The 72,089-nt window shown below is 38.2% G+C and overlaps 1 protein-coding gene and 1 long non-coding RNA gene across 2 annotated transcripts; one reads left to right on the plus strand and one right to left on the minus strand.

The window, feature by feature from the left end:
* Window positions 1–13,780: 13,780 nt before the first annotated feature.
* ABP1 (endoplasmic reticulum auxin binding protein 1) lies at window positions 13,781–22,571 on the minus strand. Its single transcript, XM_078592075.1, has 5 exons — window positions 22,328–22,571; window positions 21,452–21,558; window positions 14,461–14,661; window positions 14,316–14,383; window positions 13,781–14,110 (listed from the first exon to the last, which is right to left on the minus strand). Exons 1-5 carry the CDS (start codon window positions 22,410–22,412, stop codon window positions 14,008–14,010), a joined length of 564 nt encoding a protein of 187 aa, XP_078448201.1. The 5' UTR covers window positions 22,413–22,571; the 3' UTR covers window positions 13,781–14,007.
* LOC144716815 (uncharacterized) lies at window positions 16,612–17,636 on the plus strand. The gene is made up of 2 exons (XR_013585002.1): window positions 16,612–17,022; window positions 17,361–17,636. It is a non-coding gene; the product is annotated as an uncharacterized LOC144716815 (long non-coding RNA).
* Window positions 22,572–72,089: the final 49,518 nt, after the last annotated feature.

Consider the following 72,089-nt stretch of genomic DNA (forward strand, 5'->3'; position numbering starts at 1 on the left):
GCCTTTGAAAAAAATCATGTTGAAAGTTTAAAAATCAATGTCAACATTTAGGTGGAAATACTAATATTTGAATTTATGTACTTACATATCGACATAGTCATAGATTTACATATTTATATATTTAAATATTTAGGTATTTACACAATTACATATCTAGGTGTTAACATTTTTTGTATTTATGTATTTGCATATTTACATATTAATGTCATTTGTGAATTTTTGTATTTATATTATTTGTGTATTTGTATATTTCTGTTATTTTCATATTTACGTTGTCTTGGTATTTATATTATTTGTGTATTTATTATTTTCATATTTATATATTTGTTATATATATATATTATTTGTGTCTTTATCTGATTTGCGTATTTGTATTTCTTTCATATATGTTATTGATGAATATTATGTGGCCGTCAAGCCAAATCACACCACCTTGTGTATTGAAGTTCAATGAATAAAATATTATATTCATTATTATTCCAGTATGATGCTTATAATAAAGTCTATGAATACGTACAATGACATAGTGAATTATGATGAGATCATAATACATAGATCACTAGTCTTTAAACATGTATTCTAAATATTCCTATTCGATGGATAGTCGAGATGGATATCAAATTATCCGGATAGAATAGTACTAGCTTATCCTACTTATACAATAAGTATATCTGATCTTGTGGCTATTAGTGTGGCGATACTAAGGACAGATATTGGGTGCTCTTTAGATAAAGAATACATTGAAATGATCCTTATGAATCCCTAAATATTATTATACCTAAACATCAATTGGATTGATTCATGTCACAGTTGTATAAGTGATCCACTGACCTGAGACACCAAGGACATCTCATGAATAGACGACTACGTTTTGACAATGACTTACGAGCCTTCTACTCATGGGATTCAAACAACTCATAGCTCAGATGTAGTAAGAAGCTCACGGAGATGTTTGAGTGGTCAAGACGAGATCATCTGTTCTCGGTATAATAGGAGATTGACTCAATGAAGACAATGCAAAAAATCACTGGCAGGGTAGTGAGGAGATTGTTGGAGGAGTTCTCGAATGATCCCAGTTACGAATCAGTACTAAGAGTTGATGGCTGGGTTGCGGTAGGTGGCATAGTCAGTAGTGGGGTGCTGGAGCAACGACGACCACAGATGGCAGCGATAGTGGCAGCGACAACAACGGCTACAAATGGTGGCAGCGGCAATAATCCGATAGGGTTTCCAAGAATTTCAAATCTAAATATGTCAAAAGATAAAAAATGGTAATAAATTAACAGAAAATCAGTCTTTTCTTTATTTTTTCTACCAAGTCAGGGGTTACAACCCCTCCCCCCCCCTTACATTGCGGTACTAGTGGGCCTCTAGAAGGCCCACCTTGGGGTTGACCTACCCAAGTCCAAACACAAGGTTTGGGCCGGAACACGTAGGCCCACAAAATGAGAAGACGTGCTAAAAATATAAATGAGGATAACGTCAAATTCTGGGGGCCCATTGGCTAGGCCGAATACTTGAAGGCCGGTTCTTTCACCTTCCTACTGGCTCCTTGTGCTGGTTGAGACCGGGTCTTCGGTGCTAGACAGTCCCCATCACCTTGACTAATTTGTGACGAGCAAGGGTCCTCTCCAAAGGGAAAAAACATTAGGGTTTAAATACTCTTTAAAGGATTATATAAGTAGGATGAGAAAATATACATAAATAATAAGAGATTGCTGTGTGATGAATACAAGGTGGTGAGAGGGTAATAATAATTCTTTAATATGGATGATATGAATTATAATTTGAGGAATAGGTAGGAGGACATGCATAGATCAAATGGAAATGAGAGAGTAAGATTGACGAAGATGTGAAGTAATGATGGATGAATAAGATGATAGGATGATGAGGTGGCTGAAAAGATGTTGACAAATGATGATCAAATGGAATGGGGAAAGAAGAAATGCTAATATGATGTAACTGATGAGATGCGAGGGAGGAAAAAATAGGTGCTTTTGAGATGGAGAAGATTGTGATGGACTCGATGATTTTGGGTTTTTATATGAAATGAAGGTAACAAGATTGTGATCAAGATTGAAGATGGCTGTGATAAGGTGAGATGATGGAAGAGGGTCATGAGAATGAGATGATGAAAATAGGACTATAGATCTAACTAAATGGATGTGATAGAGAGAAACCAATGTAAAGAAAGAGACTTATCTTAGATCCTTATGTTCTTCTAGGATAAAGACACTTTCTTGTTGCAGATCAGCCTCCCCGCTTATCTGTTGGCCTTCTCCAAGCACTCAAGACACCAAGAATACTCTTGATGGACCTTCCAAACTTCACTTTCTTTTAATCTATCTATCTAGGAGGAAGTGAGCTTAAAAATATTTTTTTACAAAAATTGAGTCTCTATTTATATATACAACCATATGGATGGAAAGAGGTGGGTGTAGGAATTCTTGGAGAGGGACGAGAACCAAGAAGGAGAAGGAAGAAGAAGAGAGACACCAAGATAGGTGATTAGAAGATAGATGTATTTCCACAAAAATACTGTTAACATTGGTTGGTATTTTATAGCATCATATAGTAGTATAACTATAGAAATTTATCATTTTAATCATATCTTTTATAATTTTTATAACGGATATATGTGCAACGATCCTAGCCGTTAGCCTACATTTTAATCTTGTCTATTATAACTAGTTATAAGGGACATGTGTATTTGAATCCAGACCGTTGATGTGTTTCCTATCTAAGATTTAATCCTAGCCCTCTATCTTTTATCCTATCTATATTTGAACTTATATTTAATCCTGACCGCTGAATCACATAATGAGTATAGGGGTACGTGTCAATTTATTACTAGCTAATCTTGTTAGGTCCCTATTGATCTGGCTGCTGACGAGGCCATCCACATTGTGAGTTGGCTGACTCATTAGAGGAGTTTGTTAACTCTCAACACCTCCCCTCAAGCGCAACGACAAGAAGGAGATGTTAAGCTTGCTTAGTAAATTGAATCTGGCTGCTGGTAGGGCTTTAGTGAGAATATCATTAGAGGAGTTTACTGACTCCTCAACAATGGGAAACATGAAGCTACACTCCAAATTTAAGTCTGAAATCCTTATAAATCATCATGTATCGGGATTTGAATTTGGATCATTCTAAGCAATTTGATTTTCTCTCCTCCATTTTCGGAAGATCGGACAAAGTGAAAGAGCCATTAAATAATTCTAAAAAATAGATATTAATTCATAAAATATGTTAGGAATTTATGTATATTAAAAATTTAAAAATGATATATCTTTTAATATAATGCCAAAAAATCAGGAAAATCATATTCTGACTCAACAAATTATGTAATTTCAAAATAAGACGTCATAAAAACCATTAAAAATACTTGAAAATTGATAAAAATTGATAGATCATTCTAAAAAAATTAATCATTTAAGGGTTGATAACACACACATATAATTATTTTAATGCAAATAAACATGTAAATATGTTCATATTGACCTACTAAAATGATTTATTTATTGATCTTGTGTCTAGGGGCAGAGTTATAAATAACTAGCCATAGCCATAGTCATCCTTAGATTATCAAATAATTTTCAGCTGAAGCTACTGCCAAGGCTGAATTGACGCCCTTAGAAAATATGGAAATATATGACGTAGGACGACTATGGGATGGACGATTTAGGGCGGATGACGAGGCTATGGGTAGGAATGGGTAAGGGATAAAACAATCCACAGAAATCACGGTCGATTCTTGGACTTAAAACCGATGAAATCTGGTGGTGCAGATCCGACCCTTATCGAGGGCGGGAGTACTGTCTTCCCCCACCGCGACGATGCCTAAGCACCGAAATCAATACCTCGAATTCACGTCGCGAAGAAACACTCGAGAAAAGGAGAGAAGAAGAGGAAATCCAGGTCTAATTCTGACGGCGGTGGAAACTTCCCGAGAAAATACTGAGCGGAGAACACGTCGACACCACAGGGTTCAGGTATACCTCAGCACCGTAGTGCGTGTAGAGGCTGCAGGTAATTCTGCTCGTGGCGACGAAGGCGGCGTGATACTGGAACGGGCGCTCCGGGCGTTGTCCGGCCCTGGTTGACGTTATGAAGCGGGACGCCGGGTCGGGCGCGAACTCCGCAGCGGCGCGCGCTGGCGGGTGCGCGAGCGCACGGAGCAGCACGAGCAGTGCGCGCGGCGCGAGCGCCGCGAGTGCGGCGAGCGCACCCAGCCGCGCGAGGCGCTGCGCTTGAGGCGCCACCGACGGCGCAGCGCTGCGCGTCCCGCGGCGTGCGGAGCGCGGCGGCGCGGGGATGGCACGCGGTGGCGTGCGGTCGCGGCGTGTGACCGCGCGGCTGCGCGCGGCGGTGATGACGACGGCGGCGGCAGCGGCGGCGGTGGCGGCGGCGGCGACGACGGTGATGACGATGACGACGGCGACGACGGGGAAGGTTAGGGCAAGATAAGGGGTAGGGCAATCCTCCAAGAAGAGTTAGAAAAAAAAAAAACTCAATTCTTGAATTATGATTGCCTCCTGAGTTCTTGAAACAAATGACCTTATATAGGCCTTGGAGGAAAGAGAAAATAACTAGAAAATAAGACACACAAGGGAAAACGTGCATCACGTCACGCCAAAGGGCAGTTGTGGATCTGCCTTTGGCGTCGTGTCATGACGCGCGTGGAGACGTGCGCGAGTGGTGACGTGGCGGACGACGGTTGTGGCTAGTTGACTTCTTCGTTGACTCCTGTTGACCGAGGTGGGTTGACTTCTGTTGACTTCATCTTTGGATCCGTAACGTCTGTGTTGACCCCGACTGCCTACGGTGACGTGTCCCGGGCTGATGCATTGGCGTCCTCGCCATCAATATATGTTGTCAAAAAGCCAATCACACATTCTGTATCTCATTTCATGTTCATTAATACAATATATTAAATATAATGCACATATTATGCTTATAATGAATTCAATGAATACATGATTTGACTTAGTGAATTATGATGAGATCGTAATACATATATCACTAGTCTTTAAGTATGTGTTCTATACACTCCTCCTTGAATGACACTCAAGAAGGAAATCAAAGTATCTAGGTAGAATAATGCTATTAGTGTGGAGATACTAAGGATAGATGATGGTTGCTCTTTTGTGGAAAGAATTCACTGCATTGACCTGTACAAATTCTTGAATGTTATTATACCAAACTTTCGATATGGCTGACTCCCATCATGATTGTGTAAGTGGTCCTTTTATTTGAGACACCAAAGGCATCTGGTAAATGGACAGTTGTACTTTGACTATGGCCTACAAGTGCATAATCGTGGAATTCTAAATTATCTTCGTTTGGGTCAGCAAGAAGTTCATGAAGACAATTGACAGGTTGAGATGGGATCATACTCCCTCATTATAAGAGGAGACAGCTCAAGGAAGATGACGTGATGATGTCCTTGGCCAAGGTAACTGAATATGGGAGTAGAGTTTTCTAATGATTGCTGAATGCATTTACTATTAACTCACATGATACTCTAGGGTTTGATAGTTGACCATTGATGAACCATAAATCAGGATTAAATATGTTGTTTAAAGCATCTAGTATATACGACAATAATTATATTTTTCCTCACGACCAAATGGCGAGTAAGTGTCAAATCCATAGGGAGCAAATATTGAATAGTTAATCTTAGCTTTAATTTCTCTTTTAGGCATTAACTAACATTTAAGGAAATTTAGTGAAAAGTAATTTAAAATAATTGTAGGAAAATCCCAAAGCATTAATCGTATTTAAACTAATAAATAAAATTTGGTAGAATAGCTTTGTGAATTTAATGTAATGGAAGAGTAGAAATATATAGATTAATTATAATTTAAATACACTAGCCTATGTTTGTTTTGGGAGCCTAAGTGATTGATGATGGTGAGGGGGATGAGTGGTGTGGAATGGATGAAAGCGATTCTGGCTCTGATTGAGGAGATGGTGAGAATTACACATAGACATGTAGTAGAGTGGGGGCAAGTGATGACAATTTTACCATCGTAAGTGCGACTGAGATGGATGCAGATATGCGTCAATAAGTGGCACGAATCGAGGTAACAAGTGTGATAGTGGAAACCTTTGCGATCAGCGATGATAACATAAGAAAAAGGATGATGACATATGTCACATGCCCAACAGGCCAACTGGTGCTTTTAATTGATGTATCTTAATATGAACATAACTTGTTCAATCGTTTTCTATTGGAGTACAGGGACAGACCCAAAGGATAGAACTGACCTCAAGTTTTTACCCCAAAACTCTTTCTAGATCGTTAGATATCTTTGTTTTAATTTAGAGAACTCTGAGCCATCTGATTTACTCTCTCCTCCTAATTGTGTGGCAGAATGCCAGCATGTCATCCACTTAAAGGTGTGGAATAACCAACCAATTCATTAAAAAATATTTTAATATATTAAATTTTATTTATATTTTCTATCTTATAAGATCTTTTTTAATGAATTTGACACCAGAAAATTCTATACAATTACCAGAAGAACTAGAAAAATCAGTTTTCCTTAATAAAGAAGAACCCTCCCCAAACCGTGCTCTCAGTTTTCATTTCTACAAAAATTATATATGTATACATCCAAATTTTAGATTAGATCCCGAAAATAAAGTGTAAGAAACCTAACAGCTCAGTTGATTCAACCACTTATTTATGACCATTTCAATATCAAAGTGATGTTTTGGCGTTGATGTTAGAATTTTTTTTGGTAATATTTAATTGGAGAGCTTTAGAAAAACTGAATCATAAATGAATCACCAAGTCATTATGGATTTGGAGGTTTAGCTTGGAACCCCACAAGATGGACACTCTCCTATCAATTGGGTTAAACCCCTCTGTCATTACTTTATGTATAGGATGGTATAGTTAATTCATTTGGAAAGGTCAATAAAGGTTATTGGGGTGTATCTTGGAACCCCAAAGGATGGACACTCTTTATTGATTGGGTTAAATCCATCAGTCATTACTTAATATATAAGATGGTACAGTTAATTCATTTGGAAAGGCCAATAAAGGTTATTGGGGTATAGGTCGGAACCTCACAAGATGGACAGTCTCCTATCGATTGGGTTAAACCCATCTGTCATTACTTATGATGGTATAGTTAATGATGATATAGTTAATTCATTTGGAATACCAATAAAGGTTATTGGGCCACTCAAGTCATTCACTAGACTGATACAACTGGCCTAGAGTGATAGAGGACCATCTAGAAAACTGAGCCTGAGCTTGTCAGCAGCCGCGACGTGGAGCCCGAGCCGATGCAAAGGACCGGAGCTTCATGTATTGATCATGATGACAAGCTTTGATATTTTGTTTATTTTATGCACTTTATTTTTGTTATGGATTTTATTGAGGGCCCCTGTGTTTTGGCATCTCAACATCTCTTTTTTGTATATTTTTGGGCCCATTAGGGAAAGTCCCCCACTTTGAACGTTCCCCTAATTGGGCCCATTAGGGCAGGCAACTCACCTACCCTATATATCGTAAGGTATGACCAAAGAAACAGTTGGACTTTGCTTGATGAAAATTTGAGTTTCTCACTCGAAGTCCCATCCTCTCCACTCGGGAGATTATCATAGTTTATGTTTTGAGTAGTTTGTGGATGATGCCTGCCGATCAACTGTCGTCGCCGCCAATTCAATGTAGCAAAGACAATACCGCCGACGGAAGAACAGCTGCCACCGTCGTTGATGACCTAATCATCTGCCATCAGTAGGAACCTTCTCGACACATGAACACTGTCGTGCCGAGTCGTGTCAACGTCACCTTAGCCGCGCGAGACCATCGAGCTTCCGTCTGTTGAATCCGGCCATCCCCAAGCCATCTCTGGGCATTCCCAGTCGCCTCCGACCATCCCCGGCCATATCTGGTCACCTTCGGCCGTCCCCAAGCCAACAACGGGTGTCTGCGGCCATCTCCAACCGTCCTCGCCACCTCCGGCTGTCCTTGTCCGCCTTCAGCCGTCCCAGGCCGCTTCTGTCGATGACCGCTGCCATCGGGGCTGTCGCCCTAGCTGGCACCAGCCGCAGTCACGACCGCGGCCACTGCCCTAGTGGCCACCAACTACGGTCACGACTGAGACTGCTGCCCTAGGGGCCGCAAGCCACTGCCACGACCGTGACTGCCACCCTTGAGGCCACCAGCCATGGCCACGACTGCGAGCGTCACCCTTATGGCCACCAGCCACGGCCACGACTGCGGGCACCCTAGTGACCGCTAGCTGCGGCCTAGTCGGCGGCCACCATCTGCGGCCACCAGCCACCTCGCCTGCGGCCCCCTTGCCGGTGCGTCGCCACCACACCAATTATGGCACCATCGCCACACCTGTTATCATCGACCTTCGCCCCACGCACCATCATCATCGGGCGCTCATCTATCACGTGGAAATTGTCATTGTCCCCTGTAGTCATTGACCAGTTGATCGCACCATGATTGACGGATCTCGTGTTCCTTTCCGCCATCGACTGTTATGCGTGCTTTGAGCACCCAGGCTTGAGGCCGCCGGTTACACATTCCTTCCCTTTATTTTCAGTATTATTATCTTCATCAGTGCCATCCTCGACTTCTCCACTATCGAGAGTTTTTGAGTCGTAGGAATAGCCACATAATTCATGTTGGGGACTTTTAATTTTCAGTGTCAGATTTGTATCAGTCTCAACGACGGTCGTGCACACTCACGGACAGTGATTGTTCCCCTCCCATTGGCCTTCGAGCTGATTTTTTGGGTCATTGGGAGCATGCCGGTGCCCTAGACCCCTTGTGTCGTTACTGTGGTTTGACCCCCTAGATCTGCGGCGTCTTTCGTATATTTTTATTGATTTTAATTTGCTTGCATCATGTCTGCAATGTTGTCTATCTGATCATACACTCCTCCATGTGGTGTAACACGAGTCGTTCAATCCCGACGTCCTTCATGTTACATAATAGAGGGTCACACACAAATGGTCTTTTAGATGACACTTGAGCAGCTCAACACGTTTTACTCAAGAATCCAATAAATAAAAGATGTGATTTGTCTCCAGGTGATTTGATAAATGTTTCTGTTCACATTGTTTTGATTTCGTCAAAAATCAATATCAAGGCAATATTTTTGATGATGTTATCCCACTCTTCAAAATAAAGGCAATTTCAGTGTATTCTGATATTTATTTTGGTTGATGCTTGCACTTTATCACTAATTTTAGTCCACCAAATTCAATCAAATTGCAGTCTGAGACCAGACTTTGATTTTAACCTTTTTTAAAAGTGTCTTTGAGGGATTTCATCGAACATATGTGCCTCATCCAAATTTCCTTTGATTTATTTTAATTTTTGTTTGATTTTATTTTATAAAAATAACATTAATTACTTCTTAAACATATAAAATACCATAAATTTTATTTTATTCTATTAATATAATCCACCCCTTACACTCTATGAAGGCATAAAAATTAACTCTTAGTTCACCTTCATTACACTCTCGATTATCATATCTTCCTCTCTATCTCTCTCTCTCTAACTTCTTATATCCTGTTAAAAGTTAAAATGCAATTTCTCCATATCTTTATGCTCCTCTAATATATAATATACCCTTAATCCCCGTTCAATATATATATAATTAATCAATATCTTATTAATTTAACTATCTAATTCTCATTCCATTTCCGCTCTATTATTGCTTTTATATTTTATTAAAAATTAAAATATATACATTAAATATTTCCTAAATCTTAATCTTCCTTTAATTAATATATCTAGCTCTCATTTCATTATCTATTACCTATCCATAAATTAAATTATTAAAAATATAAGAGGAATGATATAGAGAAAAGGGAATGCGAATAAACATAATGATATCCCTCTCTTTCTCTCTCCCTCTCTCTACTTTATTACTTTTCATCTTAATTAAAATCTAAAAAGACCTTTCCTCCTATGTATCTGAATATATTTATTATAATACCACAAATAGACCCCATCATCCTACATATTGGCTGCATCTAATCTCTTTAAAATAATAACCATAATAATAACATAAACATCACTTATTTTATATACAAATAAATTTTACTTTTATCTACTTGAATTAGCATCATTTCTTATTATATCATCTTAAATAGCATTATCATATTATTATACTATTCTCCCTATTTCTAACTCAATCATTAGATTTATCTCTAAGTCCCAACAAAGATAACCTGACTTAGCACTAAATAAAATTGAGTGAGTTTAGAACTACAGTGACATCAAAATAAACACCTAATTGTCATCCATCATCTATCACCCATTTATCTATCTACATCAATATGTATCTTTGTCTCTTTGTCTATTTATCTGTTTTTTCATCTATCTTTTTTTAATTTTTTTCATTGATTTGAACATGATTTCAATTATTTTGTTTCTCCACCTTGGATCAGACCAGAGATGAGATTTACAATATGTTCTAGTCGTTTTGCAAATAAAGATAAAAATGCATTATACGGTATGAGTGAAGGTATCATTTTAGTTACAAAGTGATAAACTCAAAATTAGGGGTAAAATTACGTCGTCGTGAAATTGAGTTTAATCATTAATACTTTTACAAATTTACTCAAAAAATAATTAAACTAGTTAATGATGAGTGAGGATCATGTTGACAGAGAATGTATCTTAGTGAAATAGCTCTTTCCAAGTATTATTTCATGGTTCTAAACTCCAATTACACATTAAATAAAAAATAAATCACATACTTTTTAAGTTTAGTTGGATTTTGGTTTTGAGGACCCATTGACAACACAGAATATTGGAATTTGGAGGTTTATGAAACTACTTCCCAGGTGTAATTTAAAATAAAACATCAAACTCTATATTCATGGGATCAATCCTACTAGGTTGAAAAACTGCGTTAGAGGAAATTGATTTTTCAAGGAGTGGCCTAAGAGTGTTGGGAAAATAAGGATTTAAAAGAGTGCTAAGATGTAGGGTTTTTCGAACATAAATGCTTCCAAAAAAATGGGGGAAAAGGTGGATGAGTCAGATTCAAATGGAATAATACAGGTTGTGATCGGAGGTACTATAGGCAAAGGAGTGGGCAGGGGCACACTTGATGGTGGCACAGATAAATTGGTGTAGGAGTCTGATCAAGTAGTCAAAGGTGAGGTTGAATAACCCATGGGTTGAGTGGAATAATAAAAGTTAGTTTCATGAAAATTACATCAAGATAAATGTATAAGAGATCATATGCAAAGAAAAAACTGCCGTAGCCAAGATTACTATTACCTCCAAGGAATACACACAGTTTGGATCGCGGAGATAACTTGTTAGTAGTATAAGGTCTTACACCCATAAGAAAACATGAATATCTCATGGAAATTTTAATCATTAAAAAGTTTATGAAGTATTTTATTTTTACAGTTAAATGATGAAAATTTTGATACCAGTCATTTGATGAGGTTGGTTGAGGTAGCAGCAGCTTCTCCCAGAAATTTGGTGGAAGAATTGAATGATCAAGCAGGGCCAATGATGTTTTAATGATGTGAAAGTGTTTTCTCACAGTTACCACAGTATATTTAGGGGTATGATGACATGAGAAATTATATGGAATGCCACATTTCAGCATAAAGAATTCTCCTCCCCAATCAGACTAGAAGTCGAGAAAATTGGATGAGATCTGGTATTCAACAAAATTTTTTACCCTAACGTGTAACACAATGTAAAATTGCTATGATCATCAATAAAAAAGAAACAATAGATGAAATCCATTTCAGAGAAAAAAGAAAAGGCGTCAAGAGGTCAGAAGGTACAAGGTGAAGTGGTTTCAAGGTTTGAGTAAAACAAGAAGAAAATCACAATTTATTAGCTTTAGAAGCACAACATGAATAGCAGATGTAATATTTAGGAAGTTGAAAGGAAGCTAGACATATTCTACAATGTTCTGAGGAATAATATAAATGGATATCGCAGAGGGAAATTCTATAGAGCCAGTAAATGTCGTTCCTCAAAACATGATGTTGATGTAGGTTGTTATCCATTTATGTGATAAAGTTCATCCCTTACCATCAATACCTCCAATTCTATTGATTAAATATGGTATTTGAGTTAATTAGACTCATTAAGTAACATTAATAATGAGTTAAAACATTAGTTCTGTTAAATTGATATTTTCTGTTAGGGGTAAATCTATAGAGATGCTGAAATGGAATTTGGATTTTTTATGAGCTTAGGATTTGATAATTTTAAGATATTTTTAGAATTAACTTTAAAAAATGACTAGAAATAATAAAATATTTTTGGTTTCCCAATTGTATTCTACTTTTAAATGCTATAAAATGCGTATTTTTCATTTTTAGGCTGTTGGATGTTGCTATTGGTAGCAACGTGAGTGGCAGAATGAGTAGCAGAATGAGTAGAACCGTGTCGGAGCACGGCGAATCAAGTCTTGGGGATCCATACGAGACTCTATCCCTTCTAACAATTTTCAGATGGTAAAAAATATGGAACTGGCCAACATGATGACTGTGAACTTCAGGTGACTAGTGGGAGGGTAACAATAGAGGAATGTTAGAGTGATGATAAAAATAGATTTTGAGGGATAACTCATGGGAATCTTTCAGTGAATTTAAACAAAAATAAAATAATGGGATGTTGAAAACTTTAAGGAGAGATAAAGATGGATTATTAAGAGAAAAAGGTTGTAGAAATGTGTGGATTGATCAAGTGATGAAAATTGAAAGAACGGAGGGGAATGAAGAGAAATGTTGACATTCATCCCTTGACCCCTTCAACTTGGTTTTTAAATTTAGCCCCAATCAGGCATTTTTTTCACTAAAAAAAGATGAGAAAAATGATTGAGGATGTAAAAGAATTACATCAGCCAGGTAGAACAACTAGGATCTTGGATAATGTCTTGTCCTTCAGGCTAGCCCCTACTACAGCACATTTAGAATGAGATTGAGAGAGGGAGAGAGAGAGAGAGAGAGAGAGAGAGAGAGAGAGAGAGAGAGAGAGAGAGAGAGAGAGAGAGAGAGAGAGAGAGGGAAAGGGAGAGAGAGAGGGAGAGAAAGGGAGAGAGAGGGAGAGAGAGAGAGGGAGAGAGAGAGAGAGAGAGAGAGGGAGAGAGAGAGAGAGAGAGAGAGAGAGAGAGAGAGGGAGAGAGAGAGAGGGAGAGAGAGAGAGAGAGAGAGAGGGAGAGAGAGGGAGAGAGAGGGAGAGAGGGAGAGAGAGAGGTAGAGAGAAAGAGAGGGAGAGGTAAGGAGAGAGGGGGAGGGAGAGAGAGGGGGAGAGAAAGAGAGGGAGTGAGAGAGAAAGAGAGAGAGAGAGGGAGTGAGAGAGAAAGAGAGAGAGAGAGAGAGGAGAAAGAGAAAGAGGGAGAGAGAGAGAGGTAGAGAGAGAGAGAGAGGGAGAGAGAGGGAGAGAGGGAGAGAGAGAGGTAGAGAGAAAGAGAGGGAGAGAGAGAGAGAGATCGGCGGCTCCTCTTAAGGAGAAAGTTAGAGGGGTTAATGGATGGAGCCAAGTTGTTGCCCCTACTCTTCTACTTATTCCTTCGAAGTTCACAATTGAAAATGTTCTAATACCTCAAAGAAACAGATTAAAAAATTTCATAAAATACTACTGCCCAATCAAAATCATCCCATTAAACTCATGTAAATTTCTGCTCAAATGTAACTTGAAAACATTAATCATTAACAAAACTGCTAGATTTGGCCTATAAGGCACAAGGTCAAAACCTACTTGTATTTGTCCTTGTTCTATGACCAGGACCCAGATCTTGGGGGAAGTTGAGAGTTGTCCAAAAGATAAATGCAGAGCTCTCAAAAGAGTTCAATGATCTAAGGATCCTTGCAGAGGTGGAGGTATATCTCCCATTTTTTCTAATTCATTACAATGGTCATGTCCTTATTCCTCCCTTTCTTCTAGCATATCTTTCTTCTTGAAAGATACATCCCCAGTAGTAACATATTTAACATGGTATTTCATTCTTTTTTGGAGATGAGAAAAAGGAAAACAGAAGATCAGAGCTCATCCTTGACTCCAAGCAAACATTCCTCATCCCAGTAGTAAGGAAACTTCAGCTTTGCTGCAGTGTGGGGCATAGACCAATCATCATATATAAACCTGAAATAAAGCATTTGAGTTCCATTAAATTACAATTGAAATCTACGAGAAAATAAATGCAAGGACCCAATAAATGACCATCTATTAGAAGTGGCATAATGCGATAACACTGGTCTCAAATTTTTTGTATAGATTGAAAAGCAACATATGCATCAGTAATAAATCTTATGTGCACAGCAAAATACACAAAAATATAGTTACTCACACTTTTATAGGGGGACGTGATATCACTACAAGAACTTGCAAGTCTTCTTCTGCATGACTATTCCATAACTGCATCATTCCCAAGTCACACAAAACAGTCACCAGATATTTATGACGATTAAATCATGTTCCTTTTCAATTAATACCTGATGTGGATCGTTCATTGGTATAGAAAATGTGCTGTTCATGAAAATCGGGAACTTCTCTGGCTCTCCCGGGTGTTTATGTGAAGCTGATGCCAGGAGAAGCGTGCCACTTCCTTTAAGAACAATAAATAATTCTTCACATGAGTGTCTGTGTATCGGAGTTCTTGATCCAGGAGCAAAAGTTTGAAGCCAAACTTCAACCTGGAATGTAAATCAACACCTTTGAATTTATTTATTGTAAAAAATATGACGTTTGAAAAGGATATTCTGAAGTTCATTAATTTAAGTTTCAATAATAAAAAATCGCATAGCTATGATTCTTTGTAAGACAATGGGGATTTTGTGTGCGTTTGCTTTCTTCGGTTCCTATCGCTACATAATAGTAGGTACCCCTTAATTGAGTTGAGTTTAATATTTACCCTGTACCCACATAGCAGCTCTCTTCTCTTCTTCTTACTACTCTCTCTATTTTCTTCCATCTATCTCTCCTTACCTACAGTGTTCAAAATTTTTTGGTTTCAGAGCATTGTAAAGAAGAAAAAACAAGTGAAGTGACAAAGTCGTCTTGCCAATGCTAGGTTTCAAACGTTGTGATCAATGATCTCTCTAAATCATGATGATTCAACTGGCCGCATTTTCGACATATACGGTTGATTCAAAGCCAAGTCTGATTATCTCCATTATCCAGGAATTTCAGTGCTCGTTTGTATATTTATCCAAAATACAAATATGATGGATGTTTGTTGTCCCAAAACCTTTTTCCGTTTAGTGCATGTACCGATGAGTAAAAGGGACCATTTATAACAAAGTTTTCACATTCTGTTTCGTAACTATCGTTGCAAGCAAGGTTCATCTTTTCACCATTGACTAGTGTTGACATTATTGTCTCCTTTCCTTTCTTTTCTTCTTTCTATTATTAGCCCCTTTCTATTATTAGCCCATTAAGGGCCCTTTCTATTATTAGCCCATTAGGGCTCCCTATAAAACCCCTTGTAATATCTTTGTTTGTTGATCAAGAATTGTTCTTTCTTCTTGTCTTCATGGTATCAGAGCCCTAACCCTTATCCGGGTTCCTGGGCTCGACCGTAGCTCCGATCTCTGGCGTTTCTACATTCGCCACGATCTTGAACTCCTTCTCCTTCCGATTGGCTACCTGCTCCTGGCGGTGCAGCTTCTTTCCGGCCACATTTCCGGCTTCACGCACCGCGCTCCCTCCTCGGCTGTGCTTCTCTCTCGGCAGCGTACGCTTCCCTCTCGACCGCGCGCTCTCCTCTCGGTCGCGCGCGCGCTCCTTGGCAGCGCGCTCCCTCCTCGGCTGCGCTCCCTTCTCGACCGCGGCCACGCTCCCTCCTCGACTCTTCAGCCGCGCACGCAGCCAATAGCCGCGGGCGTTCCCGCAGCCGTGTGCTCCTCGTGCGACACTTCATTCTGTGATCAAGATGACGGAGCCTGTATCGGTTTCCGGTGTGACGCCAGCATCGACGCCACCCAGTGTGGGTCAAACGTCAAATGCTTCGGAGGCACCTCTTGAGTCGGGGAACTGGTCGGCTTCACCTGGACCGTTTTCTCTGCCTCGGATGCCTCCAGATGGGATGTTCACCAGCTTTAACCTTCTTCAGTGGCAGCAATATGTCCAGATTACTCTCAAGGGACGACTGATGCGTCATTTACTTGAAGACGGGCCTTCCAAGACAGACTCCAAGTACTATGACTGGCTAGACGTTGAAGGGGTGGTCCATCGATGGCTTTTGGATAGTATTTCACCGAGTATCAAGGGTGAATTTCTGTCTCTTGAGTCTGCCCGGGCCGTGTGGGAAGCGGCCCTTGACAGCCACTCCAAGAAAAATAATATTGCCACACTGTATGAGCTAGTGCATCGGGCCGCCAATCTGCGTCAAGGAGACAGGACGATCATGGAGTACAGCACAGAACTCATTTCTCTGTGGAATGAGATTGATCACTACATGCCTCCGGACCCTCACTCGGTGGATCGCAAGTACACTCTTCAACTTCGGGTTTTTCAGTTCCTTATAGGACTTAACCCGGAATATGAAGCGGTACGGGCTCAGCTTATACACCGGGAGAAAGAGCTTTCCTTCAAGGATGCGCTTCGCAGTGCGAGAATTGAAGAATCTCGCTTTCAGCAGTCCCAGACCCCGGCTTCTGCACTTGTAGCACATTCGTCTTCCTCCACGCGCTCCTCAGTGACGACCACATCGACTGGAGCAGGAGCTTCGTCTCGTGGTCCATCTACTCGGACTGAGGAATCCTCCAAAGGTGATCCTTCCCTTTTCTGCAATTACTGCAAAAAGCGGGGTCACTCCAAGGAGACGTGCTTTAAGCTTCAACGGAAGCGAACACATCAGAGCAATCTCGCTACGGTTGCACCTTCTGTCAACCAAGTACCGATGCCTGGTCAAGGGCCTCTGTCCTATGGTCTTCTTCCAAGTGGAGCGTCTTCGGCGAGTGCTTCTCTTCCCGGCTTTACACCTGAAGAAGTGGAACGTCTTCGGCGATTGCTTGACCCTCCAGTCGTGGGCTCGTGCTCTCTAGCTAACGCGGGTATGTCCACCATTCCTTTTCCTTCTCCTTCACCATCTCAGTCGTCATCATCATCCACTTGGCTTCTTGACTCTGGTGCCACTGCCCACATGACACCCAATCCTAGAGCTTTTGTGACCTATGAACCCGTTTCCGGCTCCTCCAAAGTTAAAACAGCTTCCGGTGATCTTCTCACTGTGGCTGGGATTGGTTGTGTGTCTCTCTCTCCTTCGATGAACCTCACTAAAGTCCTTCATGTTCCACGGCTTGCTCATCATCTTCTTTCTTTATCCCGCCTTGTTTGTGATCTGAACCAAGATCTTACATTCACTCCTAATACCTGTTTTTATCGTGATAAGGTGTCGGGGAGGACGATTTCCATTGCTGAGGAGCATGAGGGTTTCTATCTTGTTCGATCTCCCTTGTCTCCCCTCGCTGTTGCTGCCGCTGCAGTTCCCCTTTCGGCGTCTCATGAACGTTTGTGGCTTCTCCATCGACGCCTCGGCCATCCATCCTTTGCTACTCTTTATCGTTTATTTCCAAAACTTTTCCAAGGCCACTCTGTGGACCGCTTTGTTTGTGATGCTTGTCGAATTGCTAAACATCATCGTACTACGTATCCTATTTCTTCTTCCCATTTGACGACTCCTTTGCTCTCGTTCACATCGACGTGTGGGGTCCCTCCCCTGTTCATAGCACGTCCGGTGCTCGGTGGTTATGTATATTCATTGATTACGCTACTCGTTTCACGTGGGCCTATCTCTTGAAAAATAAATCAGAGATCTCCCTTATTATTCCTCAGTTCTACTCTCTCATTCAAACTCAATTCTGCACCTCTATTCGCTTCCGCTCCGACAATGCCGAGACTATGTCAATTCCACGTTAAGTACTTTCTTCCAAGAAAAGGCATCATCCATGAAACCACATGTCCTTACACCCCCAGCAAAATGGAGTTGCAGAACGAAAATTTCACACGTTTTTGAAATGGCTCGGAGCCTCTTATTTCACATGCATGTGCCAAAGTATTTTTGGGCTGAAGCTGTCCTAACTGCCATTCATCTTCTCAACCGTCTTCCGTCTCGCGTACTTAACTACTCTACTCCCATTGATTGTCTCCAGCATTCCTTCCCCAACATTTCTCTCGAACCAATCTTACCCTCGTGTCTTTGGGTGCGTTTGCTTTGCTCCTAACCACCATCTTGGTCGTGACAAGCTTGATCCTCGGGCCATCCAATGTGTCTTCGTCGGCTATTCTTCTACTCAAAGGGTTATCGATGTTATCATCCACCCTCTCGTCGATTTATTGTCACCAAGGATGCTACCTTTGACGAATTCACTCCGTATTACCCCTCTTCTTCTCCTCCTTCTCCTTCTTTACCACCTCAATCAGATCCCCTTGAATTTCTTATTCTTCCTAACTCATCTCCCTCGTCACCAGTCCCAAGTCCTTCCTTGCCTGTTCCTCTCGAAGAGCCTCCATCTGATATTCCCATGAACACCTTGTCCTCTGATCCTCTGCCTGCACCAATCCCAAATCCACCTGTCCTTACTAAAGATCCATCCTCTGCTTCATCGAACCCTCCTGCAGAGTCCCCATCGGATCCCTCTATCCCACTATGTTGTGCCCCTTTACCTATACGCCGTTGCCCGCCAGAAAAACGCTATGGTATCACTCTTGCTCGTCGCAAGCCTCGTGTTCCTCCTACCCCTGAAGTTCCCTCATCCTCCTCATCCACTCCTCTTGAAAATCCTTCATTAGCACTTGTGTCTTGCCCTCATCCTTCTCCATTGTATCCAATAGCCGCATCCATCTCATCTCATCGTCTTTCCCAATCCTACCACGCTCTTCTCACCTCCCTTGACACTATCTCCCTTCCGAAGATGGTGGACGTAGCCCTCTCTCTTCCTCATTGGCGTCGGGCAATGGAGGAGGAGCTACAAGCACTTTCCCTAAATGACACATGGGATCTGGTTCCACTACCGCCGGGCAAGCACTTGGTTGGCAGTCGTTGGGTTTATGCTGTAAAGCACAATTCCGACGGCTCTATTGAAAGGCACAAGGCACGTGTTGTGGCGCAAGGGTTCACCCAACAGTATGGCATTGATTATCAGGAAACATTTGCCCCTGTGGCCAAGATGAACACTGTCCGGATTCTCTTGGCTCTTGCCGCCGATCGGGGCTGGATATTGCAGCAATATGATGTCAAGAATGCTTTTCTTCATGGTGATTTGTCTGAGGAGATCTATATGGCCTTACCTCCTGGATATGCCTCCTTAGTGCCGTCTACTCCGAGTTCAGTTGTTTGTCGCCTGAAGAAAGCGCTGTACGGTTTGAAGCAATCTCCTTGTGCTTGGTTTGGCCGTTTCACCATGGCCATGAAGAACCGGGGATACCGTCAGTGTAATGGAGATCAAACGCTTTTCTACCGTCATTCCACGTCTGGGGGAGTGGCTATTCTTCTCGTGTACGTGGATGACATTATCATCACGGGTGATGATACGGAGTCCATTACTCAGCTGGCTATGTATCTGTCGTCGGAGTTTGCCATACGTCATCTTGGCCCATTACGATATTTTCTTGGTATTGAGGTGGCTTATTCTTCAAGTGGGATTTTCATCTGTCAGCGGAAATATACAGTGGATCTTCTTTGCGAGCTGGGAAAGGAAGACTCCAAGCCTATTTCAACACCGATTGATGTGAGTCATCGACTTGGTGCGGATGAGAATGAAGATCTGGCTGAGCCCGGACAATATCGAAGACTTGTGGGCAAACTGCTCTATCTCACCCACACCCGTCCCGACATTGCATATGTAGTGGGTGTTCTAAGTCAGTTTATGCAGAACCCTCGAATGAGTCATCTTCATGCTGCCCATCGCTTCTTCCGTTTCTTGAAGGGCACCATTGGCCGTGGTTTAATGTTTCGTCGTCACAGTGGTCTGCGTCTAGAAGTCTACACTGATGCCGATTATGCAGGATCTGTGGTTGATCGTCGGTCGACCTCTAGGTACTGCACCTTCTTGGGAGACAATCTTATTACTTGGAGGAGTAAGAAACAGAAAGTGGTCTCTCGATCAAGTGCTGAAGCGGAGTTCCGTGCCCTTGCGCATGGTCTTTGTGAAGCACTTTGGATTACCCAACTGCTTCGTGAACTAAAGTGTCAGGTTTCTACCCCTGTTCAGCTGTTCTGTGACAACAAATCGGCTATCAGCATTGCTCATGATCCCGTCCAGCATGATCGTACAAAACACATTGAGATCAATCGACATTTCATTAAAGAGAAGCTTGAGTCGGGAAATTTCTGCACGCCATATGTTCCGTCAGCTGAACAGCTTGCAGACATCTTCACCAAAGGGCTTCATGCCCCTCGGTTTGAGGAGCTCTGTTCCAAGCTGGGTGTGGAAAACATCCACGCTCAAGCTTGAGGGGGAGTGTTGACATTATTGTCTCCTTTCCTTTCTTTTCTTCTTTCTATTATTAGCCCCTTTCTATTATTAGCCCATTAGGGCTCCCTATAAAACCCCTTGTAATATCTTTGTTTGTTGATCAAGAATTGTTCTTTCTTCTTGTCTTCAACTAGAAAACAGAGGTCACTACACCAGATACTTTTCCATCCACTCACGTGAAGTAACCCAGATATTGAATCCTTAAACTCGATATAGATAATGGGAAAATTAACCGAACGCAGAGGATATATAAAAATAAGATTTTTTCTTACAAAAGCTAAAACATGGTTGATATTTGCGAGAGAGAGGTGAGGCCAGGGAGATGGCGCCACCCTTGAAGCTCGGAGAATGACACAAAAAATTCTCAGGTTTTTCAACAAATTCTATTTGCCATAAGTGGAGAGATTGGTTATTACACATTCGCATAAAAAATCCACCAAAAGAATGAATGGGCATTCTAACCCTGCAGTCCAATGGTCTAGCAATTATTTTTTTGCTTCTCGGTTCAGGATTCTATTATTATAGGTATATAATTTTAATTTTCATTTTACATTGACTAGACTTCAGTGATAAGATCTAGCGCAAGGGTTAATATCATAGAGACCTTGATGTAGGACTCTTGTGAAGAAAGATCTAGAAAAGTGCTACAGGCTACAGAAGTTGGAGAATGATACAAAGAAGATAGAGAATGAGAGAGAAGGACTACAGGCCCTCTTCAAGAGGATCTCCTGTGTTGAAATAACTGAATTCAGTAACTTATTGTCTGCCTTCCTTGCAGGAAGGCTACATGTAATAAAGGGAAGCTACCCCAAATAAAAAATGACAGAAATACCCACCAACAGGACTTGGGAATCCTATCTCAATCTTACCCTAAAAAGGAAACGAGTAACCCTTGATAATTAGTAAAAGAGATGTTACACTGCGGGAAGAGAGAAGTTTAGCATATATCGAATCCAAACTTATGTATGCAATACAGGGCAAATGTAACAAATTCTCTGTGTCTTACCTCCTTCATCCCATGCATAGCAGCACCAGCCACAGTGAGATGCGACAGCCCTCCTCTGCCATAGTTGCTCTGAGGTTCCTTGCCCAGATCTCTAACTAGGGGGAAACCTGGAACGAGACAGAAAGAGTTTCTGAGTGTCACACAATTCTCTAGATTATTTGACTTCTGCACGCATACTACAAAGTATTAAATGGAAAAAATTTAAACAAGATTAGGGTGTTAAAGTAGCGATGATGTCTGCACTGAAGGGAAGAACAAAATGTAGTAAATAAAATACATTTTTGGGTCTTTCTGTGTTCAAAATTTAGGGACTTTATCCCATCAAAATTAAAGAAGAAATATGGGGAGCTAGACGAGGTTCTAGAGTAGACATGTATCTCACTGAAGGGAAACCTGGAAAGAGACAGAAGCTAAACTCATAGATGACATATGGATGCGATGCAAGTTTTTATGAATTATTTCAGCTCTACATGAGTACTGCTATTTCTAAATTTGACAGAAACCTAACAAGAATAGGGTGCGATTTGTAATTACTTTTTTATGCGTTCCAAACCCTCGGGTTTCTCCTTCCTTGGACCTCTTAAATATGTTTAGCTCTTCCTTTAAGGAAATTCCGTATATTTACACAAATTATCAAGTGTTACTAGAACATCGCACAATTTCCTCTCTTGTTTTTCACTCAAACGTGTAGATTAAATCACAGGGTTTCCTTGATGCTGATCAAGAAACGAATATTTCGGAGATGAAAGTAGAGGCATGATAAAGCAACATCCAGGAAGGAAATCAAGGAAACTCTGCTTCAGAGTGATGATAAAAAAAAAAAAATCGTTCAAGGAGATGCGCGGAGAGAGAATCAAAGTCCGACAAGGGAAGAACCTTTGGTGGAGCAGTACGATGCGGCGACATGGAAGGGTAACAGAGATAAAATGGCGATCAAAGGGGCAAACAAACTTGCAGGCATTGCGAGTGAAGCTGTTGCCGTTACTCCAGCAAATCTCGAAGTTATCACTCGTCTGATCTATCAAAATTCATCCACAAGAATGCAATCAAGAACTGCGCAATCTCTCGGAGCTGTTCGTGTTCGTTGCTCGTCTTCGGAGCTGTTCCGTAAGAACTTCACTGTTTGTGAGCCAACATATTAATAGTAATTAAATAACTATATGGTTTAATTGAACATGAATAGTACTATTATTTAATTATATATTTTGTAGTCTATGTAATTTCTATCTCAATCTCCATCTTAAAATCTTTATACATCTTTACATATGTCCCAATCTTTATCTCGATGTCGTTTGTATTCTGTCTCTATCTTGATATTTGTTATATATATATATATCCATGGCTATCTCTATCTCTATCTCTATCTCTCTCTCCATCTCTATATCCATCTCTATCTCCTTCTCTATCCTTATCTCTATCTCCTTCTCTATCCTAATCTATATCTATAGCTCTGTGATGGTAAAAAAGCCTTTTTTTCATAGGCTTTTGGAGACTATCTAGATCTTTGTAAGAGAGTGGAGAGAGAGATTTGAGACAAAAAAGAAAATAGAAAGAGGAGGTAAAGAGAATGAGTTAATCCAAAGAGAAGAGAAAAGGCAAACAAACATGTGAAAGAAGATAGCTAGGAGAAAGGTGAGAGAAAATAGAAAGAGAAAAAAGAAGTGAAAAATATAAAAGTTGGAAAAAATGGGAAAGAGGGGAGCAAGATGAAATAGGTAAGAGCAGCGAGAAAGCGAACAACTATTGTTCCCACCGTATCAATTCCTGCCTGTTCACGAACTGTTCGCAAACACTATTCTTATACATGTTAGTGTTTGTTTCCACATGTTTGCACATTCGTGAATGAATGAAATAAAGGTTCTGATCCCTATCTGCAGCAGCCCAACTGATCAGAGAAAATTATCTAGAGTTTAAGAGTGATTGGTGATTCCCAACTACTGTTACTAATCAGCACTGAATTGTTGTTAGTTCTAGGGTGACAGACTTAAGAACAAACAGATTACATTAAATGCTATGAACTTGCTAGATGGAATCAATTGGATGCATTAGTTGAGAGAAAATCAAATAGTAATTACAGATTTAATTGAAAGTGTGAAATCAATATACAGAGACTAAAGAACCTACCTGCTTATTTTAATGATCAGAATGCTAGAAGTTAATCTACATAAAATCTGGAAATTATTACATAGCATTTTAAAATGACCTGGATTTTATCGCTTATTCTTCCATCAATTTCATTATGAAGTATATTATATAATTTTAATGATTTTATAGATGCCAAGAAATTAGTTTGTGAAGACCTGAAGGTAAAAAAGGTGTACTTTAATTAAAGATAAATCAATAACTGACATACTTCAGCTATGTATTGATGAAGTGAGGTCAAACAAAACAAAATAGTGGCGACAATAAATTAGTTAAACTGAGGCAACTTGTTTTGTACTTCCCAGAAGTTAATTAAATGGATCCAAGCATATTGGACTAATGTTTATACTCTTCTACAAAACTTTAAGAATTTGTATAATAACTTGAAAAACTTAATCAAAGTAAAATTTGCAACCAAAACATGAAATTCATGCTAAAAAATCAAACAATAATCATTCAAACAATTTAAATGATTGTACAAGTTTTACTTAATTTAAAATATTAGACTCTTAAATTATTCTATTTATAAATACAAATATATATTTTCACAAATTTTAGTGACATCAAATGATTTTTTATATAAGCCATTTCGGTTGATAAATGTGTATTATATTTTCCTAATTTTTGTATATTTGTTTTTTTTTTTCCCTCATACATTTTTTATTTATTTTGAAATAAACTGAATCTTGTGGACCAATCAGATTGGATTTATCCAAACAGTCGACATGATGGGTCAAACCGACCCATCCCCATTCGGTCTGGTCAAACCGGATGAGTCTGATCGGTATGGATTGGGTTGACTGGATCATGTTATACCCGATCATGTCCAGCGCATTGGTTTGGATCATGTGTGGCTCACTTTGATGTTGGTGATTCACCAATCGATTGTGCGAGTTGATCTGCATCCTTATTAACTCGAATGACTGATTAGGGTTTGACAATTAACCATACCCTAAGTCACTTGGAAGTCTCACACGGAGGAGGGTTGAGGGATCATAGAAACACACTAACCCATTATGGTAAAGATTCAATGAGAGAGTAGCAATATTCATTTTCTATTTTCTACAGCACAATATGTAGCTTGGTACACCATTGGGTGTCAACTTAATCAACCGGTTGGGTTCAACCGATTCTTGATTATGTAATCTATATGTGATATTTTATTAATAAGATCAACCTAATAGAGGCTATTGGGCAATTAAAGCTATTTACGATAATGATACATGGCCTTGGATTCTCTTACACATAAGGTTTTGGATGTTGGTGGTATACTTTAAATTTAAGGATTTTTATTAATTGTTCACAATGATAGAGACTTTTTTGAAAATTTCCCAAGGACATTTAATATCCACGCAAGTTAGTTTGAGTTCCCCCCATTTTCTTCACTTCCTCTTCCATAAGTGGTCACTGGATGTAGAGAAATTTGGATATCCGATGGTGGAGTTCACAGATAGAAGAGAAGATCTAGTTCTTTGAAGATTGTGTGGATATGTCTAGAGGCCAGGCATATGAATAGCTTTAAGATGGTCTCACGAGAAACTAAGAAATCATTGATTCAATAGATGCAAAGGTGATGTTTTGGGTTTTCTCTATTCTCTTGGTCTTCAGACCCATTCTCGATTGGATACTCCATTTCACAGTCGAGTTCGGTTCATGTTGATTCAAGCTCTGAAATAAAGGTGTTTATGTTCTTCTACCAAACTTTACCTGTTGTTTGGTAGAACCGTGCTTATAGGGTGATATTTGGGAAAAAAACTTGCTGTTTCCATAGTTGTAAAGATTTTTTAGTTAAGATAAAACTATAGATATTTCAGTATAATGTGAGAAAAAGGTTATGACATGCATTCAAATCTAGACTTGAAGTGTGATGATGCAAATATCAGGTCCTTTTCTATAGTGCAAGCCACTGTAACTATAAGGTCTTTTGATAGGTATCCGTTATAGAGATAGTAATCACCGGTGTATTTCCTTTTTTCTTTTTGTGTATCTACTCCACTTGATGCAACATTAGCATAAAAATGTTCCAGAGCTTGGCTTTGAATCCATAAAGCTTGGATATATTAGTAGAGGATTTATTTTGAGTCCATATAAACAACCACTTCATCCCTGATTCCACTAGCACAAGATAAATCTCTTAGAATGAAGCAAAAATAAATAGACAAAATTTATCAGAAAAGAAGTATTTAATGTGCTATAAAATTTTTATTAGGGCCTTATATAGGCCTCAAAGAATAGAAGGGAATAAAAAATAATGAAAAAATGTGACACCATCAGTATGTGATATCCAAAATATGATCTTGATTCTTGAAAAGATCCATTAGTAGAGCTGGAAATCTTGAAAATGACAAAAATATACTTCTATACCATGACATAAATGACATGGCACCAAAATGAATCTTCTCTATTAGGTTTTCATTCAGGAATGAAGTCTTAACATCCATTTTAAAGATTTCATAATCATGTATTTTTATTTGGTTGTAAAGAATTATGATTGAAATTATTATGACAACCAATGAAAAGTTTTCATTGTAGTCAACTCCTTATCTTTCTCCACCAACCTTTCCTTGAAAGTGTCAATTTATTCATTAGAAAAAATCCATAAGCACCATGAAGAATTCTCATGTACCTTATCATGGCATATGGTAAGAAGGTTTCAAAATAATCGTTTCCTGCATTTTAGGATAACTTGTCTCCATCAACATTGCCTAGAAAGTGCAAATTTGTCTAATGGCACTCATATTTAATTTAAATATCAACTAAATTATGATGGAGATAAGTTAGCTTATGAAGTCTGAGACTTTACCCTAGGGAGGTTCTATGAAGTCCTAATCTTAATCTATGTCTGTGGACTGAATTTCAGATTCCATTAATTGTCACAAATTTCCAGAGTGTGAATCTTGAATAGGTTCATTGTTGGTCAAAGGATCATTGTGATAATCATTAAGAAAATTTGCAATTATGGAATCATGATTCCACAATGACAGATCATTAATGACACTTGTCTTAATTTTGTATCTGCATGGTTGACATGGGCCGGTGAAACAAATACTGGATTTAAATTTCAATGAATATGGTTCGCAGATAAATAAAGATAAAATTAACCATTTTAAAAAGGTCAAAAATTGTGGTGGCACACGTGGTGCGCATGTGTATCACCAGAACTGAATTATAAAAGGAGAATGAAACTGACGTGTCATGTGAAAATGCATCATCATGCTGATGTATTGCATACATCCGCCACCGAATGGAGTAAATCTCCACGTGGTGTCTTACCGGTAGGTAAGACCCATGCTTATTTATGGTCAAAAATACTGTTCGGTGTGTCCGTGTGTTTCCTTTTAATAGCCCCTGAAACGGGCATGAAGGGGGAATGATTTGTGGAACATTTCTAGTATTTCTTCTCTAGTGTTCTTCTCTCTTTCAACCTAGCGTTTCCGGCTCCCCCCCTCTGGACTTGGCAGTGCTACTCATCTTGCTGAGGACTTCCCTCGGAGCACACATGTACTCTTCTCCTCCTAGCGTTAGCTGCCGGTGCTGTTTCTTTCCTTCGGATTCGGTGGTTGTCCGTCCTCTAGTGATAGTCAATATCGAGCATTGTCCACATGATTTCAAGTTATAAGGCTGTGTCGAATAACCAAAGCTGGTCAACCCTGTCAACGCCAGATTTCAGCCATATCCAAATGACTGATCCCTTCAAGAGGTATTCCTGCCTCCTTATGGTCAGCTGTTGTTTACGTCACATGCCATGCAACCGCTGGGAATATTTTCCTCTTTCTGACGTAAATGGCATGTGTCACCATGTCATTCAATAGAAAATAGACAAAAAATGAATTAATAGAAAAGTGATTTTTTTTCTTCTTCCTCCATTTAGGGGCACATGGTGTTCTAAGACCAACCAGTCATAAAAGATGAGGCAATTTCACCCATGATTAAATGAATGATGAATGGATATATAATGACCGAGATTTCTCCAACTTCGAAGCCTGATATCTGATGATCCAAAATGCTGATTGAGCTGAAACTTTGAGGGTCACTTTGTCTTTACCTCCTCTTCCATCAGTGCGCTCTGCTCTATAACCAAATGTCCTTATAAAAATCATCCTTCAACTTGCTTCCTACAATTGTGGGCTGATTGAAAGCTAGTGAGTTTCTGAGATCCATCAAGCTTATTCTTAGTGTCTTGAGTGTGTGAGAAGAGTCAATAGAGAATAGGGGGAGCGTAACTGCATTATAAGTTGTGATGATCATGGAAAAGCGTAAGGATATCCAGTAAGTATCCTCTCCTTACAACAATTCTATTCAGGAAGTATCAGCTTAGATTGATTACACAGTTACGTTCCACCATCGCATTTTGTTAGCATACCTTCCAATTACATCCTATCATTTTCAGGTTGATGTCTCATCATCATCTTACTTGTCATTCCCCTCCTAGGACTTGATCTTTAGGTCGCTCTTGTGCATTCTTCTTTTTATTGTTACTTCATCCTTTGCTTTCGTTCTTTCTTTTTATTGTTACTTCACTATTTTCTATAGTCATTTCATTTTCTCATCGCTCGACTTTGTATTTTATACATATCTTATCTCATCTCACTAATTACTATTTTAAAAGAATAAATTCTTAATTATTATTCCATGTAGAGCTGATCCGTACTCACCACTCGCTAAATTTACTTAAGTGGGCACAGGTTTATACTTTTATTGGTTAAACTGAAAAACACCATCGCTAAATTAAAAACCTATTTTTTTAGCTTATCATGTATCAGTCATATTTTCAGGATTACTAGACCTGCTCGGTTTTTTTTCATATCTGAATGGGTTCACATATTGAATCCTCAACTGATGAGGTCGTGTTTCTACTTAGGTCAATAACTGTTTATGACTACTATATTGACACTTCTTTCTCGTAAAATAAACTTGTCTTTCATGAAGATGCTTATTTAGGAAACAAGCACATTTTTGCTCATCAAGGTGGTAAAATCAGTATCCAAACATCTCTTTTGGATACCCACTAAACCTACGAATATTAGTCTTTCAATCCAGCTTAAATGTGTCATGTTTATTTTTTGGGCTATATGGATCACAATTAAATCAAATGCAATTGTAAATTTGGATTTATGACCTTTGCATATTTTATACAAATATATTAAAAAATGTCTTAGGTAGCATTTTAAATATATATGCATTTGCTTAAATCACAAATCCTCAAATGAGCATTGTAAATCTTGAGAAGCACATGTCCAACAAGGTGTGATTCCTTCTATCTCATACAACATCCATCTTAGACATATATTGGGGGGGTGGGGAGGTCAGAATAGCAATATATACTTCAGTTTATTTATGATTACAATATACAAATCAAATTTTCTGAATTCCTAAATCAATTATTGTTATCCTTGATTTAAAAAAAGGGATTAAAATTTTTCATGGTTGGGTTTCATACTACATTATTCAACTCTTCGATTTTATTAAAGACTTGAGAGTTTTACTTTATTAATTACACCCATCTAAATATAGTGAGTTCATCCACGGAAGTAATGAAGTACATATAGCTACCTTTTTCATGGGCAGAATAGGATTTCATACATCAAAATGCTTCAGATCCAAAATGTATTTGTCATATTCTCCAGTTCCTGAAAATGGAGATTTGAGTATTTAACTTCTAAGATAGGACTCATGGGTTCCATATGATTCAACATCAAATGCAGCTGTTTACCCTTTGGAAATCTTCCTTTGACAATATGCCCCATCCTATAAAGGTCTACCTGACTCACAATTCTTTCTCTTCTAAAGAGACACATAAACTTGCAGACAATATTAAGAAACATCCAATATATATATTCAAACTAGTGTCAGTAAATATCCAAGCTATTCAAAACTTGAAAAGGAAATAATTGTATTTATTATGCTACGAACACAATAAGCATCTCTAAAGATAATAAGTGAAGGGAAACGAGAGGTTCAATGTATAACATTGATCATCATAACCTTCTGAATTTTCCTAGCCTGAAATCCACCTCCTATTTTCTGCAGGTTTTGTATACTTGTTTGAAACTGGAACATATTCATGGTTTGAGTTTATTTTAGGTGTCTCAATTGGGTGCTATTTTTAGTTTCAATTCTAGTGATATTTTTCCATAATGAAAGGATTCAACTTATTTTTAGGACTCCTTTTTGTAGTAGAACTACCTTAATGTTTTGTTTCATTTGCTTTCTCAAAAAACGTGATACGCCTGTCTCTTCTTGTCGGTCATACAAATTATTGTCTTCTGTCTTCCTTCTTAAGGTCCCCTTTAACAATCTTGAATCTGTAAAGCTGTCCATCTAGATGGACCTAAATATTGTTCATGTGAATATTATTAAACTATGAATAGATTGATTAAATGGGTTAGTGCTCACTTTAACAGAGAACTATTATCTAACCGTAATTGACCTCTTAGTCTATTCAATCATTCTCAGTTTATGATCTTATACTTAAGATTCCTTGACCATGTGAGCTCTAAATAGACTACTGGATGTGGTATATTTCTTATTATCTTGATTGAATTATTTATAGCCTAAAATTGCACCTTAGACTTTAGACACCAAAGACATCTTGTACATGGAATGTTATGTGCTAACCATGACCTATGAGTCTTGATCATGAGATTATGAGGTTTTAGCTTAAATGCAGCAATTAGACCAAATATGTGTTTGTATGGTAAATAGAGGATTGTCCACCTGATGTAGAAAAATTCTGTACTTAATTGTACTAGAGTTGTAATTTTAATTTGCCTCAAACCAAATAATTTTTTTAAAAAATAGAAACTCACTCAGACATATAGTAAAAACAAGGTCATATCTACAGGGACTGGCCTTTAAATGTAATTGGGATATTTATGCTCGCTCCACACCTAAAATGCTGATAAACAATCCACTTTATATATAAAACCCCGGTGGCATCTAGGGCACGACCGGATCAGTTTACAGGCATATCCGCAGGGTTGGACGTACCCGTCACCATGTTTTTGCCAATAAAAAAAGATGTAAATTTAAGGGTTAATATCATGGTACAGCCCAAACCACGTTGAAAGTCTGCGGTCTAACCTTAGCTTTTTTTTTGGTACGGTATATCCCAAACTCACTAAGTCGTCTGCCATATATCCTGGTGATGACGTGGAGTCCATCGTGGCTGCCAGGTGGATCTCCGGCCAGATTTTGACCTTGCGGAACCCACTTGGCAGTCACGCTGGATTCCACATCATCACCGGGATATGTCGACCTACCAAGGGTTTTTCGATAAGAGAGAGAGGGGCATTCTAGAGAGAGAGAGAGGCGGCCTTGAGAGAGAGAAAGAAAGAGAGGTTATAGAGAGAGAAAGAGAGGTGTTCTAGAGAGAGAGGCATTTTGTAGAGAGAGAAAGGGAGAGAGAGGCGCTCTAGAAAGACCCAACCTCTCTCTCTAGAAAGAGAGGTGTTCTAGAGAGAGAGGCATTTTGTAGAGAGAGAAAGGGAGAGAGAGGCACTCTAGAGAGACCCGACCTCTCTCTCTAGGAAGAGAGGTGTTCTAGAGAGAGAGGCATTTTGTAGAGAGAGAAAGGGAGAGAGAGACGCTCTAGAGAGACTCGACCTCTCTCTCTCTCTCTAGAAAGAGAGGTGTTCTAGAGAGAGAGGCATTTTGTAGAGAGAGAAAGGGAGAGAGAGGCGCTCTAGAGAGACCCGACCTCTCTCTCGCTAGAAAGAGAGGTGTTCTAGAGAGAGAGGCATTTTGCTGGACTTCAGTTGGGTCTCTCTCCCTTTCTCTCTCTACAAAATGCCTCTCTCTCTATAACACCTCTCTTTCTCTCTCTATAACCTCTCTCTCCTTCTCTCTCTAGGCCGCCTCTCTCTCTCTCTAGAATGCCCCTCTCTCTCTTATCGAAAAACCCTCGGCAGGTCGACATATCCGGTGATGACGTGGAATCCAGCGTGACTGCCAGGTGGGTTCCGCCAGGTCAAAATCTGGCCAGAAATCCACCTGAAAGCCACCACGATGGACTCTACGTCATCACCAGGATATATCGTAGACGACTTAGTGAGTTTGGGATATACCGTACCAAAAAAAAGCTAAGGTTAGATCACAGACTTTCCACCTGGTTTGGGCTGTACCGTGATATTAACCCTAAATTTAATAATTCAGTTAGTTAATGAGGATTAATAACAGGGACAAAAATAGTGAATATAGCAGGAGATAAGTAATTATTAAATAGGGAGTAGTATCTAATGGATTAGAGAATTTAAGGTAATATTAAATAATAATGAATAGTAATCAATACGAGAGAGAACTAGTGAAAGAGAAAATATAATATATTATTTATATCTTTTTGTAGACACTAGATGTAATAAAAAAGTGATAGAATTTAAATGGATTCATCGTATTAGAGCTATAGGTCATGTTAAAGTAGGCAGTGAAAGAAGTCTAGAAGATTAGTAAGGTAGATTGAATGATGAAGTACTATTATTATGAAATAGAAATAATGATGATGTATATTAAGATTTTAATTAGGTAGGGAATAAGGGGTTATAGTAAAAAGATTAAAGTAGGTAGTTTATAGAGGTATTTAGTTTAGTATTATAAAAATAGAGAGAAGAAGTATTATAAAGATAGGAGAAAGTGAGTATTATAAGTTGAGTGATGGATTAGAGTAGATGAAAAGATGTATATGTACGCTTAGATTTTAAGAATAGTAAATATAAGTAGAAGTATAGGGATTATTTAATTAGTAAGAGAATTAAGTAGATTGGTAAGAAGGATATCTAAGATGATGAAGTTAACTAGATAGATGGAGGAATTAATTTTTTTTAGTTTAGAAAAGCTTAAGTAGAAGGGATAATAATAAAAGGAGAAGGAAATTGGTCTGTATGTATATATATAGATAAATATATGTATAGATCTGGATTTTTTGAGTTTAAGGAGGAGATGTGTCATCTAATTTAGAAGATAATTAAGGGATTAATTAGGTCATAGAGAGAAAGAAAGAAGGAATATAGAGGTTAAGAATATTTAGTAGATGAATATTACGATGTTCTTACGATTTTATATTTATAATTATCCTAGGTAGATAATAATATATATTATATAGGAAATATATTTAAGAAATATATTTTTAGTATTTTTTAATAGAAGAAAATCACAAGAAATTTGGGTGTTTTTTGTTTATACGATGCATGTGTTCGATAGAATGCCTAAATGAGGCCGCAAGACAGAAGTGAGTTTTACAGGATTTATTTATGTTTTTTATAAAGAAAAAATAGTAAGAACTTAGATAAATTGATAGATATCTTCGAATGCACTCTAGGTGCTCGAAGAAAAGACTCAATTAATTCACGATATTGAGTTTTTGAACTTGATGAGTGATCAAACAAAATTGAATCTAATCGATAGTGTTCTACTACTAAATATCATGAAGATCAAGCATGAAGAAGTATTGGATCCACCATTATTGGGTGGATCCAAGAAGTATTGGGTGACCAAGAGTAGGATCGTCAACTACCTCCCCTGAATGTCACTGCCTTCCTTCCTACCTCCAGTTGTACCCCCACCTCGTGTCTGACAACTCCTCCATCGTCAACCTTACCAATTGTTACCCCCTCCTCGCCTCCTACAAGGCCTTCATCATCAACCCCACTAGTTTTACCTCCTTCGACACCTCCTGCGACTCCTCCATTATCAACTCCACCTCATGAACCTCCTTCAGCCCCTTGCACAACTCCTTCATCATCTGCACCGCCTTCTGTACCCCCTTCGACACCTCCTGTAACTCCTCTATTATCAACTCCACCTATTGAACCTCCTTCCGCCTCTCCCGCAACTCCTCCATTATAAACACCACGATTTGTACCCCCAACCTCCCCTCCTACGTCTCCTCCATTATGAACTCCACCAGTTGAACCTCCTTCTGCTCTGCCAGCAACTCCTCCATTATAAACAGCACCATTTGTACCCCCAACCTCGGCTTCTGTAACTCCTCCATCATCAACCCAAACTAGTTGTGTCCCCTTCCTCGCCTCCTACAATGCCTCCATCATCAACCATAGCCGGTGTACTTCCTTCGTCACCACTTGCATCTCCTCCATTGTCAACTTGACCTGTTGTACCCCCTTCTTCCCCTCTTGCAACTCCTTCATCATGAACTCCCCCAGGCACTCATCCATCGTCAACTTCACCAGCCCTAGCCCCTACTTCTCTCCCATCCATTTGTCATCAGGGCCACTGATAAGCCTAAAAATGTGTATAAATATGTGGTTAATTTGGCGTTTAGACTTATACAATAAAATTTATAAATACCCATAATCACTAAATATAGGATATAGAGCAAGCAAGGGGTCGAACCACAGGGAAGTAGTAAGCAAGAATTTTATCCAATTTATAATGAATTAACTTAATGATGAATTAATTTTGCAATTAATAAACCTTAATTATACTTAATAATGTTTTTAATTAATCAAAATTAAGTAAAAACTTAATTTTGATTTTAAATATTTCGGTCAAAAATCTCAAGATAGAATTATTTCAATTATAAGATCAGATTAATTCAGATTATTAATTTCCCAATTATTATAAAATTTTAAGAAAATTTTTATGAATTAAAATTGGGAATTTAATAATCAAGAAAGGGATTTTGAAATTGGAGTTCAAGATGGATGAATTTATGGCTAAAATTTTATATTTAGGGTTTTTATATATTGAATTAATTTTCCAAACAATAAAATTTGAAATATAGAGAGAGGAACTAGACGAATTAATCTAGAGAAAGAAAGTGAAGAATTTGGGGAAAATATGAAATCCGACCCTAAATTAAAAATCTAAAAATTCAGAATTGTTCCAAATCTATCTAAAACTAAGGATTAATAATCATATCTCGAATCAGACTCAAAATCCAATGGTAATTTCATCAAAAAAAAACTTCTAGGGCATGTACATTTCGCCCATGCCAAGGCATTTTAGAATCTCTCAAGAAGAAGTTTAAATTACAAATCAGAAACTTACAAATTTGAATGCAGAATCCAGAACTGTCGACTTCCAAAGCAACTGTGTCCTTCCTAGCCAAATCTTTGGGGAGAGCTTAAAAAAGTAAAATTTGCTCTTTTCTAGACCTCTATTTAAAGGTCCAACCGTCTGGATTGTAGAGGGAGAAAAGACAAACATGCCCTCAAAATTTCAGCTCAATCGGACGGCTAGATTTGCAGATATCGCAGATTTACTGGTGTTTAATAGTGGTCGTTGAATCATTTAATTATTTAAGAAAATCTGATTTTTCATATTGGCTGACAGCTCTTCTTCCTTGTTTTTGCCACCTTGGATCTCGTTCTTCCACGTGTTTGAGCATTTCCACAAGGCCAATCATTGAATGATGGATGCTCCTTTTGAATGGCTAAAAAGAAGCCACGTCATCCTCGTTAACGCCTACAAAAATAAAAAATAATAAACGAGGTGAGCTTACCGCCCTTTTATTTAAAATACGCGGCGTTGATTTCCGTGTGCATTTAATGCACGCGGCGAATCGACGGCGCATAAATTAAATAAAACGACTTTAAAATATACGTGCGTCGGTGGCCACATGCATTTAATGCACGCGGCTAACCGACCATGTACGAGGTAGACTCTCATTTAATAAATGCACGTGGAGATCGATTCTCCTTGTGCATTTATTTCACAAAAAGTAACTAAATAAAACATAAATTCTTTCCTTTACCTCGCTGGCTGTGCCACGCTGTCTGTAGAGCAATCATTTGCTCATTATGGCATTGTGATGCCATAATGAGCCAATAATGCGCTTTTTTCTCTCTCTCTCTTAATTATTTTAATAATATGCACCATTCATTCGCCCGAATTTTGGGCGAATGACGTGGATGCCACTTAATATATATATAAATATATTTAAAATGCCAAATAAATAGAATATGTATTATTTAAATACAAAAAAATCATTTCTTAACTAAATATTGGCCAGAAAATTATATAAAATATGGAAAAATTCTAATAAAGACCTTATCAACCTTTAGCCAAGTATTTAAGGCCTTGTATAAAATATTTCTTCAATGAAATAAGGTTAAATACCATGTAAAAAATGATAAAAATTAGAAATAATAGTAAAATCAAAGTGTAAGTCATTTATCTTCATTTTCATATGATAACATGAAAATATGGTCATTAAAACACATAAATATAATGTAAAATTCGTCAATTAATCATGTTAATTTGCAAGTTATCATATCCCCCCACTTAAATCATTGCTAGTCTCTTAGTAATGTACCATTATTACTTTAGATTACTTCTGCATCCATCAATCCTCATTCATCTGCATGAAGTGTTAGAATTATCAATAACATGCTCAAACGGAACTCCCCTCGACAATTTGGATTCCACCTTGTCAAGAATATGGGTACCATCCCTCTTGGTTTTGGGTAGAGCTAATGAAATGAGATAGAAAGATGTACTTCTCTCCAGATCCAAAAGGTTCCTCACTGCACTCTTCAAGTGGTGGACCTCTCGCCTCTCATATCAAGGTCACTCTCTTCCAGGTAGTGGCTACTTTATGTTAAAATTCTCCACTAAGTTTCCTCCTACTATAAGATAAAAGCTAGACATTCTCCGCCTCCCGGTTAGCACAGAATGGCATGGGTAGAGAATAAGAGCGAACGAAAGATAGAATGCTCAAAAGGGAAGAGATGGATTTCAAATGAAAGGTTTCATCAACGATATATCATTTCAGGTTGCCTTCTCCCAAGACTTAGACGAATGAGAAAGAAATAGAAAGAAAGAAATCATGTGTGATGCCCTCACTAGATTCAATAACTTGAAACAAAATTAATGTACTAACAATGCCTACCACAAAATCCCCACTTTTTTTTTTAATTCCCAGATTTTGCTTGAACTTGAGGACTTTCTCTCTCTCTTTTTTTTTGTAAGGGGTAAAGCACATACTAAAACATTGTGAAAGAGAAAAGAGAATAGAATTATCATTGACTCTAATGAGGGCATTATGTAAAATCATTGAAGAGAAGAAGAGGTAATAAGAAATTGAAGAGCAAAGTTAGACAAAAATGGTGATAGAGATGGGATAAAGGTGATCCCATGGAAAGGGAGATAGAATGGCTTGGGAGATGGCTACCATCCATGAAAGGCTGTTGGTTAGAGAAAGGTTCAAGAAAGTGGATAGGTATATGGCATATGGTATAACAAATGGAATTGCAAATGGAATGGCATATGGAATGGCATAGTGGAATGGCAAGGTAGATGAAGAATCAAGAAAAGGAAATTATGTGCTTAAAGACTTGGAGAAATGCCTATCTTCCACCCTAAAGTAAGATTGACTCAATGAAAGAATAAAAACATTCAAGTAGGATCGGCTCAGTGAATGGTGGCACGGTGGGGGTCCTCAATTCACTCAACTCTCTACCTTTTTGAGTCATAGTGCTTCATTCCTTTGATTTTCCTATCCCCTACACACCCACTAGATACCCTAGCCATTTGGAAATTGACTCCCACATTATCCAAAATCAAGGTTTGTTTTATTTTTGCATGATCCGCTATATAAAGCCAAACTTCCCTACACATGTAATTCGAATCATGGATTAAGAAGGTCTCCTAAAGGTGGGTTTTCAATTATAAATAAAATTTATATGACAAAAACCAAACAAAGGTTTGCAATCCTAAGCACATGAAATGTTCTCCCCCCCACTAAATTATGCAATGTCCTCAATGCATGGGAATGGATCACAAATATAATTCAGAAGTTCAGAATTGTAAACCTGCTTAGGTGGGATCTTTGAAGAACTTACTAATGGTGAGCCGACATCTCGTTATGTGTGCGAATTGTACTTCTTCTTCTTCTTCTTTATTCCTAGAAAAACTACAAAGTGAAAACAAAACAAAAAAATGAAAGCTAGGGAATTAGGTTAATTCCCATTATTTGAAAAATGAAAATGGAATAAAGAGAAAAGTTCTAGAATCCAAATCCTAAGTTGGTGCTTCCTGTTCGGTAGGTGCGATCAAGTTTAACAATATTGTTGTTGTGGGTTGTGATAAATTTTCTGCATCCACATACGGCTTTAATCGCATGCCATTTACTGTGAACTCCTTCCCTGTCTTAGGATAAAAAATTAAAACTGCTCCATTATCATATATGTCAGTAATTATAAATGGTCCATCCCATCTTGATTTTAACTTCCCTGAAAAAAGTTTCAGCCTCAAATTATAAAGCCATACCTTTTGATGTTTCTGAAAATGTTTGCGGTTAATGTTCTTGTCATGAAAATGCTTCATCCTGGCTTTATAAATTCATGAGTTTTCATAAGCTTCATTCCTCAGCTCCTGGAGTTCGTGCATCTGCAATAAATGTTGTTTTCCTGCTGCATCTAAAGAGAGATTAAGTTTTTTAATAGCCCAATACGCTCTATGTTCTATTTCCACCAGAAGATGACATGTTTTACCGAAAATAACCCTATAAGGAGACTTTCCTAATGGTGTTTTGTAAGCAGTTCTATATGCCCAAAGAACATCATATAACCTACTTGACCAATCTTTCCCATCAGGCCGAATAATCTTTTTAATAATCTTCTTAATCTCTCTATTTGAATTCTCAATTTGACCATTGACTTGCTGATGATATGGGGTAGTGATTCTATGTTGAACCCCATATTTTTTCAATATGGTCCTGAATTGAGAATTATTGAAATGACTTCCTCCATCGCTAATAATTGCTCTAGGACAACCAAACCTGCAAAATATATGTTGTTGAATGAATTTAAGGACTACTTTATGATCATTTGACCTAGTGGGGATTGCTTCAACCCATCTGGAAAGATAATCCACTCCCATCAAGATGTACTCATGTCCATCTAAATTTGGGAATGGTCCCATAAAATCAATTACCCATAGGTCAAAGATTTCCACTTCAATTCTGGGTTGTAGTGGCATTATATCATTCTTTTTTATATTTACCACATCTTGACACTTTAAAAAACTAGAGAAGAACTTAAAAGCATCCGAAAATAAGTTGGGCCAAAAAAATCCACAATTTAAAACTTTAAATGCAGTTAATTTTGGGGCGTAATGTCCACCACATAAAAAAGAATGACAAGCATCTAATATGCTCCATTGTTCTTCCTCGGGCACACATCTTCTGAACACATGGTAGACACCTAATTTAAAAATTTTAGGTTCATCATAGTAATAGTAATTAAGATCTTTATAAAACTTCTTTCTATCATTAACATCCCAATCATTAGGTAATAACCCTATGACAAGAAAATTTACAACATGAGCATACCATGGAAGTTTTTTACCTTGAATTTATAAAATATATTCATCAGGAAAATCATCATCGATAGGCATAGATAATTCTGTAGATAATCTAGAAAGATGATCTGCAACAGTATTATCTATTCCCCATTTATCCTTGATTTCTAAATCAAATTCTTGTAAAAGTAAGATCCACCGTATTAATCTAGGCTTTGTTTCTTTTTTATTTAATAAAAACTTTAAAGCTGCTTGATCTGAAAAAACAACTATTTTAATACCTAACAGATAAGAACGGAATTTTTCTAAGGCAAAAATAATAACAAGCAATTCTTTTTCGGTTGTTGAGTAATTTACCCGTGCTCCTCCTAGAGTTTTGCTTGCATAGTAGATGGTGAAGATTGATGTCTCATCATCCCACTTGGCTCTCCACTCAAAGGGGTAATATTTTGACGAATTTCAAACTAACTAATGATTAGTATTTTGGAAGTCTTAATATCTAATAGCTAATATTTGTATTATGGTATTTCCTCCCATTATTACCCTCGTTCGAATATAGCCGTTGTGTAGAATATGCAGGGACATTCTTGAGAACAGAAATTAGACCTAAAATAAATGGAATGAAAGAAAAGGGGTTGATCATCCCCGTCGTTGAAGAAAAAAAAAACAAGCAAGTGTACAAGAGCAGCAGCGAAATTGTCTGATCTGGGACGGTGAATCACAAGCGGAAGCTCAGCATGTGAAGCAAAGGATTGAATAGTTGTGGGTGTGCATCTGTCTTACTCAGAACAGAAACGGGTGCACTCTAAACCACAAGCTCTCTGATCTGATCAAATCTGTCGTGATTCTACATCTCATTGTTCTATCTTTTTCAAATCAAAGTTTTCAGAACTGATCTAACACGATTTAATATCTCATTGCTTTATCTCTTATAAATCGAGAATTCCTGAACTGATCAAACCTTGTTTTTATATCTTATCGCTCCATTGTTGTGAACCACAAACATTTCGAACTGATTAACTATTGCCTGTGGTTCATCTCATCTTGAATCCAAAATAACCTAAAATAACCATATATTCTTTGTTTTCTCGTCGTCCTAAGTATAAAGCGAAAAACGCCTGAACGAGTTGAACGAATTAAGTATTTCTGATCTATGCGATTTGGCATGAATTTTTGTTTTTGAAAAACTGCCCTTGTTTGATCGTGAATCTCTGAACATCAAAATCACAGAAAACTATCTATTGATTCAATCGTTTCTCAAACCAAGTAGGAACGTTTAAAATCTAATCTGAACTGAATGTGCAGCTATGACCTGAGCTTGTTTTACTGAAATCGATTTGCTAATATTACTCTGATTTGACTGTCCGGTTTTGATTGTTTAAATTGAGTATTTAATCTTGAATCAACCAGTTGTTGAGTTTGAATTGTCAATACGCCTTCTGAATTGAAAATTGACTAGCTGTTAAGATTTTATTGTGTTACTTTGGTGTTAAAGTTTCATTCAGATTTACATCTATATAATTAACATCTGCACTGAACATAAAGCTACTGTCATTTAAGTGACTAGGTATTGTTTCATTGACTATTGAGCGAGTGTTGATGAGAACTGAGGATTGATATTACCTACGAATCAAACTGTACAACTGATACGAGTTTTCCCAACTGAAAAATCATTTTGATAACGTGGTGAACATTTGAACATTAACATCATTCAGTTTCATTTGGGTAGTCGAGAAAGATCTTTAGTGCAGGAGGAATACACTCTATATGCTTCGAGCACCGGAGGGTGGACTGTGAAGTTATTAAGCAAGATTTCACAGGTTCGAATTTCATCTTACTATCCAGCAGTTCAATAGACTCTGCACACTCGTTTTTGGAGGTTTGATTGGGTGATAGACAGATCGTTGAAAAGAAACGTTTTGGAGGACAGAACCATCATCAAAGTACAAGTCTCGTTGAGCTGTGACCTAAAAGAAGTTGGTGGAACGAGTGATGTTGTGAAGGCTAAGGGGGCTTACGTCTACTCTCCATTTCAATTCTTAGTTAGGTGATATACGTGTATCCCTATTACCAAGCTGTTTTAGCTGGGGGGGTTAAAAAGACTTGGTTAGGGATTGATTAAAAAAGTCCGGCAGTCCTAAAAATAAAAATATTGTGTGTTACCCCTCGTGCCCCTTAAAGCCTAAACAGTCCTATAAAGCTCAGAACTATAGGGTAAAGAAGATCTTAAGCAAAGAAAAGAAAAAGGAGTCAAGAAGGGTAGAGCCTAATTCACCCCCCCCGTCTTAGGCTATCTCTAGAAACTTAAACTAACAGATGGCAACTGGCTTCTTGTCAATTCTTTGTCCTAAAATAGCTCCCACTGCACTGTTAGAGGCATGACACATGATTTCAAAAGGTTTACTCCAATCTCGAGCTTGTAAGACCGGTGCTTGAACTAAAGCCTCTTTAATCTGCAAGAAGGGTGCTTTAGCATTTTCATTAAAAACAAACAATGTATCTTTAGAAAGTAAATTAGTTAAAGGTTTAGAAATTATAGCAAAATCTTTGATAAATCTTCTGTAGAAGCCAGCATGCCCTAGAAATCCACTAAGTTGTTTTAGGGTTGTGGGCAGGGGGAGGTTATTGATAACCTCGACCTTGGCCCTATCCACACTTAGTCCATCCTTACTGATATGGTGCCCTAGGACAATTCCCTCCTCCACCATGAAGTGGGACTTCTCCCAACTTAGCACCAGATTGTTCTGTACACATATATACAACACCTTGGTTAAATTAGATAAACAACTATCAAATGATGAACCAAAGACTTAAAAATCATCCATAAAATTTCTAAGCAATCCACTACTGAATCAGAAAACATAGCAGTCATACATCTTTGAAAAGTAGCTGGTGCATTGTATAACCCAAAAGGCATCCTTTTAAATGCAAAAGTACCTACTGGACATGTAAACGTTATTTTTTCCTGGTCATTTTTTTTAATTTCAATTTGGTTATATCCCATCTAGAAAACAATAAAAGTTTTGACCTGAAAGTGTTTCAAGAATCTGATCAATGAATGGTAATGGATAATGATCTTTGTTTGTTATCGAGTTAAGCTTCCTGTAATCTATGCATACTCTCCAACTAGAAGCCACTCTAGTTTGAACTTCATCTCCATTTTCATCCTTTGTCACAGTTATTCCTGTTTTCTTAGGTACTACATGTATAACACTTACACATGGGCTATTTGAAATATCATATATGAAATCAGCTTTTAACCATTTCATGATTTCTTTCTTAACAACCTCCAACATGTGCGGATTGAGTCACCTTTGAGGTTGTCTTGTTGCTATAGAATTTTCTTCTAAGAAATTATATGCTCACAAATGTTTGGACTAATGCCCTTAATATCATCTATTGTCCACCCTATAGCAGATTTTTAAGTGGATAAAACATCTAAAAGCTCTAATTCTTGTTCAGAGGATAACAACAATGATATAATTATGGGAAAAGAATTACATGGTCCTAAATAAGCATACTTTAATGACGAAGGTAAAGGTTTAAGCTCAATTTCAGAATGCAATAAAATATTTGCTGGCATAGATGATTATTCATTCTCATTAGATTCACAAGGAAACTGAAGATTAAGCTTTAAGGGTATTTTTAACACAATATTTTGATGAATGTTCAAAGTGATGCATGTCTCAATATGGGTTGTGATCAAAGCACAATTGGCCCTCAGTGAAGTAGTTGACTGATTGTATGGAAAACTGAAATAAGAGCCTTAGATATATTAAATGTTATGCTGATATCTTTAGTTAAATATTATGTTAAACATATTTAAAAGTTTTATATTACTTCAGATCTCAAGTCCTTGGCATAACGGCTAGTTTTGCTCTTAACTCTTGAAAGGTATTTTGAATTGAAGGCAAAATTATAATTATAAATAACATCGAAATTAAAATGATTAATATTTTATATTGCTTAATCATAATCAAAGAATATGACTGATGGACTTTTGACAGATTACCATTATGCCCCTTTCAGATTTTCAAATCTATATATGCAGTTTTGAGCCCTAATCTCAATCCTCCTTCTCCTTGCCCTTTGAAAATCGCAGTCCAAAAGCTAGAGAGATCTTTCAAGTCTTGGAGAAATTTTCAAACAGTTTTTGAGCATTCTTTGAAGAGATCATTGTTTCTATCATCAATCCAAGTCCATAGAACTTGGAATCGTGGTTTTTGGTACAGGGTTTCTCAAGATTCGAAGAAAAGAAGGCTGGGATCCGAACTTCGCACATCTTCAACCCTGTGATAAGTTTATAATTCTTAGCATATTTTTTATCCCGATTTTGAGCTTTTGATAAACATATGAATTGTTCCTAACATCCATACAAAACCAAAGAAATTTGAATCACATCATTTGGTTGAGTTTTGAATGATTTATAGGGATTTTAAGTTGAACACGGGGGGAATTGAGCAGTGAACAAAGGACGTTGAAAGATTGATATTTGGAGATTTCTCTGATTCACTTTTCAAATATCTTGTGTGTGATAATATTTGTGTGAAATTGTCTTACAAAACCATTTCAGGTAGAATCATTGCATTTGGTGCAGGATTGAAAAAGATATCGGCGTTTGAAGCATCAAAGGTCAAACGCAAATTAAGACTTTTATCCAATGAAAAACATGGAGGAGAAAAGGTTAGAAGAAAGAACGACCACAAACAAGGAGGTATTATTGAATGGAAGTCATAGTTAGATTTATGAATATTTATCTCAATATAATTTTGATATAAAAGTTTTTTGTTGAAGTACTTAACATTGATCATTGCCTTGGATACTATTTTGAGTAGCCATAAATACTAAGTGTTGTGGAGGAGAATACATCATTCATAAATATTCTGTTATTGCTAGATCTCTGTGATCACTCAGGTAAAGGATTTGCAGGCCATAAGAAGAATGCTTTGGGGGGTAAGTTGAAGTAGATTAAGTAGTGTCATTCCGTGGAAGCCTTTGAGGGTTGAGGACGACAAAGCTTCATCGACTTTTTCTTTTTCTTGGTATCCTTGTTCAGCCTTATTTCCAAGTGATTTGCTTGGGGGGCATTCACACAAACTTGGTTAGGGCACATCATTACCTCAGGACAGATACCCCCGAACATCATTAAGGATTAGCCTAAGCTGTATACAAAAAATAATTGTCTTCCATTTCCTCTACCTCATTTCTTAAGTAGAAAAATCCTAGGCAAATAAAAATAAAAATAAAATATAAATATAGAACCTAATTCAACCCCCCCCCCTTAGGTTGTTCCTTGGCCACCTAAACTAACAAAAATAAATCATAGGAGCACGGATCAAAATCAAGATTGTCATTTTCTACCAACCCTAGAAAACAAACATCCTCAAAATTTTCATTAATTTTGAGATAGATAATTTAACTTTTTCATCTCATAATTTGAGTTCCACAGTACCTTTATCCCAAACCGTTGTGGCTTTCGCCGTAACTAGAAATGGTCTACCAAAAATAATAGGTGCATGGCTAAGATTTCCTGTTATTTTCATATCTGCTACTATGAAATCAAAATAAAATTTACAGTTATCTACTTTTACAATAACATCTTCTAATTTTCCATAAGTTGCCTAATTGATCCATCGGCTAATTGTGATTCAAGAAAATAGGTTCAAGTTCACCAAATTTAAATTTGTCATACAAAGCTTTAGGCATTATGTTAACACTAGCACCTGAATCAAGAAGTGATTTGCTGAAAACCATTCCTCCTATTTCACATTTAATGAGAGGAGCCCCCGAATCTCTTCTTTTTCTAGGAATATCATTCAATAGAATTGAACTAATATTTCAGAAAGTTGTACTCTTTTCTGTTTCCTAGAAGGGGTGCACAATTCCTTCACATATTTTGCATAAGAAGGAATGTTTTGTATTGCCTCAGTAAGGGGAATAGTTATGGTTGCATTTCAAAATATTTCAAGCAAACGAGAATTTTCTGGTTTTTTTCCTTGTCATATTTAATGCACTAGGAAATGAAATTGGTGGTCTATAATCAACTGGATTAGGGTCTACCAACTTTGGATGCCTTTCTTCATCCTGGCAACCCTCATTTTGTTGATCATTTTCCATCTCTCCATTTTCTTTATTATTAGCTTCATGCATTTCTACACCTTTTTCATGAGGATCTAGTAAAACTTTTCCACTTCTAAGTTTTGAAATTGCATGCACTTGCTCATCATTATTTTCACTAGTGCAAGATTCATTTATATTTTCAGAAGATACAAAACATGATGATTCTAAATTCCTATCTACACACAACATAATATTCTTTGGATTAATATTAGGCTGAGTAGGCTGAACAATATTAGGATTAATATTAGGATGATTAATATTAGGCTGAACAAAAAACCTCCAGGCCAAGGGGTTGCATAGATTTACTTTCCAATAGACAGTTTGGATGATACTAACAAATGTCCTTTGAGGACCAGCAATACAAGTTGTAAACTTTTGGATTCAACCACTAAATATAAGTTACTGGATCCAACCATGTTAATTTTATTAACTGAAAACATTAAGGATTTCTAAGTTGTCAATTAACATCTGTCAATTAATTATGATGTGCCAGCAGTACAAAGTTGTTAAAAGGCGCAATGGACTTGGAACCAATCTTTGAATATTCATCATCCTATCCTAAAACACCTCTCAAAGGCTTCACTTCCCAAAATTTCATTAACTCTTGTACTTTTCAACACTGCTGTAATTTGTGCCATAGAATGAAATCACTATATCATTTAAAATAAAATTTGAATTTCTACATATCAGAAACCAAATTTTCTAGTTTCATGTCATTTGCTAAAAAGTAAAAGTAACTATTGACCGTTGAAACATTTAAGAGTGGGGTTGCGCCGCTCCCTCTGTTATCACCAATTCCCCATTAGTGAAGTTGATTACTCATCCTGATGGATATATGTTGTGTAAATCTAAGTATTTCCTGTCTTTACTTCAACATTCTCATATGGAACATAGAAACCATTATCAACTCTGATGTCTTTTTATCCATCATCTATTGATAACACTCACACAATTGATGATATTGATTATAGACAAATTGTCGTTTCTTTTCAATGTCTAACTCTCACAATGCTGGACATGGCGTTCCCTGTAAACAGAGCATGCCAGAAGATGTGCCCACCCAATGGTGAGGATTAGGTAGCATTAAAACACTTTCTTTGTAACCTCAAAGGCTCCCCATTTCATGCTCCACTTATTTGTAAAAAGTCTGACGTTACCATCGATGCTTTCAGCGGGGCAGATTGGACCGATGATCAGGCACACTGAATGTCCACAAGCCCAAATTTAATCTATCTTGGTCAGAATATTTTTTCTTGGAGCTCCTAGAATCAATCAATTGTGGCTCAGTCTAGTACCAAATCTTAATCCAAAGAACTTGCTAATGCCACAACTGAAGTTCCATAGATACAATTACCACTATTACCACTCAAGAAGCTTCATATATCAATAAATATATTCCCGGCTATATGGTGTGATAACATTGGTGCTCTTCATCCAGCTGTAATGCCAGTATTTCATACTCGGATGAAACATATCGACATTGATTACCATTTTATTCCAGAACAAGTTGCTCCAAGGACATTCTGAATCCATTTCATCATTGCTGAAGATTAACTTGTTGGCGCATTCACCTAGCCACTCTCTAAATCTTATTTTACTTGGTGATGAGTTTAAATGGGGGTGTAGCTGAGTTTTAATCACCACATTAGCTTGAAGCTGACAAGTAGGAGTTAACATAAGATAAGAGTAGTAATGATCAAATACTTATTCTACACTCGCTAAAGAGATGTAGTAGTTAGGATTAAATATAAGAAAACATAGATGTCCAGGATTCAATATAGATAGTAAACATAGACAATCAGGTAACATCTAGATAGGACCGTTGTACTGAGTAGAATGGGAAAGATTAGATTTAGGAAACATACTACTTTTAGTATCACTATCAATTTCAACCCATGTAACGATATATTGCTGTGGAATAACAACAATCTTTACAAGTTTTCTCTGGTCTCATTCTCTCTCTACTTCCTTAATTTCTCTTTATTCCTCTTTCCCAATATTCTTGCTGCAATCTCAAATTTTCAATAGAAATTATGAGTGAGAGAGAGAGCACGTGAGAGGGAAAGGGAGAGAGAGAACCAGCAAGAGTGAGTGAGAGACACAAGAAACGAGTGAGATTGAGAGATAGCAATATAGAGAGAGGGAGAACTATTATGAGAGAGACAACAAATGATAGATATAGAGTGAGGAGGCATGAGAGAGAGTTCTTGTTTCTTTCTTGAACTGTTCAATTTTAGTTGAATCGTTTCAAAAATTTTGATGGATTTCTATTTTTTCAAATTGAATTGATTAAAATTTTTGATGGAACTTTACATAAAAACTTCTTCGACCTTAAGATTGAAATGTTCAAATCAAATCTAATTTTAATTGATTAGAAGATTATATTAAAATTTGATCGATTCGATTCAATCCAACCCTGATCTCTTGCTTCAATAAAGCTTCATATTTCCCCAAATGATAAGCCTGACACGATTACAAAGCCAAAGTTTTTGTCTAGTGGATAATTTGAATCACATTGTCCAATGTATATTTTAACAGTTAGGAGATATAAACTCAATTATAAACCTAGATTCAAACTGGAAAATTTAAAATTTATTGCCAAAGATTGAATCTGTGCATGGCCTTGTAGACCAAATATTTGAAATCTTTTTGGGTATTTTCCTTTTAAGAAGAAGACAGTACTCTACTAAGTGATTTTTATTTTTACTTCCCTCAGAGTGATTTTAAAAGGCAAACATGAGGTGCCCTGAATCTTGGAGATTTTAAATGAAGTGCACATTTTAGCAAATCTTCAATCTCCATGAAAAAACTACAACCTTCTATCCCCTAGGAGAAAGATTTCCTCTTAGCCATTGTGTAAGTAATCTAGTGATGAGGTCAAATAAGGGTAGTCATTTGCATGCATTCTTCATCTTAAGTCTACTGAAACTTAGTTCAACATTCCCAAAAACTCTCATTTTACATAACAGTCAGTTCAGGTCTTATACTTTTTCCAATGATTAAAAAGTTCAATTTTTCTTACTGACTTGCGGTTTCCATCAATGCTCTAACATATATCTGACCATTTACATAGTTTGGGATTTCTGTTCAGAGGCTTTCAGGGATATCTTTAAATCTCACTAGACTCAATGAGTCAAGTGGAATGTGAATCGAACAATTTCCCTAATATGGTGACTTTTCAGGTCAAAGGTTAATTTTGGTGGTCATAAAATTACAAAACTTTATGAGGAGGTCAATGCATGAGTCTTATGGCTTGTGAAAAAGTTTCAGATCAAAAGGAGGTATGAAGAAAAAAATGCATGCTAATCAATGGAGCTGACTCAACTAATAGGTCTGATGTGAAGGAGCTTGAAGAAAACCTCCTAAAAGGTCTTTGGACGCTTTGAGGATGGTCAAGAAACCTGAGAAGGACTCCAGCTGGCAGGTATTGTTTGGAGGAGAGCCCAGGGTTGGGATCCAGCCCAGGATTTATGAGGTGGAACCCATCCATCCATCCATTATAGCTCAAATCCAAGGGCTGGGGATGATTTGTAACTAAGTCTAACCAACTTGGTCTTTTCCCTCCAAATTTGACCTGGAGGGAAAGACTCTGATCAGTGGGAGCTTGATCACCTGGATTAAGGCCTCAAGAACTCAATCCTGGACGTTCATCCATGATCCAACCAACAGGAATGACTGAAAAAAACACATGTAACCCTATAAAAGGGCCCCCTCACCCTCCCTGAGGGTATCGAAGAATTGAGTATTCTTTTGTTCAATTTTATCCAACTTTTGCGCTTGTTCTTGGGTTGACTTCATCCTGGAGGTGCGAGGAGTCTTCTAGGGGTGCTCTGGATCTTAAAGCCAGCTGGTAGGGAGCTGAACGGATCACCTTGGACCCATTGAGTGTGACAAAATGGCTCAATCTCTTCATCTCATTCTACCTCCTCTCAGTATTTTCCTAAGCTTCTTGGCTATCGCACAGATATCCAATGCCCTAAGCTTTCCAATGCTTACTCACACGTGTCAAAATGACATCTGGAGCTCAAGACATGGTTGTTTTGGTTCACAGCAAGTGAGAGCACCTCCACCGGTGCAACTAGTGGCGAAACGCCTAAGCCCTGTGCGCCTCCGCCCAACTGTTGGGAATCATTCATGAACCAAGTTAACACAGTTGGTGACAATTCCCGAGATTTATCTTTCATCCACATTAGCTCACTTAAGTGTGAAACCTTGAAACGGGCTAATCCATTAAAACCCAATTCGAATTAATTAGGAATTTTGTCTCTCTCTGGATTCGATAAAAAATCTCGAAAAAATCACAAAAAGCATTCTCAGACTAGGCTCTTAACTGAAATTTTTCTGTACCTAGTAAAAATACTAAGCATCTATTTTATTTCAAAATAAACCCTCTTAGCAAATTAAAACCTTATCAAAGAGACCTTTATGTTGGATATTCATGAGGATAAAACTTTGATTAGGTGAGTATTAATGGTTTATCAACATTTAAAATTTAATGAGTAATTAATCCTTCTTGATGCAGGTTACTAAACAAGTTAAAAGAGTACTGTTATTTGATTTTATAAATAATAATATTTTTATCGGTATACAATTGGTTTGAAAATATGAAATATATATGTAGGATTGTTTTCGGTTTTGAACCCAAGACCTCAAGAGTTTGTTTTATAAAGGAGGGCCTTTAAACATTCCAAAAAAGGTACTATAAAAGCACCTTTTTTGGAAAATGTCCTCACTTTTTGGGCGCCCACTCCGTCTCCAAAAATTTTGGTGCTTACCTTGGGATCTGTGATCTGTGCTTATTTCAGGGCTTCAAGAAATTGGGGCTTTTTGGTAGATCAATTCAGCATTCACTCCTTGGATCTGTATTCATAAAGATTGGTGAGATTGTTTCATAATAACTACTCTTGATATTTTCAAATCCTAATTTCTGAGATATTGGTTAATTGATTTAATCCTGATAATCTTGTTGTGAATATAATAATAGTTTCAATCTGTGATCTGTATCTTGAATCGAAAGTCTGATATTAGTAATTCAGATTAGTCATCACTCATTTTATGTTTCTTGATTCTTCAATCTGAAGTTCAAAATTGAATATTCAAATCTCAGTTTACTATTTTGGAATCTGAAATTGATAATTCTAATTCGATTCTTGATTCTTTAATCTGTAATTCTGAATTGGGTGCTTGAATTTTTTTTGGAATTACTAATCTGAAATTCAAAATTGACTTTTCTGTTTTTGATCCCTGAAACCTTCTAATTGAAAGTTGAAATTGATTTTCCTAATTCTATTCTAAAATTCTTGGTTCAATATCTTGAAGACTGAGCTGATTATCCATTCTTGTTAATCATTAATCTTATCCATATCATATTTGCTTGAGTCCATCAAGTCAGTGCATTCCTATAATTTGATCATAACACATAATTTGATTTGATATTACCTGTTACTTGAATTTTATCATTTCATATCAATTCAATTAATCTGGTTGTGACCATACTCTTGAACTGATTCTATTTGTATTTGATAATTCAGTTCAATCATAAATTCGATTGAAAAATTGATCATATTTGTTTAGGTCATTGATTTGATAATACTTCATCTCATCTGGTGTACCTAATTTTGACTTGATTAATACATCAATCATAACCTATATTGGAATCGACCAACATTATTTTTCTCTCATAAAGTAAATTGAAATCGATTACATTCATTATTCTAAATTGATCATATTTGATGCTATCATTGATTTAATCATAACTGATCACATCCAGTATATCTAGTTTGATTTGATCACATTGTGGTCAAAATTTAATCAATAAGTAAAATTGACTTAATTTTGACTTTATCAATTACTTTTGACCATTCATAACTGATTGAATACGAGTAAGACAATTGAAGTAAATCGAGTTTGTCATTAGATTTTGTTTAATCTCACTGAGCTTATTAGCTTTGACTTGTACTATTGAATTGAATTTGAATTCCCAGCAGATTTTATTCTATGATTCTGATTTGACTGCAATTGATTATTAAGATTCCGTATTTGATCCATATTACATTAGATTATATCAAACTGAACTTGATTGTAAGTGCCTTATAATGCTACTACTCTGAATTTGATAGTCTAGTGTCTTTTGATCAATTTAGTTAGGAAATATATTTGGACTGAAATTGGTGAACCTAAGAAGTTAGTGTGTCGACCAAGGGTCAACTAGGGAAGATTGGGCATTGTTCTATTGCAGGTAGGTGGTCACCAAGGCTGAGAATATTAGCTTGGGTCAGGACAAGGAGGGTAGACGTTAGGAGCTCCGTGGTGCTGTGGAGGAGACGTCTCTAGTTTCCTTATTCTTGACTTAAGTGTAATTGTAAGGCGAGAGTGACGCTCACCCCGCATATAGTGAATTGCTGTTTTTATAGGACTTTCACTGGGCCTTTGAGCCTGTGACTATCCTGAGATCTTGACGGTCTCCCGCGGCTGCATTAAGGGCACTATTGTGCCCCCGAGCAGGGTAAAATACTGTGTTAAGGTGAGAAGAGTGGTTGAGAGACAATATTAAACAAGGAATCTTAAAAAGACAATTAGATAACATAACTACAAAAGGAGACTAATTCACCCCCCCTCTTAGTCAACATTCTAAAATTCTGAAACTTGAAATACAGATTGAGATTCATCCTTATTAGCCACCTACCTCCCTGTGGGATTGATCCTTACTAATTAACGCTAGTACGGTAACAAATTTGTTGATTAGGTCTATACTGACCTTAAAAACAACTTAGTTAGTGATTTTCTCACCATCAACTTTCAACCCCTAGTTTTGACCAATTATCTAGCTTGATAATCTAGATCATTAGCATTACGGTTAAACAAAAAGCGTACAGGCCAAGGGGTAGAACTTATTTAATTTCCACCAAATGGTTTGGATGATGTTATCAAATTTCCATTTAGGATCAACAATACAAGTTGTAAACTATTGGACCGAGGAAGGAATATATGTTATTGCTAGATGCATATCTATGGCTAATTTTATTGACCAACAACATGAAGATAACCAATGTTAATTTTATTGACTGACAACATTAAGCATTTATAAACCATGAATTAACTTTTGTCAAGTCCCTACCAAATGTTCTTGTTTTCATGTCATTAAACAAAACATCAAAGGCAACTAGTGACCAGTCAAACATTTAAGAGAGAGGGTGCACCACTCCTTCTATTGTCCTTTTCCTTAAGGGAGCCCACTTATAAAACATTAGAAAAAAAAGAAACAGTTGCTATGGTGACTTATTGTTTATTGTTGGTCTTTCTCTTCCTTTCTTTATTCTCTAGATTGTCTCATTGTCTTATAAGGGGTGCACCCCCACTCTTTTTTCAAAATTCAAAATTCAAGCACAGATCCTGTGCTGAAGCATGGAACAAGCTTTCGCCCAGGATCCCAATCCTTGGATGTTGATATGTGCAAATAAAACATAAAAATTTAACTTAAAAGAATATTACGACGCCAAAATGAAACTAAAAAATATGAGAGATATTGGATAAAAATGATTCGAACAAAGGTGAGTTCATGGCATTTAAAATGTAGCTATAAGATGAACAATCTCCTTAATAATGACCATTTAGCTTAGAGTTCAGTTTTATATTATGAATGCAATATTTTAATGGAATACTATGCTTAGAAAATCAAGACATCAAAAATAATTTCTGCATATTTAATTTATTCCAAAAGGAACTTCAGAAACATTTTCTCAAAGATAGGGAAGGATAAGATCATACAATAACAAATTATTCTCTAACATTTTCCAGAAGCTAAATGCATTCAAATCCTATTTCATCTAAATGTGATGGCATTTTTAATCTATGAAATGACTAAATTTTAGTGTTTGACATAAATGTTTTTCGAATGTGTTTCGTATAAATTATATGCAAGTATTTGATAGCATTAGATAAAGTCAATAAAATGTACTTTGTGATCTCTTTTTTTACTTTTTTTTAGTTATACATGCATTAGTAACTACTAAATATATTTTATGAGAACATTGTAATTTTTCCGCTAATTTCTTGTTTTAATTATCTTGTTGTATTCTGAGACTAACCCCACATGACTCGTTAGACTTGAGAATCCTACACCATGACCTCGAATACACCAGGAAACACAAGCTATTGCATATAAGTACAAATGGCATTTAAACATTTACAATTAAATTTGACCAATGTCATTTTTACATATTGAAAATGAGATTGGTCAAATTTCATGTTTTTAATCTCCCAAATTTAAGTATTGGGTGATGTAAAAATGACCTCTACTACAAAAGGAAACACAAGCTAATTTACATGGAAATGAAAAAAATATTTTTATTTTGTTTTTCATAAATAGATTCATTATACATATTATAACTTTTTGGATATTTACATAAACAATCACACTAGAGATAAATGTGTGGGTTTTCTTTTAGCACACACAATATACAGAGAACAGTTTAGGGCATGGTGAAAAAAAGAATTCATAACCAACAAGATGCTAGGGTGGTTCCATTTACCTTTACCAATCCTCAGAAAACTCCAAATATAGGCTGTCATCGTTGATACATATGGATTAAAAATGGTGTAAGTTTAGTTATTGTATGACTGCCTTTCTGATAATTATGTTGGAAAGTTTTTGGGTCTCAGCTTTATATGTGTGTGTGTGTGTGTTTATGTAACCTTGGCTAGGGAAAAAGTTGGTATTCTGTCGTCTTTTGACATCAATCAAATTGGACCACAGCTCACTCTCGTACACTTAAGTAATATAAGAACCAGTGAATAATTACAACTACCAGCCCTTGCCAATTAATAGCTGACCCAGTTGCCATCCAACTAATTGGCCATGATCAACATAAACTTTTTTTTACATGCTCCTTGTATGATTCAAACTTACTTTGCCTAAACTTGCATAAGAAACTCGTATAAATAATATTGATTGAATTAGGTGTAAAATTAGTCTTTCCAAACTAATATTAGGCATGTCATTTAAAAAATATTGAAATTTACTCTTCCAGAAAATAAAAATAAAAATATAATATAAGTAAGGTTTATACCCAATTTGGTTTAAGAATAATATTTTACCTCCAAGGGTCAAGATTCCTCAACATTATTTTATTTTAATTTTGAAGAAAGTGTTGCAGCAACCATTTATGTTTTATCCTCTAATGCTTTAGCATGTTATTTGTAGAGCATTCATTAATATAAATGAAAGAATGAATCATAATCACTCGTATGAGACATTTCATCATTGAATACTACATCATTCATCAGGCATTGATGGATCCATACACTATTAAAGAAAATAATCATATTTCTTTATTTGTCCTCTAATTCAGCATACAATTTATCTTAAATAAATGGGTAAATAACTGGATATGTGCTAATCTATTGAAAATATATCTCGAGGATTAACAGATGTGGAAAGAAAATTATCCCCTTTTCCCATCTCCTTGCTCGGATCATAGATTATTCTTCTTTGAACCTAGACTTACTCTTGGTCCGAGCATGGTTTCATAAATTCAAACTCGGTATCAATGTGTTTTTGGAAGAACTATAACACACTGGATTTTACTAGATCTGATTAATGAGATTTTGTCCGCCATATTCTCCTATCTAATTTGGGGTTACCTTTCAACTCATTCTTAAGTTGAGGAAGGACAATTCCTTGACGCTATGTCACTAATGTAGCTAAATCTTTATCTTATCATGATGACACTGCCATTATTTTCTACTTCTATAATCACCGACAGATTAAATTTGGGTCCAAAAATAAATATATGTCATTGTTGCTCTTCTGAGCATCCTAATCACCTAGGTGATTATTGTAACTGTAACTCTTCACATAGAATTTTACTTTTTCTTTGTTATACCACATTGTCATATCCAGTGTGCCCATGATACATCTTAAACTTATTCTGAGTTATGGTAAATGAACAGAGATATGAGATAACATATATATCAGCGGTGCGCACGCTCACCATGAGTACACAAGATGAGGTACGCACATAGAATGCAACTCCGAAGTGAGATAAACAGCTGAGTCTTTCGCCTCCACAACCCGAGCAGAGATTAGATGTCCAAACCAATCAAGATGCTGAGGTGTGACATTTCAGGTACTGGAGTATTCAGCTGGAAGTCATGGCCAAAAGCACCCTAAAGGAATACACACATTTAGGTTATCCTAGAGTGGCTTAGTTGATGGGGAGATGAAAGGCGAAACTAATAGAGGGTGGGGAGGACATTTAGAGGCACAAGGAGAATAACACGAGGAACATCAAATGTTCAGTGGAGGAGAAATTTGAAGGGCTTGAAGTTTCAACCAGGTGAATATGCGTACATGATCCAGCAAAGGGAAGGAATGCAAGGTCAATTGAGAGCGAGAAAGAGAGTCCGATGAATAATAACAACAGTTTGGATGAAATGTATCATCATCTTCTTGTTGATTGAACCCAAATTTACGCTAGTTCCAAGAAAAAGAAAATTGGAAACTATTACTTCTATATACAAGAAGATGAAAAATCATGAGCTTTTTGTATGACATCAACAAGAAGATGATGATACATTTCATTCAAACTGTTCTTCTTATTCCTTGGACCATTACTTCTATATACAACGCATTTTACCTAATGGTATAAAAAATATGACCTATTTGTATGACATCATCCTACCTCAACTGTTTGTTGATGAAGATTAAAGTCTGTTGAAGACCCCTTGCTACCTATTTGGGGAGAACAACAGGCCCCCATGCAGGTTGTTTACTTGATGAGCCACCCACTACTGCTCTCAGGTATAGTCAGAGGTAGTCTCTCCTAGAATTCATTGAACTATCACAGGTCACGAAAAGTATGCATGCTGATACTTTCAATGTCTTTTATTATGTCATTGGAGAAGTTGTTAGCCATCCATCAGAGGTGATCACAAAACAGTACTCTGGGGGCTTGAGAAAATCCTTAGTTGGAACCAAGAAGGGTTGGGCATGTGCATGCAGATGCTGTTGAACTCTTTTTATAAGCTCTCATAAATGTGAATTCCAGGAGAAAGGCTAATATGATGATTGATGGACATCGGTTTCTAGATCCAATGCAGAGGTGATGAGGATGAGGCTTGAACCACAAAATTGACATTATGGAGTTGGAGGATACTTCTATGAAGAATATGCCGACTGTGAAAGAAGATCAGGAGCTGATCTCAAGGGACACATACATCCATTACGAAACAATCCAATAAGTTCCCCATGCTTTAGTTAACCATCTTTATTTACCCTTCTGTTTGAGGATGAACAACAAAGAATGTTGAACCTTGTCTCGCATGTGATTGCATAGAGCTTCCCAAAATTGCTCAAAAATTGTGTTATTGGTTGAAGAATATTGTCTTGGGAACACCAAGAAGCCTGGTGATTTCTCCAAAAAAACTGATTAGAAAAAAGTGAGGTAGCTAGGTCTTTCGACGATCAGTAAAATGTGTGATTTTTATGAACCGATTGACTATGCAACAAATTGAATCCAGCTTTCTGATAATAGGGGAAGTTCAATGAGAAAATCCATGCTAACATCCTACTAGAGGAGTGGACAAATAGGCAAAGATTCCTATAGCCCTTCATTTTTCTTGACAGCTTTACGTAATGCACATGTACATGACAAAGTAAGGGTTCCTCTAGTCTGGCGATCTGTCTCTGGGTACTAAAATTATTCTTGAATAGTTTCTAAAGGTCTCTAGCTTGCTTCCATATTCTAGAATAATCTCCGTGTGGTTTAAAAAAGTAATTTAAAGGACTGAAAATAATCCACCAACTTTGCATGCTTCTTTGTAAGGGATGTTAGTTATTAAGATACCTTAAGGCTTATTTCTCTGAAAGTATGAAAAATTCTTAAGAGATAAGGTTATGACACCAATGTTTCAAACTTAGACCATGACATATGATCATCTTCAAAGGTACTGTACCTTTCTAAGGCATCATTAAGCTTTTCGCTTTAAAGCGCCACTAGATAGCCACATTCATTTAGGATACCTAAAGCAATACTAAGGCATCACAAGCAACTACAAGTAATAGGCGGAATGCAGAATGGGAGTACACCCATCATATTTTAAAATTTCTCAAATATTTTGTGTTCAGCAGCGTTCTTGGAGAGCTTACTTTTGCAGAGGCAATGTGTCCCTAGTACCATAATGGTTCTCAAACTCTTGATGAAGCATCTATAGAAAGTGGTAAGACCATGACAAGTATGGATATCAAAGTTGGTTAGGAAACCAGACACTTCACGATGACATGTAACTTATCAGGATTAATAGGAATTTCTTCTGATTATATGACAATCATTAGGAATAATACCCAGTTTAGGAAAAAAACTGTACTCTTTGAGAAAATTTTAGCATGTCAAAAATGAAACAAAAGATGATCTATGTTGGGCTCGAATGAGGATTTGTAGACAAGTATATGATAAATAGACTGTGATAGTATTTTTCAAACTCTCTCACTAGGCATGAGTCATAGTCTGCATGAACGTGTCGTGGGCATTGGAGAGTGTGAACAATGTTAACACCCCTTATATAGTCACTCTATGGTTTTAAATGTGGTCTGCCATTTAAATGTGTAGGACGTACACAAACGTGATGATATCCACTTTATAAGACAACCTTTCACAAAACTTGAGCATCTCTCATCATATCAATCATTTTGCCTAATTGATAGATACAAAACTGATACTTGATCATAATATAGTTGATGGCGCGACAGCGGATATGTATACAACATGTAGCATCTTTCTTATGGACCACTAAAGCAGGAACCATATATGTACTGTGACTGTCTCGTGTGAAACCAGGCTGAAGCTCTTGAACTTGTTTCCTTAGTTCTTGATGTTCAGTTGGTGTCAATCTTAGTGGGGTATATGGGGAAGATACCCCAAACCATGAAGCTCAATAAGATGTTCTATGTCCCAAAGGGATCTGAGCACATACAACACTTTTTTTGAAAATACTTAAAGTAACTTAAATTGATGTTTGTGGACACTAGGCTTTATGGTTGACAGTATCGTCTTTGTGTCTTTCACTGCTGAATATATCAAGATGAGAGACAATAATTATGTGCAGACCTCATTGGTTATATCATGTAGGGCATGCCTTTTACCTACAATCAATAGCGCAAGTGTGGCTCACTAAATTGGGTTTACGTTCAAATGGCTTCATGACAACACTACTTTTACCATGCAGAAACATGGATTTATTGCTTCAATCATGCAATGTGTCATCTGAATCATGTAACCAGGGATGAATTAAGAGCATGCTAATTTAATTGGTAGAAGATCCAACCATACATGGAACATCTAACCTGAGCATATGTGTGTAATAACTAAGGATTTAGAATTCACCCACTAAACCTTTTAGGGCAACAAAGTTTCTGAAGAGGAAGCTGCATCTTTATGACTACTTCCATAGAAATAGCATTTACCACACTCCCCTTCGTGACGATGAACTTGTAGTGACAAGGATCAACACATGTGTAAGTATATAAAATAAAGGTGCGGGCCAAATCAAGGATCCTAGAATAGTGTTATAATCAATGGTGGAGGTATAAATTAGTGGCGTCTTCATTTTATTCAATGAATTTATGGATGGAGTTAATATTCTTCATCACACATGGGAGGAGCATCATCTGATGTGTAACTTTGTAAGGGGTCATCTTGTGTGGTGATCAAACTCTGAGTGGGACAATTTTCAGCAAGGTGTCCATATCCATTATGGCTCAATGCTGTGGGCTGTAGCCAAGGCGTATGTGGGGCTTCCTAGAGAGGATCTTGACTTAAAAGAGCCTAAAATTTGTATCCAACCAAGCTCAAGAATCCATCATGAATATAGGAACAAGGGTAAACAAAATCCAAACTCTGATAAGAGAGAAACCACCGTCTTGAATGAGATCATAACAGTTCATAGTAGAGGTCCAAAACAGAGAGTGCATAAGAAAAAAAAGTGAAGATGTTACCCAAGGGGACTAACCAACAAAAAGATACTCACTTGGTGTCACATACTCATGAAAGCCTCTTTGCAATATTTTATTTTGTCCCCAAATATTATCCAACTCCCCAATTATCTAGGGTTGAAACCTTAAAGATTCCTAACAAATATCTTTCCAGATGAGGTAGACACCTCCTTTTAGGGAGCTCCTTGGGAACTTCTAAAAACCTCCCTCTCCAGAAGATCGTTTTGAGAATATCATGAAAGACCCACAATGTTATAGTAGGGTCCATTAGTAGATAGAATAGTATAGAGTACTCCATTAGATTTTAAAAGCATCTAGACATATGCAGACGTATCTTGAAGTTTTTAGAGAAACCTAAAAGATTCTAGAAGTGTACAAAATTTTACACCATTCCATAAGGTTCTAGAGCATTAGAGTTGAACAAGTTAACCCTCACACTTCTCATAGCTATTGCATCTCCCATGGGATAACAGATACCAGAGTGGGTGATGGGGCACTGATGTTTCTCGTGGAACCCCCTTCATGCACTACACTTGAGTTGTTGACAGGGGCACTGCCAAGGATTTCTTTTGATAATTGATAGGTACTGTTGAGAGTCCACATATTTTCCTTGCGGTGGTCAACATACATCTCTCATTTGGCCCACCACGTATATGGTTTTCTTGAGTGTGCATGATCTGCGATAAATGCATCATACTCTAGATCAGTACGATATGCTTTGTCTCGATTCCAAACTCATGGGGTTCCTAGGTCTGGTATGATGTGGATATTCACGAAATTTGTATACAAGCATTTGTGTGTCAAACTCTTTGATGTAATATCAGGAGCTTTAATTTCCTTGGGATATGTGCTGGCATATCCCAGCTATGTGAGAATGCTAGCCGTCTATAACAGATTTGTCTTGGAATATAGTATTTCCTGTTTTGATGCTGGAACATGGACCCTTAAAAAAACTTCCAAAATATCTTGGCCAGACCTCGTAACTTGATATTTACTTTGCACAGTTATGACTAATCTACCCATTCGAAGAACCCATCCATGGTATCTTCCCAATTCTAATATTCTTTGGTGCATTGTTGATTGTCTAAAATCAAGATGTGCACCTCGACGCTTTTGCAATCTTGGACACTCTCATGTTGATCTTGTCAAGTCATTAGGGTCTGTGACCTTGGTTGAAAAAATGCTTGCATCGTGTTGGTTGAAGAGTCTTTTGCCCTCATCATACTTTGAGTATTAGGGGGATCCTGGTCAGTTTCACTCCAATAAAGACACTTGTCATCCCAAATGTTGTCATTGCCCAAATACCAAATGACCCAGAATATAACTTCAATGGGAAGTAAATGGATGTATTGTGAACCACTAGAATGCGACCAGAGATCATACAACTGAACTGATAAAGATGTGGATGTGTGGCTTTTTAAATACTACCACATTGACCATTAATCCATGTTTGAAAAGAAAGCAACAAAGTTACTTTCTTGAAGGAATATACATGTTTAGGGAATGTCAAATGACTTAATAGAGGACCTGGACTGAAATGGTCACAAAAGGGAGGATGTACTTGAGAGAAAAAATGGAAAGTAACAAAGACGGGAGGTTTATTAGAAGCCAAATGACTGTAAGGTGAGGAAGATATAACATTTACAAGAGAGATTGGGGAGGACTAGAAGTTGTCTATGTCAAAAAGAGTGCAAGGAATGTGCCTTAAGCTCCCAATTGTACTTCTGAACTCAGTGCTTGGTCTCGAATTGCATATGTATTGGATTAAAGTCCCACATATTGTGTCCTTGAAAAATATTAAAGACACCTACTTTCTTATGAAAAGTGATATTTCCATTCTCCGTGATTACTCCAATTCGTAAGTATGAATAAATTAGTAAAATATTATATTTAGATTCATTTTTTAACTTTGAATATGCTAACCATCTACGCCAATATCGCTTACGTCATCAGGATATACTCCCACAAGAGGGTTCGTTTGGGAAGCTCAAATTGATTATTTACCCTACAATGTTTCTGGGGAAACCCATTGAAAGAAAACATTTTTCTACTTGTGTATACAAGAGAATGAGGCATGTCTATGTTTGCACAACTCCTATTTCATCTTCACCACATGATATTGAGATCCTCATTGAAGGAATATATATTGTTGATTGGTATAATTTTTGTTGAGGACAACCCCATTAACATATGCTGATTTTACGTATAACTAACGCATTTCCCGTCCTTTTTTGCACTGAAAGCTGTCAAGATTCAATTGGTGTACATCTTTGCCACATGATAAAACCCTTTTTCAGCATCTATTCCAGATTTTTAGATATACCATTTTGAAACTAATTTGGTTGTTTACCCAATATATATTTACTTTGGCTTCTCTTTATTTCTCCCTATGGTTTTCAGCCTCCTTACATAGCATCCAAGCTCCAAGACTCTTGTCTTTCAATCGCATCAATTACATCCTTCATATCATGTCTCCACATAACCTCGTCGTGTCTCCTGAAATTGATAAGGTTCTTCTAGGACAGGAGCTGTTGAAGCTAACCCTAAAGGTATACTCTTCCAATTTCTAGATAATCACAATAAAATGTATGTTTTGATCCTACCTAATAGCCACATTGCCTTATTTCTATTATCAAGATTTTTCTGGCATTCGTTAAACACCTTTAGATGGACTGGGTACCCAAAAAACAAATCATAATTGTTTTATCCGTGGCTTTGAGGCAGTCGACATTTGTTAAGTTTGGTTCAACAAAATAATTTTGGTAGAGATGCTGTTCAAAAGATAGACATATGTGTTTATAAATTCTCCCCGCCATTGATGTTCAAGCCTTATACATTTTAGAATAAACTGAATTATGTAGCTAATACTCATATTCGTTCTCTCCACCACATAAGTTGTATTGGGTTAGCACGGGTATTGACAGCTCCCATTGGATGTCATTTTGATCTCAGTGACTTTCGAATTTCTTGAATAAAAATAATCGTGGTTGAGTACGGTATTCTTATATTCGCATACATATCATATTTAGAGAGACTATTGAACTTCTTAAATGCACTCAAGGTTTGTAACCTTCCCTTTAACAATGATTACCCACGTCTGGTATGAAACAGGCCGACACACGTCGCCCTTTCCTAGTTTCAAATTTTTTTCCTTCTTACACTGGTATTTCTGGAATTAGGAACTTATTTTTGTTTCAAGCTATATAACTTTGATGTGAGTGACTGGGAGAAATAAATCCTCGAACGCCTTTGACAAGATGTAGATATGAAAAGATTCTAGCAAGCCAAAGGTTAAATGCCCAAGCCTTTCATGCCAAATCCATGAAGTTAAACTTGAGTCAACTACAATCATGCATTTCATTAAGCTCAACTAAAACATATATAAGTTATCCCCATAGTTACTAGGTGCCTTATAGGTCTAAGATCACAAGGCTTGTAGATTGCATCACCTTCCTACAACCATCTTCATCGAACTGCCCAAGACATTATAAGGATAGTGTCCTCATGGTTCATGGGCCATGTAATGATATGCCAAAAGATCAAACTGTAAAGGATACAAATCCCAGTTTCTCCTTAGATATGCCCCGTTGTCATCCCACCTCTCATAGGGCTCTTCCACTTCCTATGACTGATATGGTGTGAAGATCCCTGTAAAGCACTACAGGTGTGGGTTATGAAGAATACTAGCATACTCCTTGTTCCATAGACAATGCCAATATGTCTAATAAAGATCGCTAAAGCAAAAAAAGCATAAGTGAAACAGGTTGTCAGACTATATGTTTGATGAATCAAACAGTAGTGGATTTGACTTTATATTCTGTGAGTGGATCCCCCCTAGTGTTTTTGTTTTACTCTAAAGGTCTACTTTGATTTGCCTTACTTCATCTTTGGAAATCTTGTAAGAGATACTGATCACTGTCAAACCCAGCCAACAGCTGAAATCTCATTTTATTGTTTATGAAAATAAAATGTCATAAATGATAAATTTACATCGTGGCCCTTTGGTCCCTAAACAAGATTTCATGCAAGTACGAAATGGACTTGAAATGATCCAAAAAGTAAAGCGTGAATTTCACGGAAACAGAAACTATAGTTCATGATTAAATTTTGGCGACCATATATTGATTACAGACTCTTGTCCGATTTTCTGTAAACTATATAGAGCACCTAATACTTGATTTGAGCACAGATTGTTAATATGTGATCTATAATCATGTTTTTATTCAAGCATTCAGTTAAATATTCGAATTATCCTTTGGTATGTCTCTTACTCCTTGAATAAAAACATTCATTAAATAGACACTATTTCATATAAATAAAAGTTCTTATGATTTTCAGTTGGTTGGATCGTGATCCAAATTAGTTCTTAAGCCTACATGATGTTAATGAGTAATCAAGTAAGAAAGACACAGTGAATGAGTTGAAGTATTGTAAATTTTCAGCTCGATCCTGTATCCATATTAATTAAGTCATCAAAGTATTGGCTGCACGGCGATGTATGAATCCATGGTTGTGAGTGGAAGGGAAAGCCTACAATGAGGGTCCTATTATGTTTGCTTTAAATTTTTTGCATTTTACTTTTTTAGAAGGCATTTATATTACATTTTGTACACCAAGAAACTGTTGTGTGTCATTATATGAAGTAACCGTTGCTGACTAGAAATCACAATTTAGAGCATTTATGAAAATAGTATTCCTATTTCAGTGTTCCTGAAGTGTCTTCTCAATTTTACTCTCACTGCCTCTCTTTCGCGTGCTCGTTCGCTCATTCTCTCTCTCACTTAATGGCTCACTCTTTCTCTCTCTTGCTTTCTCTACCTTTTCCTCTGTCTTCCACTCTCTCTATCTATCTATCTCTTGCTCATTCCCTCTCTCTCCCTCTCTCTTACTCTTGCTATCTTTCTCTACCTTTTCCTCTGTCTTCCACTCTCTCTATCTATCTATCTCTTGCTCATTCCCTCTCTCTCCCTCTCTCCTACTCTTGCTATCTTTCTCTCTATCTATCTATCTCTTGCTCATTCCCTCTCTCTCCCTCTCTCTTACTCTTGCTATCTTTCTCTCTATCTATCTCTCTTTCTCTCATTCCCTCTCTCTCCCTATCTCTTTTTCTCTCTTTCTCTCGCAGATCTTTTTCTGTCTCTCTCTCGTTCACTCTCTCCCTCCTATCTCTTTCTCTCTTATAGCCTCTGTCGCTCAGTCACTCCCCCCATCTCTCTTCCTCTCTCTGTGTCTCCCTCTCTCTCCCTTGCTAAATATCTCTTTGTCCTTCTCTCTCCCTGGCTTATTCTGTCCCCCAACCTTTTCTAACACTCTCTGTCTCTTACTTTCCCTCTGTCTTTTCTCTCTATCTCTATCTAATGCCCTCTTGGTCTCACTCACTTATTCCCGCACTCTCTCTCTTATTCTTGCTGATTAGCTCATTTTCTCCCCCTATTGATGGCATCAAACCCAGTTCGTAATCTTCATTACCATTGAAGGCTGTCACTCCTACCAGTATCCCCACTCTCCGACTTATTCTTCCAGTTATTTTCATCCCTCCGTTGAAAGCTAGCTGGGAAGTAAATCTCACTAGCGGTTAGAATTTTTCTCCTTCTTTTGCTTTATAAATATGTACCATTTTTCTTCTGAAATGTTAAGCTGAAAAGTTCATTTTTCACTCCTATCTTCCTCTCTTGATTGACATTCTTTTCTTCATCGTTAACAGCTACCCTCCAACATTTGTTATCAGAGCTTCATGTTCTGAGTGAAAGAAAATGCCACACCGTTAGGCCACTGTTGGTGCTGCTGCTGAAGGCAAGAGGGATCCCTATTGAAGCTATGAAGGGACCCGGAGGGCCCCTCCGTACATTACCGTTCTTATCAAAGACAGATTACACATTGTGGGCAATGCGTAGGCAGTTACACTTGGGCGCCCATATTTTGTGGGAAGCTATCGATGGAGAAAAGGTGGAGAAAAAGGAGGACTAGTAAGCCATGTCCGTGATGTTTGGAGATTTGAGTGAAGACATTGAAACTCAGTTCGACATAACAATAATAGCAACGAAGACATGGAGACTGTAGCGGCGGGCTTAAGACGACGCAAAGGCGTAGTGGCACTGGGCGGCTATAACAGGGTATGCATCAGACTTCAGCGACAACGATGTCAAGCGTCAATACGATGATGATGACAGCTATAAATCTAGCTAATGATGGACGGAAACAGGAATCGATGCTGATGATGGCAGCTGTTCCTCTTGCGATGGCATGTACTTTGCGGCAGTCAACTGGCAGCAGCGGGCCTTCCGGCGATCCCTCCTCTTGAGGCTACTCTAGTAAATAGTAGGTACGCTTAGGCGAGTGTGTGGCATGGGCCGCGCGGCGATGCGTGCATGCCTGGCGGCGAGAGGGGGGGGTGGGGTGGGTGGGGGGGAGGGTGGTAGGCGCGATGATGCAGGTGGTTGCAGCGGCGCAGCTAGGCGCATCAGTGCAGGTAGGTGCTGCGACGCGCGTAGGGTGCGACGACACAACTAGGCCCGGTCGCACAAGTAGGTGCGGTGGCAGAACTAGGCGCGGTGGGGTGAGTGTGCGCGACAGCATAAGTCAGCACGATGACGGACTCGATGGTGGGCATTATGGCGTGGCAAGATGGCAGTGAGCGCACGTAGGCACGACGATGGGACATGGCAGCGGCGCATGTGGCTGTGGTTGCAGCTACACCTGCAGTGGTTGAGGCTACAGGTGTGGTATCCTCGGCGATAGTTGCAAATGTCGGCTATCAGCTGCAGCAGTGACTATGGCTACAGGTGTGGTATCCTCGGCGACAGTTGCAAATGTCGGCTATCAGCTGCAGCAGTGACTATGGCTACATGTGTGGTATCACCTGCGACAGTTGCAAATGTCGGTTATCAGCTGTAGCAATGACTGCGGCTGCGACTACGGCTGCACCTTTGGCTTTGGTTGCAGCTACGACAACGCTTGCGGTAACAACAATTGTCGGTTGTTTGCTGTGGCATTGCTTGCGCTAGCTAAGGGTGTCGGCTGTCGGCTATTGGCTACGGTTGCGGCGGCGGCGATGGCTTCCAGCGATGGTGGTGGATGCGGCTTTTAGCGGTGGACGTTTGCCTGGTAGTTGTCACCCTCCATGGGCGGCGGCTACAACCACAGTTGCTGCTTGTGCGGCCATAGCTGGTGTCTGTCGATCGTGGCCAGCAATGGCTACGCCTGCGATCCACTGTGATTGCGATCGTGACTCCGGCCGCGACCGGCTATGGCCTTGGCTTGCTCCCAGCGTGAGCGCAGCCTATAGCTGCAGTTGCAGCCTCAACTACTGCTGGCGCGGTCGTCACTTGCGGTGGTGGCCATCTATGTCTGCGGCTATCGCGATTGTCACGTATCTGCAGTCGTGATTGTCACAGAAACAACTTGGGATGTAGTTTCAATAGCGGCTTCTGGCTACTTCTGTGGTTGTGGCTTGCGGCTACGGCTGCGTCCTTGGCTTAGGCTTGCAATAGGCGAGGGTCACAGATTGCAGCTATGGATGCAATCTCGGTTGTCGCTCTTGCGGCTTGCGGTCGTGCCTGAATGCGGCCACGATCGGCTGTGGTCGCGACTAACTGCGCTTGTATCTGGCGGTAGTGACTGTTCCAGGTCCTGCAATAGTGGCAGGAGCGGCCAGAGCTGGTGTCTCAAGTGTGGCTTGCAAGGTGGGAGACCTACGGGCAGCGGTGATGGTGACGTCGATGATGGCCACGGTGGTGCCCTAACGATTTTATGATGAAACCCTAATTTTCCCTTCTTAAGGGGCACTTTTGTAAATGTCTCAAATACTAAAACTAGTAAAAAACACTTAAATCAACCAGAAAAAACAAAGGAACTACATATTTTTAATCCTTTTCTTCTCTTTGTTCTTATGATGGGCACCCCCCCTTCTTATTGCGGAAATATGGGCCTTCCCCCCTTAGGAATAAAGGGAAGGAGGCCATAATGGTATTGGAATTGGGCTCGCTTATTTTTTTATGACAAAGACCAAAGAGTCTTGGCAAAAATGAAGAAGATCGTTGGAAGACTATACCTTCTAAAACTATTAATTGAGGAGAAGTGCTTTCTGTCAAAAGGAAATTAAGTAGAAGGGTGGCTGTGGCACAAAAGGTATGGTCATTTGAATTTCCAATCTCTTCAAAAACTCTTCTCTTAGGGGTTAGTATGGGAAATCCCATCCCTTGACTCTCCTAAGAATCTCTATCAGGAATGTGTTGCCAACAAGCAACATAGGAGTTTGTTTCCCCCTTCTTCAACATTCAGAGCAAGCAGAGTACTTGAGCTCATCCATTGAGATATATGTGGTCCTATCTCACCCACCACTTATGGAGGAAACAAGTATTTTTTTCTTCTAGTTGATGATTACTCATGGCTAATGTGGGTTGCTGTTTTGAAGCAAAGGAGTGAGGCATTCCAGGATTTTGTATAGTTCAAGATGATGGCTAAAGCTGAAAAGGAAGTGAATTTGGTAATTTTTTGCAGTGATCAAGAAGGAGAGTTCAATTCTTCAGAACTATCTTCTTATTGTTCTAACCATGGCACAAAGAGGCAGCTAACTACTCCTTAATCGCCTCAACAAAGTGGAGTTGTTGACAGAAGAAACAGGACAGTTATAAATATGGTGAAATGCATGCTAAAAGAAAAGAATTTATCTCATGAATTATGGGAGAAGCCGTTAATACCAGAGTGTACACTTTAAACAGATCATCAACAAGAAGCTTGGAAGGAAGAACTCCTTATGAAGCCTGGAATAGTCGCAAGCCCAATGTTTCTCATTTTAGAGTTTTTGACTCTCTAATTTATGTGAATGAACTTGGACAAAGGCTGTTAAAGTAGAAGCAATCCTATGATTTTCATAGGTTATGGATTTGGTACAAAAGGATACAAAAGTTATGATCCAAAGACCAGCAAAGTGCAGATCAGTAGGGATGTGATTTTTGAAGAAAACAACCAATGGGATTGGAGTCCATCTCAACTTCAAGGTATGCTTTGTATCCCAGATTTTTCTCAACCTCCTTATGTAGAGGAAGAACAAGTTGACCGGGACCAATCAATTTCAAGTCAACAATCAAGTGAGCATGAAGAATATGAAGATGAAATTTACCATCATGATGACACACAACAAGCAATTTCTAAAGAACAATCACATACAAGGTACAAAGATATAAATCAAATTTATATGGATCTCGAGGAATGTCATTGGATATATGAAGAACTCACTTCACACTCAGAAGCAACAACGCATGAAGTTTGGAAGAATGCAAAGAAAGAGGAGATTGATGCTATCAAAAGGAATGATACATGAAGTCTTGTCTTTCTGCCAAAATAAGCTAAGCCTATTGGACTCAAATGGGTTTACAAGGTAAAAACAAACTCAAAAGGAGCAATACTCTCTCACAAGGGTAGACAAATGGCAAAGAGCTATGTGGAGGAATGGGGAATCAACTATGAAGAGGTATTTGCTCATGTAGCAAGAATGGAAACTATAAGAGTTTTATTTGCACTTGCAGATCGTGGAGGATGGGAAATTCACCATTTAGATGTGAAAATAGCCTTTCTAAATGGTGAAATAGAAGAGGTTGTATATGTAAAGCAACATGACGGTTTCATCAAGAGGGCCAAAGAAAATTATGTCCTAAAATTGAAGAAGGCCCTTTATGGGTTGAAGCAAGCCCCACGAGCTTAGTACAGAAAGCCTAATAAATACTTAACTACTCTTGGTTTCATCAGAAGCTCCTTGGAACATGCTGTTTATTTCAAGATACCTCAAATTTTTTGGCTAATCATTGGAGAGTATGTGGATGATATCATAGTCACAGGATCAAGTGTCAAGCATATTCAGAAATTCAAGACTTAGATGTAAAGCTACTTTGAAATGAGTGATCTCATATTGTTGACCTCTTATTTGGGTGTTAAAGTGGATCAGCAGAAGGATCACATCAGAATAAGTCAAAAGACTTATGATCTAAAGCTACTTCAACAAAGTGGAATGAGTGGTTGTAACTAAGTCTCTACACCTCTTGAAGCAAGTTTCAAATTCAACCAAGAAGATGTGAATCCTCCAGCTGATCTTACATTTTTCAGAAGCATAATTGGGAGTCTGAGGTACTTGACTCACACACGGCCTGATCTTATGTTTTCTGTAGGTTATCTTAGTAGGCTGATGGAAAATCCTAAATCAGAACATACGGCAGCAGTAAAAATGATCCTTATATATGTCAAAGGGGCTGTGAACCTGGGATTAATCCACAGAATCAAGGAAGAAGTCTCTCTCAATAGATATTGTGACACCGATCATGTTGGGGATCCTATAGATCGAAAGAGCACTACTAGAGTATTATTTTTCTCGGATCAAGCTTGATAAGTTGGACTTCGTAGAAATAGAAGATATTGGCCTTATCTTCATGTGAATCAGAATATGTAGCCCCCACTGATGCAGTTTGTTAAGGGATTTGGTTAGCAAGACTTACTGAAGAACTGATGACATAAACAGTTTTTCCCATAAATCTCCTAATAGACAACAAATCAATCATCGCTTTGTCAAAGAATCCTATATTCCACAATCGGTCTAAGCATACTGATACAAAGTATCATTTCATATGGTCGTGTCTTGAAGAAAAGAAAATCGAAGTGGATTATGTAACTACAAATGATCAGCTCACAGAAATTCTCACAAAGGCTTTGGGAATAATTCATTTTTACTAACTTTGTCAAGAGCTGGGCATCCATGAAAAGAGCATAAGAACTGGGCTTAGAGAGGAGACTAATGACATTAAGCCTAGTTCATCATTTTCGCTACCCATGAAGGCAGTTACTCTTGCCATTATCCCAGCCTAGTTCTTCCAACTATTTTTTTCCGTCCACTGTAAGCTACATGGGTGATGTCGGACGTTGTTAACGACTTCGTTCGACGGGTAACTCACTAAAGTAAATGTAACTATGTGGATGCGAATGTCTTGAGTGGAGTGTACGTGCAGGGCCGACGAGTGGGAATTCACCGAGCTCTGAGCTCCGAGGCAGCAGCCGGTGACGATGACGGTGACCTTTTGACCTTCGTCGTAGCGACGACGATGACTACGGCGCCGAACAGAATACTTCCATAGGGGATCACACGTAACGGATGGGCTCAACCCGTACTTATGAAGATGCTCAATTCGTATTTTTCTCAAAGTGATCTCTCACCTAATCTAACCCAAGCACGGTGGAGTGCAGTCGAAAGATATGCTGAAAGACATAATATAACTGGCGAGTAAGGGGAATGGCGTACCTCATCGGTGGCGGCGTTTGTCGTTGACGTCTTTATCGGTGCACAGAGCGATGCAGGCAGATGCGTTGGAGACGTGCTGGAGAGGATCTGCGTGCTCAATTGATGGCTCACTGCTGAAGCAATCAATGGAGGTCGGAGGACGAGAAACTCAAGGGGTAGTGCACTGGCAATTATGGAGTTGAATCCCCTGTGTGGTGCACAAAGGGAGTGCAACTATGTTGATGATGCACGTGTTGATAGATACCTCATCCTGGGTAGGCTTGGAAGGGTAGGTGGAGTGAGTTCGTCACGTGACACCGTGGTGAATGGGCACGGGTGTCATGGTTGCACGGCGGCAGGATTGGATTTGGCGCGCTTGAACAGTGGTGCTCCCAAGTTGTTGTGACTAACTGATCAGTGCACAGCTCGGCGATGCCCACTCGGACAGAGCGTGGAGTTATCCAAGTGTTGTAACCACGTGAGGTAAGGGCAGGACGGTGACGTCGTGTAGCCTCGGCAGCAACACACAGCCGTGATGCTTCTAGTGCTCGCGTAAGAAGACTCTGCACGATCAACCCACGGTGGACGAGCAGCAAGGGATGGCTGGGTATGTCCAATCCTTCACATGATGCATCGAAGGTTCAGCACGATGCGTCAATGGCTTTACACGATCAACTTCCCAAAGATTGCCGGTCTAGGCGCCATTTACAGAAGCGTCCAGTGGCCAGTGTTTCTCAAGTGGGGCCCTCGATCAAAACATGGCATGCGAGCAAGGCAGGAATCAATCGGTTCAACGAGCAGGTTGACCGTGGAGGTGTGGACCCGGAAGAGAATGTTCACGGGACAAACCCTGCTGTGCAACCATGTACGAATGATGTCCGCAGCCAAAACCTGTTTGGGCAATAGAACCACAATCGTACCTCGTGTGGGAAGGATTTACGACTAGCACTGCAAGGGCGGGCAAGATCAACCAGCGAAGTAGTTCATTTTCCCTTCCAACCTCTCTCGACCTCTCTCTTCACTCTTTTTCTCTTCTCCTTCTCCTTCTCCTTCCTCCTTCTCTTCCTCTCTTCTTCTCCTTGATGAGATCTGAAAAACGGGATGTAACTGTAACACACAAATTCCAGATTTGGGGAGAAACGTGGTCCATCATGGCCTTATATAGGGCCATGATGGACCCAATACACAGTACACATAGGGGCCCAATAAGGGACCCCTTTACAACACTGAAAATGAAAAACATGGGGAAATAATAAAGCGACTCGAAAAAAATGACGGATGAAATGCAATCATACGGATGCGTCATGACGAGTACGGTGAAGTCATCATGACGAACATGAACATGAAATCAAACGACTGAAAACAGATAATTAAAAACCGGTGATACAAACGCGGACGTGCTCTACCCGGGGTATTTAAGCCCGCGCGTCTTCACGGATGCTTTGGCGTGCCGGTCGGCCTGGACACGGACCGGCGGTGATGGTGATGATGGCGATGATGGCTTCGATGACATTTTGTCAATGTCGTTCGGGTGTGCTCCATTAGTGGGAAAGAAAATCTCGCAAGCAGTTACAGTTTTTCTCTTTCTTGTGCTCTATAAATATGTACAATCTTTATGTCAACATGTTAAGTTGAAAAGTTGGTTTTTCACTCCTGTCTCAATCTTCCTCTCTCAATCTACATTCATTTCTTGTTTGTCAGCACCTATCAGAAGGTGTGAAAGCTCCAGCTTTCCGCCAACATCTATCTCTATCTACTGCTCTCTCTCTTTCTCTCTCTCATTTGCTCTCCCTCTCTTTCTGTCCATCTCTTCATCTCTTTATCTCTTTCTCTCTATCTTTATCCATCGCTTACTCTCATTCTCG

The sequence above is a fragment of the Wolffia australiana genome, chromosome 1 (assembly GCF_029677425.1).
Source record: "Wolffia australiana isolate 7733 chromosome 1, ASM2967742v1".
Taxonomy (NCBI): Eukaryota; Viridiplantae; Streptophyta; class Magnoliopsida; order Alismatales; family Araceae; genus Wolffia; species Wolffia australiana.

Bases quoted from the DNA above. Each gene is read 5' to 3' on its own strand.
- ABP1 (XM_078592075.1), bottom strand. From the start codon at position 22,412: ATGCCTGCAAGTTTGTTTGCCCCTTTGATCGCCATTTTATCTCTGTTA. The intron at 14,384-14,460 runs GTATTAATTGAA...GGAATGATGCAG, and splicing joins CAATGAACGATCCACATCAG to TTATGGAATAGTCATGCAGA. The intron at 14,111-14,315 runs GTGAGTAACTAT...GCTTTATTTCAG, and splicing joins TCACGTCCCCCTATAAAAGT to GTTTATATATGATGATTGGT.